At 37.9% G+C, this 72,089-nt stretch overlaps 3 protein-coding genes across 3 annotated transcripts; all 3 read left to right on the forward strand.

The window, feature by feature from the left end:
• Nucleotides 1-10,794: 10,794 nt before the first annotated feature.
• Nucleotides 10,795-14,680, forward strand: LOC113355705. Its single transcript, XM_026598630.1, has 10 exons — nt 10,795-10,970; nt 11,510-11,635; nt 11,777-11,864; nt 11,953-12,038; nt 12,118-12,324; nt 12,539-12,720; nt 13,524-13,682; nt 13,815-13,895; nt 13,982-14,036; nt 14,272-14,680. The coding sequence occupies exons 1-10, from the start codon at nt 10,860-10,862 to the stop codon at nt 14,476-14,478; spliced, it is 1,302 nt and encodes a 433-aa protein (XP_026454415.1). The 5' UTR covers nt 10,795-10,859; the 3' UTR covers nt 14,479-14,680.
• Nucleotides 14,681-20,188: 5,508 nt separating this feature from the next.
• On the forward strand, nt 20,189-21,945 carry LOC113355706 (protein kinase PINOID 2-like). Its single transcript, XM_026598631.1, has 2 exons — nt 20,189-20,848; nt 20,938-21,945. The coding sequence occupies exons 1-2, from the start codon at nt 20,277-20,279 to the stop codon at nt 21,863-21,865; spliced, it is 1,500 nt and encodes a 499-aa protein (XP_026454416.1). The 5' UTR covers nt 20,189-20,276; the 3' UTR covers nt 21,866-21,945.
• A 15,875-nt stretch (nt 21,946-37,820) lies between these two features.
• Nucleotides 37,821-38,910, forward strand: LOC113361081 (early nodulin-93-like). Its single transcript, XM_026604450.1, has 3 exons — nt 37,821-38,150; nt 38,374-38,449; nt 38,561-38,910. Exons 1-3 carry the CDS (start codon nt 37,998-38,000, stop codon nt 38,653-38,655), a joined length of 324 nt encoding a protein of 107 aa, XP_026460235.1. The 5' UTR covers nt 37,821-37,997; the 3' UTR covers nt 38,656-38,910.
• The last annotated feature ends 33,179 nt before the right edge of the window (nt 38,911-72,089 follow it).

Raw genomic sequence — 72,089 nt, forward strand, 5'->3', positions numbered from 1 at the left:
TGTTTATATGGCTAACTTCGGTTAACTATTGTTGAGCCAACAAAGGTGCACATGATTAGGTACAGTTACTCATATCTAAATGAAGTCACTTTCATTTATGTGTAACAAGCTAAGTTCGATCTAACGGTTGAACGATATTAGCTTGAGTCTAATCAGGTTTTCATCTAACGGTGAATATTGAATGCTTTGTTACCAAGGTAACATTGATTGCAAAACCTGATTTGAAGAATATATAAGGGAGAACTCTAGCAACTGGGAAACCTAATCCCCACACCTCCAGTGTGATACTAGTTGCTACTAGAATTGACTCTCCTTTAACCTTAGGTTTTTCCAAAACACTGTAGTTAACGACTTGAAGACTTCATTGGGATTGTGAAGCCAAACCCAACTATTTTCTTTGTAGTTGAATGTTCTGATCTTGCCGTTTTCTATCGTGATTGAGTACTATCTTCTCTAAGATTTGCTCGTGATTTAATCTCCAATAGGCAAGATAAAAAGTAGTCACAAACATCTTCGTCTCATCGTTTGTGATTCCACAATATCTTGTTTCGCTACCATACGATTAAGATTATTGTGAGGTGATTGATATTTCTAGGCTGTTCTTCGGGAATATAAGTCTGGTATATCAATTGGTTCATGTTCACCTTGATTTATCAAAATACTGAACAAAACTCATAGGTTTATCTGTGGGAGAAAGATTTATCTATTCAATAGACTTTTCTATATGAGACAGATTGGTTTATCAAGTATTCGACTTTGGGTCGTAGCAACTCTTAGTTGTGGGTGAGATCAGCTAAGGGAATCCATTGCGCAGAATCCGGCATGGTTCTAGAGGCGTAAGGAATGTGACTGTACCTTGATCAATTTGAGATTGGTTAGGGATCAACTACATTCCAGTCCGAAGTTAACTTGGAGTAGGCTAGTGTCTTTAGCGGCTTAATACCATATGGTGTTCAAATCTGGACTAGGTCCCTGGGTTTTTCTGCATTTGCGGTTTCCTCGTTAACAAAATTTCTGGCATCTGTGTTATTCCTTTTCCACATTAAATTTTCTATATAACTGAAATATCACAGGTTGTACGTAAGTTCAATCAATTGTGAATCCAACCTTTGGTTTTTGATTAAATTGATTGAAACTTGGATATTGGTTTTTGATACCGTCCAAGTTATTTTTTATATTCAATAGGGCTCGCAAATTCCTATTTTTTTGATTGTATATTGAGTTGAGAAATAGAGATATAACTCTTTGATATACTTTTCTTAAGATTGAGTCTGACTGTCTAGTTGATTCTCTTGAAAGTATATTGGAGTTAGTCCATACAGATTGCTAAGCGAAATATTGGGTGTGGTTGTTAGACCCCCGCTTTTTCAATTTATATCAGAGTAGGTAAACACGTTTAAGACCTCATAAGTTTGTGTTTGCAGCGATCTGACTATGGATGATAATTTCTCAGATAATGCATCACCAGCTCAGAAACTTTGTTATTTGGTCCAAAGCCTTGTGTCTCCTGAAACTATGTATAACTGGAAATCACGCCTAGATGAACCGTTGGATGATCTTTCAAATGAAAATGATTCAGATGATGAAGAAGATGTTAATGAGGAAGTCTCCCTATACATCAAGCTTTTTGACCATCTCATAAAAAAAAAAAACTCAACATCTTGTTTGCCTGAGTTTCTGGCTCCTCTCTGTCAAGAAAACAACAAGATGAGAAAACTATTTAAGGGTTATGATTGTGGGTATATTATTCTTCAGTCACTTCTTAAAGATCATGACGAAGATGTGCGTTCTAAGAATTTGGAATGTGAAAATCTTCGTAGAAATCTCTACATGTTGAAAGAAGAACTTGCTAAATCTGAAGCTAAGTTTGTCTCTCAACAAAGTTGTTTTAACGATAGAGAAAGTTTGCTGCTCTTGATAAAATCAAGATGTTGGAAGATGACTTGAAAAAGTTCAATACTAGTTCAAGCAAATTAACCACTATGCTAGGAGCAAGTAAAAATAATCGTGATACACGAGGATTGGGATATAAGGGAATAGATGCTCCAAGTACTAGCAAAGAGGTAAAATTTGTTAAGGCTGGTGATTCTTCTCAACAAAAGGTTTCCACTGATGGCAAAAGTGAATTTCCTTCACCGGTAGTTAAGGCTCAAAAGAGCAAAGTATATCAACCTCCAAAAACAACACACATGAATCCGGGTAAGAACGTTCCTTATATTTGTCATTATTGCGGAAACAATGGTCACCTGGAAAGGAGATGTCATTTTCGTATAAGGAATGAGAAACTTCATGATGTTCTTGTTTGGGCATCACAACAAGTTGTGAAACCAAGATCTTATGTTAAGGTTAATCCTCTTAACATTACAGATTGTAACTATCCAACCTATAGGCAAAGGAATCAGTGTTGTGATAAACCTAGATTTGCCTATAAACGTCATAGAAATCCTTTTCACAATCGTAATGTTTATCAAAAGGATAACTTCGTAAAGACGAAGACAAGATCCGATGCTCCCAATTGGATAAAGACTAACTTGCAAAAGAATAGTCAGTCCAATTCTTTTTCGGAAAATTCTAGAAGAGAGTAATGGGAAGAAGGTTCCGGATGTTCCTAAATACACTCAGAAGTGGATACCAAAGAAAGTCAATATTGCTTTGAGTGTGGAAAGGAATGATCTCCCAGAAAATTCCATGACTATGGAGAAGGCAGTATCCATGATGTTGGAACTTAAAGAGTTCTTTGGAAAAATGGATGTGAAAGGTTCTAAAAGCAATCTCTTTCATGACAATCCAAAAGTGAAACGGAATAAGCCAAAAACTATAGATGGTGAAAAATCCGTAGTTGCGGAAAAGTCTCTTTCAGTCACTTGTGGTGAGCAAGACCTTGTTCACCTCAACACAACTTGATTGTGTTGTAACTGCATCCTCACCAAGGAATGCCATGTTATGTATACGGTGAGGGAAGCACGAGAATTTGGGAACACAGATTATGTTTTGTAAGGCTATAAAATTCGATTGGATTCCTCTAAAAAGGTATGTCTATAAACTTGAGCAAGATTTATGTTTTTATTATTTTCTTGGAGTACTTATAATGATCCATGTACCTTGATTATCATTCATTTCTACCTAACTTGATCTGTCTTTAAGGTTCTTAAATGTTTAGGTTTGAAAATATTAGTTCGGGATGTTTGGACTTTATGGTACACATATCAGGTATGCATACCATCATTTAAAATCAAAATCTAGGGATTTTAGTACGAAAACCCGTTTGCATACTGCTCCAGTTCACGAAATTTCATTTGCAAACCGGTATTCATACTGGCCTGTAGAAGTCGATATTCGGTAAACTTGTTTTGGACGTAACTTCTTCGCCCGAACTCGGAATGACCTCATTATTTTTGCATTATCTTCCTCTTTGAATTCTATTTAAAAATGGAGATGGGAATTTTTGAATTTGGATGAGTTAAGATTGTTTTTTGTCCCGTCTCTTTTTTTTGAGTGTTTTGCTTCGTTTCGTCGCACTTGTTCCACTTCTCTTGGACTTGGGAGCTTGGATTCTTGGATTAATACTCTTCTAATCTCATTTATAGATTTTACAAGAATTTTGTTGGTGAATCACAAAGAAGGAAGTTCAAGAATGGGCATTAGTACGCATTGCTATGGAATTCTTGAATGTTCACAATCATCCTATGTGAACTATGGTGTATGGTCGTTAACGACTTTGTATGTTCTTCTTTGTTAAGAAAATGTTTTTATACGCCTTTAGTAGTTATTCTTGGTATAAGTCCGTGCGAAAAAGTTTGATTTTACCCTCTAAGAATAATTCTTTTTGTATGTGCATTACGAGTTTGTCTTAATGTCTAGGAAACTTCTTATGAGAATTTATTCTTGTGTTTTAAGAACGATAACTAGGATTTGGAATACAATTATTGTGTGTACACATAGATATTTCCAACGATTTTCATCTTGCAATGTTTTTAGATTTATTTATTAAAATTCTAAAGTTTATTTGGAAGATGTTTTTGCAGTATTAATCTTTATGGTTTTAATATATTGCAACTTTTTATGGGATATGTGTGTTTGCGTCCGTGAACTATGATTGTCCCATATATGTCAAAAGTTTATGAATATTTATGAAGATAGGATGAACTATTGATTGCAAATATTAAGTCTATTATATGTATTTATGCCTATGTTGATGAAAAATAGAATGAATCTTTGATTATTCCGCAGTATTGGTCTTTCCCTGATCCACTACTATGTGAAAGTACTGTGTGGCTCCATAAATTCTCTTATGTAAATTAATCATGGTTTCATAACTATGATTAAATTAATCATGGTTTCTCTTGTGGTTAATTGAATTGAGTATTTTGGATACAAATTCATGTTTCATGTGATTTGTTAATATCTAAAGAAATCCTTCTTTTCTTGTGAAAGTAAGGTCGATCTTGTTGTTCTTTCAGGAATGATATTTTATGGGGGAGATTAATTTCCAAATCTTTATGGGGAGTGCGGCTGTGGAATATTGTAGGAGTTTTCTTGTATCTTTATAAACTCCTTGATGAATACACTAGTTTCGACTATATGAAATCATCGAAACAAAGTTGATATGTTATCTTTTAGTCATGAAATATCTCTATGAGAATTTCATTATGATCCCACTAGTTTTCGTACCTTTGCCAATTTATATTGACAAAAAGGGGGAGAATTAATGTGTAGTTTACACTACAAATACATATGGTTTACGGATCATTATGTAAGGGTGAGTGGTTTTCATGTGAGATGAAGTATCAACTAAGGGGGAGTGATACATATCACTATAGTATTGTTGTCAAAGTTGTGATACAATTGGACTTTGATGTTGTGTAATAATACCATGACATTGTTTAACAATGATTGAGAGCTACTGTTTTCTCATTGTTATAGTTACGGATCTTCAAAAACTATGATGCTGAGTTGAACACATTCATAATCACTAGAGTACTTGGAAGTGACGAATATTTCGAGTAATATTGAAGAACCAAGGAAATCAAGCATTTGGATTGAGAGCTACAAAGTTTATTTATTTTTTATTCCATATGTATTGATAGTTTTGTCACTAAAATTGAGAAAGGGGGAGATTGTTAGAGCACTGCTCGGTAAAACTCGCAAGCATTGCTATCTAAAGCTTGTTTTAAAGTTTAGCTTCCAAAACTATAAGTCTTGATTTCTATTCTACTTATAGCTAAGTCTCGGATTATGATAGAAAGTGTAGCTGAGCACTAGACTTCACGACGTTCATCGATTGAAGACGAAGAACTACTGAGGGGAGCTTGTGGAACTTCATCAACAAAAGGTATGTGGATATTTGAACTAATCTATCACTCAAAAGTCTATATACTCTATCTCCTATTTGAGACAAAAGTCGTATAGCTATATAGACTTCAATTATACACATTTGATATTTCGAGCTGAGTTAAACCCGCTTACATATTTCTCGAAATATGTGTTGGTAAGCTTTCTCTTTAACCAAGTTCATCTTATATTCTTGACGAAAGTCAAAAGATGATCATGTGAAAATCATATGGTAACATCTTACATGATTTGTGTGAGACAGTCATTTGATGTAGACTCGGAATGTTTCGTATTGACCATTCGATCACTTGAAAATTGCTTTGAAGCTAATAGTTTGTGTGAGACAGCTATTGTCGTCTTCTAAGAATGTTTCAATGATTGAAATGGAAGATTAGAACACTAAACCATATTTAGATTTAAGCACAGTATGGGTACTTTCATATGTGTTGATCCAAGACAGGAATGCAGTTTGCATAACCGTATGCGTAATGGCGAGGTCAGGTAAAGTTCGGGAGCTAGAGTATGCGTACCTGTACTTGTACGGGCGAAGTTAGTTGAAGTCAGGGTACTATAGTATGCGTACCTGTACGTGTACTGGATTTAACTGAAGTTCGGAAGTGTAAGACAGTATGCGTACCTGTTTGCATACTGGCGAACACAGTCCAAGTCCGGCTACTTAGGTATGCGTACCCGTTTGCATACTTGAGTGGGTTATGTTCTAAAATCGGTTTGTTCATGAACTAATACATTTATATATTAAGGAATGCAATCTTTTGCAAACCGTGGTTATAATGTTCATGAATTGTTTCGAGTGAATCAAAATCAATTTTGCTTCAATTGTGTCTTGTATACTTCTATGAGAATATAAACAATTGAACAAGGTTAGAACTAGTTTCATTTGAGTCATTTGAACTAGTTATGGTTAAGATGAATAAGGTTGATATAAAAGTGTTCATATGGATAACTTTGGTTAACTACTGTTTAGCCAACAAAGGTGCACATGCTTATGTACGGTTACTCATATCTAAATGAAGTCACTTTTCATTTGGGTGTAACAAGCTAAGTTCGATCTAACGGTTGAAAGATATTAGATTGAGTCTAATAAGGTTTTCATCTAAAGGTGAATATTGAATGCTTTGTTGCCAAGGTAACATTGATTGCAAACCCTGATTTGAAGACTATATAAGGGAGAACTCTAGCAACTGGGAAACCTAATCCCCATGCCTCCAGTGTGATAGTAGTTGCGACTAGAGTCGATTCTACTTTAACATTAGGTTTTTCCAAAACCCTGTAGGTTAACGACTTGAAGACTTCATTGGGATTATAAATCCAGACCCAACTATTTTCTCCGTAGTTGCGTGTTCTGATCTTGCTGTTTCCAATCATGATTGAGTACTATCTTCTATAAGATTTTCTCGAGATTTAATCTCCGATAGGCAAGATAAAAAGTAGTCACAAACATCTTCGTCTCATCATTTGTGATTCCACAATATCTTATTTCGATACCATACGATTAAGATTATCGTGAGATGATTGATATTTCTAGGCTGTTATTCGGGAATATAAGTCTTGTATATCAATTGGTTGCTGTTCACCTTGATTTATCAAAAGACGGAGCAAAACTCATAGGTATATCTGTGGGAGACATATTTATCTATACAATAGACTTTTCTGTGTGAGATAGGGTAGTTTATCAAGTCTTCGACTTTGGGTAGTAGCAACTCGTAGTTGTGGGTGATATCCAGCTAAGGGAATCAAGTGCGCAGAATCTGGCGTGGTTCTAGAGTCGTAAGGAACGCGACTGTACCTTGATCAGTGTGAGATTGGTTAGGGCTCAACTACATTCCAGTCCGAAATTAACTTGGAGTGGGCTAGTGTATGTAGCGGCTTAATACATTGTGGTTTTCCAATCTGGACTAGGTCCCAGGGTTTTTCTGCATTTGCGGTTTCCTCGTTAACAAAATTTCTGGTGTCTATGTTATTTCTTTTCCGTATTTTATTTTCTATATAATTGAAATATCACAGGTTGTGCATAAGTTCAATCAATTGTGAATCCAACCTTCGGTTTTTGATTAAATTGATTGACACTTGGATATTGGTTTTTGATACCGTCCAAGTTATTTCTTATATTCAATCGGGCTCCCGAATTCCTATTTGTTTGATTGTAGATTGAATTGAGAAATAGAGATATAACTCTTTGATATACTTTTCTTAAGATTGAGTCTGACTGTCTAGTTGATTCTCTTGAAAGTATATTGGAGTTAGTCTATACAGATTTCTAGTGAAATATTGGGTGTGGTTGTTAGACTCCCGCTTTTTCACGATGGTATAAATGTAAAAGAGGTTGCTTATGGTGCAGCGGGATAATAACCTTCATTCTGGTTCCATACGGGGAATGATGCAGAAAAATGTCTAGGATCTGGTTGAAATACTTGAGGTTGGGAAACATGTACAGTTTGTAGTTCATTTTCTGGCACTGTGTATTTCCCACATTCTTGTGCCATGATGAATTGCTCATACAAATACTGCTAGAATTTTCACAACCATTGGGATTTAACTACATCCAAACATGGTATCGGTCTTCCATTTCTTAACCTCCTGCAAGTGCAAAGCCGCGATTTGTGACTTATACAATACAAAATTGTTAAGATCTGTCTTCAATTGATCTTCATTGGCGTCCACATTGTAATAAGGATGGGTGCGTTCCAGAGCTGTTGAAACTATTTAGATCGCCGTTGGCTGGCCTTGCGAAGTTATACTTGGCAACTACCAATGTATTTTAGGCATATTCGATGAAAATGATGAAGAACTTCTATTTGTAGAGTAAGTCATAAAGCATGGTTCTTCTGAAGGCGATTGGCTAGAAATGATTAACTTATCACGACCTATACGATTTAATCCCGGAAAATCAAACCCCCAAATGTGCATGTTGAGAACACTAATTGTCGGCTTCACAATTCACTAGTACCATATGATATACTGTGTTTCAAATAATATTTATTTGAACGTTTAATTCAAACCTCTCCCATGGCGTCTTTCGCAACCTATTAAAATCTGATGCATACACTTGCATTTGTTTTTGGGGGTTAATTGCCCTGCAAAAGTACTCCGTAACCGGGAAAGTAGTCTTTCTCCCAAATACCTAACAATTTTGTTCATTTTTGGGTGGAAAAGACAACTCTTCATAGTGAATAATCAAGAATAGCTTGTACATCAGGATCTCCGAACTTAGTAAAACTGTAGTAAGGATTAACAACGATATTTTGTATGCGCCGTATCATTTGTTGACATCTTTGAACAAAAACGGAAAGCATTTCATCGTCACTAGTGTCCTTATATCAGTTATTCTTGTAGTACATGTCCATTATTGGAATTCTAGGATTTCTTCTTCAAGAACTGGTTTACTAACATGGAAGTAGGTACACCGCTAATACTGGTAAAATAAATAAATCATAATTTAGTATTTTAACCATGTTTTTTTTTCTTCAAAAAATTACTCAACTTAAAAAGCAGAATTTAGATATTTACCTCTATGATATCTTAGAAACCAGTGAAGTTGGTCACACCGATGGATGCTGCATCGAAGTCGTGATACATTTCTGCTAAAATTGCAGACCCTCAATCATGATTTGGTGCACTTTGAAGATTTTGTGACCCTTCAAGCCGACTGACGTGAGAAACACTAGTTGAGTTAGGAAAGAACGTTTGACATAATAACCATACCAGAAACACTTCCAAGTTTATTATATTCAGCTTCATTAGTTGAGTCCGTCTTGGATAGTAGGAAAGCCTTTTACACTGAACAATTCATTCCATCTCATTTCAACTCTTTATGATCTTCTCGTACATTTGATGCCAAAAACAATGGAAGCCCGTCCTTTCAACTCTGTGATTTAGCATCCCTTCGTTTTGGTTATGTGTTACAGGGACTCCCACGCCACTTGGTATTCCACAAATGATATAAAAATCAAGGAGCGTAATTCCTATATATAACAATAATGATATCATCTAATTAATTTTTTTGGTTTAATGAACTATTGTCAATAAAAAATAATTAATTTGAGCTGAATAAACTCACCGATTTCGAAGTCCATGAAATGGAACGTGTGCGTTGTCGACCACCACCTTTCTATTAATATTTTAACAATAACGTTGTTGTGCTTTTTGTGATTTACATAATAAAATCGATACTAGGGATAAACTCTTTCTTGGACTGGAGGGGATAGAGCTAGATAAGCAGGAATTCAATCTTTGTATCCTCCTTCATTCAGTAATATGCAGACCGATCTTGATACCCTGACACATGACCTGGAATTAAGTCTTGACCAACAACAATATTCAGCGAAGCAAACTCAACATCAAGATTTTGAGTATAATTTATAGCAGGCACTGGGACGTTCATCTTTTTGATTTCTTTTCCCCCTCATAGTGTTTATGATAGCCTTCATTTTGCTCCTTAATTTATACTAAGAATTCTAAATAACAAATTATAAGATTTGTATAGAAAAATTAAGAAGAAAAGAGTGGAGTAATATCAGTGAAAATGGTTGTAAATAGGGGTATTTATTGTGTCTAGGAGTTGTAGACGTTGAGAATAGAGCCGTAACCCATTGGCGATTCTTATCCAACCCCCCGCGATTGACCATCCAACACCCATGGCTTGGTGTCTGACGCTAGCGAGTCTTCTCATATCACCAGCAGCCCAATCCACAACACTTGCGTTAATCCATCCGCGAGCTTCTTCTTCTACCGTCCAACAACTTTTCCTATGGAATCCACCTTTACCTATCCACCTGGCTGACCTAAAAACTGAAAGAGACGATCCCCGTAGAAATTGCCCTTTCCCTTAGATGTTGGACAGAAGAAAAAAAGTGAGCGAACAATTTTAGGCGACGAGTAGGCGCCCAAAATCCTACACAAACCTGATAATTTTCATTAATTGTGTGTTTGGATGCACATTCAGAAGTTAGTCAAAAAAAGAAGAAGTCAGTTTGAATATAAAATTTTAAAACGATTTCTAGAAGCAAAAAAGTTAAGCGCGTTTGGATACCAGAAGCAGAAATTCTTCACAAAAAGTTGACTTTTTGCTTCCAGAAGTTATTTTGAAATTGTGTACCCAAATTATTTTTGGCTTTTATTTTTGTTTTCAGAAGTCAAAAAACAACTTCTGGATATGTATCCAAACAACACTTTTTCCGAAATAAAATAGTTTTACTCATGACTTGTGATTTTCGTATTCAAACACACATTTCTGAATCAAAATAGTTTTACCCGTGATTTGTGCTTCTCGTATCCAAACGTGCAATAATCTAACGTTGGTGGCATCTTATCGTAGTACTAAGAAGAAAAAGGTCTAAGATCCAGCGGTCCAGATAAATTTCATAATTTAACATCGGTAACAACGTATCATAGTACTAAGAAGAAAAAGGTCTAAGATCCAGCGGACCAACGCCAAACCTTTCTTCCTTTTTCTGGCAGAGACAGAGAAGAAGAAGAAGAAGAAGAAGAAGAAGAAGAAGAAGAAGAAAATGGCATTAACAGGTGTGAAGATGTGCGAGGATGTATGGTTAACATGTCTAACTCATGCATTGTCTACAGAAACAGAAGAGATCATGGGTCTTCTTCTTGGAGATATTCATGTAAGTATGAAAAAAAAAATCAATTTCCCATTCTTCCTTTTCATCCAAAAGTTTCAGATTCTATTAGTAGTAGTGCTGTGAAATTTCAGAAATGGGTTTTGATTATTATATTGGGCATGTGAGGAGCTTAATTGAATCAAAGTTTGGATTTTTAATTTAGGGAAGATGGGTTATTCTTGTTCAGCTAGGTTATATTCTAGAGGGTAGTGTTGAAGCTCAAATCGGGGTTCTTATTATAGGGATTTTTCTTATAATTGCATTGAGAGTGTATTATGCCACATGCAGTTCTGTAATAGGTAGGTGGTACTTGAAGGAATCCTGGAACTGAATCAGTGAGTAAGTTCATGGGTAGATTCTAGTGTAGCTTGGTTATAGTGTAATGTAGGACAGCCATTAGAAATTGGGTCTGAATTTAATAGAAACGCACTCGTTTATTTGTGAAGTGGGATCATATTTTACTTAATCTAGTGTTTCAGTGAGTGGGTTTAAATTGCATTTCTGGAATTCTTATTCTGTATTTGTTTGATCATCCTCTTCAGTACTCAAAGAATGGGAGTGCCACTGCATTGATTTGGGGAGCAGCCCCCCAGACAAGGTCTGATCGTCGCAAGGATCGAGTGGAGACAAATCCGGAGCAGTTGGCAGCAGCATCAGCTCAAGCTGAAATATCCTTTGGTGCATCATATTCTATAGCTATTATTAATTGACTTGAAAAGGGTTGAAAATTCTTTTTTCAGTTCTTTGTTGATTTGGAAACCTAAAATGTGTAAGGGGGTCTTTGGATGTTGAACTTAATTATACAGTACAGAATGACATTGACGACCGGAAGGACTACAAGAGTAATTGGTTGGTACCATTCTCACCCGCATATCACAGTTCTACCATCTCATGTTGGTAAGTCATAAGTACTGATTGCGACTACTCGAGTGCTAGTTAATATTTTGTTGAATCCTTGTTTTATTTTTGAAATTTCTACCTGCAGATGTTCGAACGCAGGGTATGTATCAAATGCTAGATACTGGGTTCATTGGACTGATTTTCTCTTGTTTCAATGAGGATGCACAAAAGGTATCAATCAAAATATAACACTTTGTTGTTATGCTTATTACAACGCGGTCATAACTTTTCAACGTTTTGGGGCTATCAGACTGGAAGAATCCAGGTTATCGCGTTCCAATCTTTAGATGGGAAGCAGAAATATATGGCAGCACCAGTTTCTGTAGTCCCTGTCAATAGCACTCCAGTAATAGAAGTTGAATCATCTTTGAGTACTTCAGAAAATGTGTTACCAAGATCTGCCTCTGGAAGGCCAGAAATATCTGAGCGCGACACAGCAAGTTCAGGAACAACTAAGGTATTATTTTTTGACGTACAACAGTTTTTTTTTTTTTGCGAGTATGAACAGTTTCCCATGGTATTCCTGTAATTCTGCATTGGAAGGCGTTACTCGTCTGGTTAGCTTTATAACCAGGACTAATGTTTAGGAGCTGATGTTATTTACTTTCATCTTAGACCTGTTCCAATCACCCGTTCAGCCTTCACATAGAGTAAATGTTTTCACTGGTTAGGCTTCGGGTAAAGCTTCAAACTTGGAGGGATTTTTCGCTCATGCGGATCATCCAGGAAGAAATAAAATGGGAGGAGGAAGCCATCAGATGGACGAATTACAAGATGCCATCGTTGATTTAGATCCTATGGATATTAATGAAAGTATGCAAGAGGCACTGCACCGTTCAACTATGGAATTGAGGTATATGGAATTATGCACATCATCATGTATTCACAATTCAATGTTGGCTACCTCTTGTTTAACCTTGCTTCCTTGGTTTGTAGTTGAATAAAATCCATAACTACAGTTATGGCTATGCCTGATAATCTTTTTAGTTCAGATGTAGCTCCTTGTGGTGTATGTGCTATTAACTCACCCACACACGGTGTTGCGCTATCTAATCTAGAAATAGGCTCTTTAGGGGGTGGCTTGTTCTTTGCTGAATGGATACATAACGGAATTGTTGCCCCATGTTCTTACATCTGGAATTCTGAACCAAAATAAATAAATAAATAATTAAAAAAACAAGAATAAAGGAAAGGAAACACTCCCTCAGTCTGCAACAAGCAATAAATGTTTACTTTGTTGTTATGGTTGAAAACTTGAAATGTCTGTGTACTCCCAAAATGCTTGTATTGTTCTTTTTCGTCCCATCGGTATTGGAAATCATACACTCAATTCTGGTTAGCGCAGATTAGCTTTATGGAAGTAGTTGTACTTCTTCTCATTTTTGTGTTGTAACACTTGATATTGATCTGTTTCATGGATTTGGTGGCTGCTTTAAATCTGGTTGCATCTGTCTTCCACTCTCCTTGCAGTTTATTACAAAGTATAAGTTCCTAGCAAAATCTGGCTATTTTATTAATCACCACTGCAAGTCTCCTCTGCCTAAAAGTTTCGAGCCAATAGATTAATTTCTCTGAAAAGCAGATTCTTTTGTTGGCGCTTCTCTTTTTATCTCCCAACTTTTAAAATTGTTTTTAATGTGGTGAACTGGTTTACAGTGGCGCAGAGTATGTTAGGAAGGAGGTTCCTCTATTAGTTCTACCCACATCAGCATTGTTAAAGCTCGAATCACCCTTGACATCATTTACTGACTTGCAACGCGTACTATATGAAGAAGAGAAAGCAGCATATAAGCAAGCCGTTTTACAGAATATGCAGTAAACAAATTTAACTTTACATACTTCTGTTTTTGGTATTTCACATTTATATAATAAAGGAGGATGGTTACACCTAGTTCTCGATATTATACTTCATTGTTTTAGTTACTTCTTTGGTTTCGCTTCTTGTAGGGACGGGAAAGTACACCCACTTGCGTTCATCCATCATACCTCAACATATCAAACCTCCATGTGCAAGTTGATGGAATATTGGTTAGAACTAAACGAGCACTTTCACAAATCTCTTATGTAGTTGATAAGTGTTAACAGTTATTCTTTCTCTCCTTCTGGTTTCACAGTTTAAGCCCTTCGATAAGTGCACTTCAGGACCGTTTACGAGAAAATGAGATTCGGGTACTGAACTTTGTCCTTTCTTTTACAGCTTATTGGAATTCCATTTTTCCTAGGGATCCCACTCCCAGTAACCATAGGCTGAAATTGCAATTTAAATATGAGAAATATATGTCAGTGGGCAGATAAATTATACTACATTGATGTTTCCTTTTCGGCCTGGATCCTACATACTGCTGTGCCCTTGTCTCTTTTGATTTTTTCATAGACATGACCACCTTTCATTTTTGGAAAACAGTTGAAGATGCTAACAGAGGAAGCCAAGGCCTTGGAGATTGAATCTACCAGAGGCAGTGATTCAAGTATGATGAGTTCTCCACGTGGTTCTCCTAGCCATGGTCTCCGAGGCAATGCAGCTGTGGGGCAGAGAGACTTATATCCTCCAGTAGAGTCAGTTGGTGTTAGAAGTCCTTCTGGTATTGGTAGCCGGAGCAGAAGATCTTAATTGTATAGCTTCATCGCTGCATCCTGCATCACTCTCTGTGTAAGTACCGTAGTTGCCAGTCATTATAAGCCTCATTTCCTCTTTTTTTTGTCTTTGGTTGTATTTTGCAGATGCTTCCAAAACTGTATGACTACAATGACCACTGTAAATTATGTGAAAATTACTTATTGCCTTATTGAAGTAGAATTTATCTTGAGAACTACTGTTGATCTTGCTAATCACTGGGTTTGTGAAAACCTCTGAGAAATTTTGAAGTTCGTCTTAGTTGATTGAGTAGTATATTTTTAAATTAAGGAGCAACCATAGATAATCGATCCTTAGTTGATACTGAGCAAAGGAAAGACAGAATAGTAGATCTTTTGGAGTGACCAACATGAATAAGCTTCAGTTTTAGGTGCATCCTTTTTATGATTAATTTGCAAGGCAAGGTGAAAAATAAGAAGAAAAGAAGTTTTATAGAAAACCTATAAAGAACAATCCTAGAGTACATTTCAAAGAAAAATGTCACAAACATTTTATAGAGATAGATATTTTTATGCAATGGAAAAGGAAACATAAAAAAGTTAATTGCTGAATGTTATAACCTAAAAGAATATGCTGCGCGTTTGTTCATTCTTTTGTAACTATCATTGGTAGTATCATAGGGAAGTTAAGCTTTGTTTGGTAAAAAAAAAGCAGGATAACAACCCTCAGAGTCATGTCCAGTTCCCTTATATGCTAGGTTATATCTTTTATGTAACTGTGAGGGTCATTCATGGTAATATCAGTTGCTTACGCGCCAATTAGTGCTCGAAATTAGTTTACGCGCAATTAAACTTCAGCTAGTCAGCTAGATTTAGCTGTGTGATGTGCAAAGGTTTCTTCTCTTTATATTGGGTGGAATCAATTTTGTAAGCCATTTTTTCTATATGCTTCACTTCTAAACATGATACTTATGTGTATAACTGTTTTTGCCGCTCCAGAGATTTAAAGGGCAGGTTCTAGTATCATAGGGAAGTTGATCTTTGTTTGGTAAAAAGAGAGCAGGATAACAACCCTCAGAGTCATGTCCAGTTCCCTTATATGCTAGGTTATATCTTGTATGTAACTGTTAGGGTCATTCATGATGATTTCAGTTGGTTACACGCCAACTAGTGCTCAAAATTAGTTCACACGTGATTATACTTAAGCTAGTCAGCTAGATTTAGCTGTGTGATTTGCAAAAGTTTCTTCTCTTTATATTGTGTGGAATCAATTTTGTAAGCCATCTTTTCTATATGCTTCACTTCTAAACCTGATACTTATGTGTATAACTGTTTTTGCCGCTCTAGAGATTTAAGGGGCAGGTTCTAGATTTGCGGTGTATTCTCTATTTGCAAATAGATATTAATTTCTATACTGATATGACTTAGATAGTAATATGGTTCAGTCTACCAAGCAGGTGTCACATTGTTTGGCATAGTAGTTGAGCACCCAAAAGCTAGTTAATTTGCACCCGCAGATCTGCGTTATATTCATCTGAAGAACAACTTCACATTAGAAACTCAGTCATAGAAAAAATAATAATACTGTTCACTACCAGGGGATTTGTGGTCTTAACTCTCTAACCTGTCGTATCCTACTATGGACACATACTAATCATCTAAAAAACAGCAGGGTCCACTTCAGCTGGGAATATAGCGAGAACAAAGTTAGTTCTAGTTGGCATCTCATACAGACAACAAATCTCATTTGTTAGTAATATCATCACTAGGTTTCCAATAATTTGCCTCATGCTATGTTCAGGTTCAATTGGGTCCCCATGTTACCACTAGATATGTTCTCGTAGTTTAAAGGATACTGAACTGTATGCACCAAATTGAAGCTTGCAGGTATGATTGGAGCAGAATACACACTTTGAACTTCCAGGTACTATATGGTTCGGGTCTGTCTACTAGTTACTTCTGGTTATGTTTTGGACATGGCTAAGAAATAATGCACCTAGTTTTGTTGGATTGCTTTAAGCTAAAGACCATAGGATTGGAGGAAACAAATTAAAGATATTTCCTATCAATATTTAGTCAACTAAACACTGTCCATCTTTGATTACATTAGACAACATCTTTCAGTCACTTCTTAATGTCCTTAACCTATGAGACAACTCTTAACCTGAGCTAGAACGGAAGTAGACCCCAAATGCATATGAAGAGCATCTTTCTACATTACTAATTTTACATGATTGAAAATAGCAAAGCTTACCTAGACGACAAACTGTATTAGCCTTTCTTGTTGAAATGAAGAAACCCTATACTTCACTTGACCTTATCTCTGTTTAATACATGTGTTTTTTTCACTATTGATAATATGCATTCATTAATGAAGAATCGGCCAGTTACTTTTACGTCATAGTAAATGCACTTTAGCATATTGAACTCAGTAAAATGTAGTTAAGTATCCTTACATCTCATGAATATTATTAGAGGTTTCATTGTTCTTTGGTTCCTTTGTTGCCTTTGTAGAACCATTATATTCCTATCTAATTTTCTTATTATGTTATTTCTTTCCCTCTCATGTGGTTTTCACGTTTATCTTCTCCCACAACCAAACTCTGTTTTTCTTTTCATGCTCCCCCAACAACAACACCAGACACAAGATCACAGCCCATTAGGAATTAAAATAATTTGAAAAATATGTAAGTTTTACCAATAACAGAATATAAATGCTGTGGGTCCATCTCTTTAGAAGTGCCCATATTTATGTGCCTCAATACTCCCCGTACACTGAACAGGAATACTGAAATCCAGTAACTTGATTAATGCTGTTGATAAAACTCCTATTAAATTGGTGACCAAGTTCATGGTTTTCATATTGCATTCGTTTCAAGTACACCATTCTTAAGTGTTTTTGTTGTGGGGGGTGTCAGTTTGGCCATCTTTTGTCTGCTTTATAATTGAAGCCGTGTAAGTAGCAGTCTGGGATATGATTTTAGAGTTCAACTTTAGTCGAATAAGATCTTATCCTTGTTATCTTTTTTTTTTTTTTTAGATTCCTTGTTATTCCATTACTGCTTTCTTTTGTTTATACTGCAGCATATCACTCAAGGGATTAATTAGCATTCTTTTACCAACATTTTCTGGTGCTGTAAGTCCGCTAGTGTAGAAAATACAATGCATTCAAAAACCACAAACATGATCACAGTTAGGCACTCTACGGATACTACTGACATTTGTGACATTGCTGAAAAGTCTGACAAAAATTGGTGGATAGGCAGTTCAGGGATTTAAGAAAGCTAGAAAGAATGCATATGAAACCCGTGAACATGATCAATACTAGGCATTCTAAGAGTACTACTGAATTTTGTGATGTAGCATATGTCATGGAATCAAGAAAGGCATTGATAAAGATTTCACTGATTTTCCTGTTTTTACAGTTTACAACCACTGTAAAAAATGAGAGGAAAAACTGCAAAACCGTATGAAAAAGTTACGAAATTTGGATTGGACTACTGGTGAGTATACACTTTCATCTTTCATGAAAGGAGAAGATATCTGACAGTAAAATGGGTCTATGGATAATTGGGATATGCATTAATGGAGTAGGAAGTATCTCTGAGCAAAGAGTAATGGGATATTGGGTTTTCCAAAATATTTGTTTTTCTCTGCAAAAAAACACTGCAATTTTTTGCTGGGTTCTGGTTCCTGAAATTGCAACCAAAAGGGAGAAGTATAAAGGATCTGGCAGGCAAAAGTTAAGAAAAGCATAAAGAAGGAAAGTCCATATATAAATAATATCAATGGATGTGTTTCTTCTCTGTCTGAATAATCCAAATGTTCTTGGTGGAAGTGGGAATGGATTCTGTATGATCTTTTGCCCACTTCCAATTCTCCCATACTTTCTGTTCTTCTATATCTACATGAGTATAAAGATATATGTTACAGTTTTCCTTGTCCGGGGAAGCCAGTGCAAACTTTGAACCGTGCTCTATGTTAAAGTCTGCACCTGCGTTGCTGGATGCAGTGTGCTTTTAAGTGGCCATGATCTCCACAGTGCTCGGTATGTACGGATGATGTGATCGGTCAATCGTTAAATTTTTGATGGGGTCCCTTAGTTTGATTTGGTGTATCTCTAGAGAATCGGTGTCTGAGACTCTGTAGGGGAGTCCATACCATCTAAACTTTCAAAGTTCGGAAATTGAATGTTAACTGTTAAGTGAAGGTCTTAAGGCTTCTGCATGACACCATTAGAGATGCTCTGAGTAGATTATGGATTTTCAAATACGCAGGCGATAAAGATGGCTAGATGGTCCCGTGTCCACTTTAAAGGCGGTCAAGATTCGCATACGCCTCGTTAACGTGAAAATGATCGAGCCGTGAGAACGAACCTACGGGGCTATGGCCTTGGTTGTCTGGATATTGCAAGCTTTTCCTAATTACTACTTTGAAATCTTCGTTTTTTTATGATATAAATACTTAAAAAGTCGGACCCAAATACAGGTTGGTAACTGCAAAGATTTTGGTCCCATTCCTATGGGGATATGTTCACATGAAAAATAAGTATGTCATAATAGAACAAGTATAAATGGAAGTGGTTCAATCTTTTGAATGATGATTTGCCATGGTGGTGGTGGTGGTGGAGGAAAAATTTAATTGAGTCACGGATCTCCTACTGCAATCTTGATAACTGCATTTCTATTTCTTTCATACTGTATTTTTCCTTTTGAATTGCTTCTGTCTTTGCCCCATATTCTTGTTCTAGAATATGATTCTTAGTGAAGAAAATACTAACATATAATTTAGGAACTAACCTATTGACTCGATCATCTAGAAGTGCACCTCTTTGGACCTATATTGTTGTTTTTAATATATTCTTAGGACTAAAATTCTAAGACAATAAAAAGTTGAATTTTCAGTGAGTTTTTAGCTGTTTTGGATCATTTCACATATGGTAATGAAGCTTAACCACAAGTGCTAGATGCTCAAATTGACATAACTTTGCAAAAGATTACAAGCGGTCCATTAGCAACTTAGTAGGACACAAAATCACTCACCTCCGAACTTATTTTGATAAAAGCAGTGGCAGAACTAGGTATAGGTAAGTGTTTCACATGTTTATTTCTGCATAGTTTACTTTCAAGCCGCATGTATCACTATATTATAGTGGTAAAGTCAGTGAGCCAGTGATTTGAGTTCGAAACTCGCCGACATCAAATTCATTATCGATAAAACAAAAAAATAATAATTTTTTTTGTCCAAATCTTATCTAATTTGCTCTCTACTTGGATAAGACCGTGAGATCTCATTTCCCCTCCTACCTTAATGCATGGCTGGCGCTTTCGCTGCTATAGAGGTACCAAATTCTACGGTTTAGTGCACCAGTGATGGTGGGATTGTTTTTGCTTTGTATAAATTTGATAATCCCATTGAATTTGGTACCTGCAGCAGTGATGCACTTGATTAAAGAATACTTGGAGATTTTAAATACCAAGAAGGTACTACTGTACCATCATTAAGTTTGACTGAAAAGAAACTCTCAAGGGGCATTTTAGTCACCCTGAAAACCTAAAATTCCTTAAAGCAATATCTCAATACACATTGGGCCCCCACTAACATTCTCTTTAAAGATCATCATGGGCACTTCATTTAATTAATTTAATGGTTTTCTTGATTAATCTTATTTTAGTTTATCTCTTAATTAATTAATTTTATGACTCATTATTTCCACCACTCACTCTCTCTGTATAAACTCTCATCTACACTATCTATACACACACATATTTCACATTTAAGCCTTAGAGAAACCAAGAACACAAAAAAGAAAAACCAACGCATGTTTTCACAGCCATGGCAATCAAACACAAAGATGAATCAGACCATGAAACTAGTAGCTGCTCATCAATCACGGTACCGGAATCAGGTCACAGCTGGATAGGTAGTAACATGAGTTTCGGCAGCCGGAGTTCCGTTTCAGTATCTTCTACTTCATTTGGTGACTACAACAACATACACAAACCACATAAAGCAAATCAAGTTGCTTGGGAAGCTATGAAGAAACTAAGAGGATTACAACAAAATGGTCAGCTTGGTTTAGATCATTTTCGACTTGTTCGTCGTGTAGGTAGTGGTGATATCGGTAATGTTTATGTTTGTCAGCTTCGGAATAACCCGGCGGCGGACTGTTTATATGCCATGAAAGTTGTTGATAAAGAAGCTTTAGCTTTTAGAAATAAGTTGCAAAGAGCTGAAATGGAGAAGGAGATTTTATGTATGCTTGATCATCCTTTTCTTCCGACCCTTTATGCAAACTTTGAGGTTTCTCATTATTCTTGTCTAGTTATGGAGTTCTGTCCCGGTGGTGACTTGCATTCCGTTCGACAACGCCAACCTGGGAAACGTTTCAGTGTTGCATCTGCCAAGTAAGTTCATCAAACTATAGTTCATTCGTTCTACGATACATAGCTTCATCTTTTTCGTAATTAATGTGTGTTTATGGATATTATTACAGGTTTTACGCAGCGGAGACACTTCTAGCACTAGAGTATCTGCACATGATGGGAATCGTTTACCGTGATCTTAAGCCAGAGAATGTTTTAGTACGAGATGAAGGTCATATAATGCTATCAGATTTCGATCTTTCATTAAAATGTGAAGTCGTTCCAAAACTCGTACAATCATCAAAACCAAGCGTTGAAGCGATTGCAAATTGCGTAACTACATGTGGTAGCACTCCCATGCAGCCTGTCCTGTCTTGTTTCTCAGCTTCTTCTAACAAGAAAAAAGTAGCAACCACAAACGATGATAAAGAAGATAATGAAGATGATAATGGTAACACTGGTGATGATCAGGCATGTGGGAATGGAGAGTTCGATAAAGAATTTGTAGCCGAACCGATAAACGCAAGATCGAAATCATTCGTGGGAACACACGAGTACTTAGCTCCAGAGGTGATATCAGGATTAGGACATGGAAGTGCAGTAGACTGGTGGACGTTTGGAGTGTTTCTATATGAAATGTTATATGGTAAAACGCCATTTAAAGGTGAAACTAATGAGAAGACATTAGTTAACATACTTAAAAAACCATTAACATTTCCAGGGATAAATGTTAGTAGTAGTAGAGATTTAGAAGAGATGATTAAAGTTCAAGATTTGATTAGTAAGTTATTAGTGAAAAATCCGAAGAAAAGGATTGGGAGTTTAAAAGGGGCACTGGAGATTAAAAGACATGAGTTTTTTAAAGGTGTGAATTGGGCTTTGATTAGGTCAGTTAAGCCACCTGAAGTTCCTAGAGATCAACAAAAGATCAAGATGGCGATGATGAATAAGAAGAAGATTATTACTACTGCTACTTCATTGCCAAAGAAGTTGAGTAAGAAAGAAAGGGAAGATACTTATCAAATTCCTAATCATCAACAACATTTTGATTATTTTTAGTTGAAGTGTAATTATAGAAGATAATTAATGATTTCTTGTATTTTTTTAGAGTTTAATATATGACTAATTATTAGAGTTCATTTTAGTGTTTATTACTAATTAGAATTCTTTTAATCACTCGATTATATTTAGATGCTGATAACTCCAAACTCACGTCGCTGGTATCATCATTAGACTTTACCATTATTTAGATGTTGATAATTCCGAACTCAGATCGTTAGTATCGTTATTAGACTTTACCATTGTGCTACAAGTATCTTTTTTCTTAATTGATTAAAATTAATTTCAGTGATTAATGAGAGTGATAATAACTTGATGCCATTAGTCACCTTCCATGGCTTACCACTGGTAGTCTGTTCAGGGTTCCAAACTCAATGGTGGCAACTAAACACGAGAGTTATGCTTGTCGCAAGATTTAACCCAATACCTTACGGCAAGAGCTGACGACAGCCATGCACCACTTGTATCCGCGTTCCCAAAAACATTCACTTCTCTTTCAAGAGGATCCGCTACATGTTAAGCCCTGGTAAAGTTCTCTAATTCAATAATAATGACTCATGAGAAAAACATATACCCTAATTTGTACCATTCGATGATGCATTTGGTTCTTTGTTATTTGTTTCGGGCATCTTTAAATATATTCTTGTTCAAGAGGTGGGTCTAAACGAGAAAACAAAGGTAGAGACAAGGTTTGTATGTTTTGTCACTGTCCAAGTCTTATTAGAAAGGAGGTACACAGTTGTGTTAAGACTCGTCTGACTCAGTGTCTTCTGTCTACCATAATATACCCAAGTAGGCTCAGCTTCTTTTAAGTAGGTCATATGCACTTTACACTAGGCCGTAAACGAATGTACACTGTTGGAAACAGTCCAATAATCGTCTGGATTCATATATCTCTCGAAATTACAAGTCTCATGTAACTCTAATAATCGTCTGGATTCATATATCTCTCGAAATTACAAGTCTCATGTTACTCTAATCATGTAAGCCGGTTTTTTTGTGGACGGTGAGTTCTACATGAAAACAAATATATCTGCTACGAAGTGATTATTTCAGGAGAGTTTGATTTGGGTCCCGGTAATTGTTTTTGTTTATTACTATGTATAGTCAGAGATCATGCATTTACATTTAAGTCGGGCAGTTTGAGTCAGATGGAGGTGCTAGATCACTTGGAATGCACTTGTGCATTCAAGTTGCCTCTTTGCAGAGACTCCATTAACTCCTGTTGTATGCATCATCATCTGTTATCCGCTTTGTGTTTGTTGAGCTAGGCAGACACTCGTCATATTCTGCAGCTCTTAAGAGCGTCTTATTTTACTGCGTGCACATGCATTACTTTTTTTTTTTCTTTCTTTTTAATAAATATGTAAGCCTGCAATACTCAAAAGTGTATACATTGTAAAAGAATAAAAAGAGAGATTTTTTGAGAAATACAAAAAGATATATCTCATGATGACAATAAATGGTTCAACATTATGTATAAAAAGAAAGAAAAATAGATTTCAGTATCTTTTCTTTTGTGAAGATCATGATCCTTAGCAATATTTTTTTTTCTCTGATGAAGCCATAATTGTTTTGAAATATTTTTTTCAATTGGGATTTCATGTGATGACAATAATGGCTTCTACTCAATGATGATATTTAATAATTAAAAAAAATATATAATAATATATGTCTTTTTTCTTTTCAGATTTTTGGTCCTTAATACTTATTTCATCTGGTATCATCTCAATTCCTATTCATTTCTTTTACCAAGGATAAGATTATAGCTTCTTTTTTTTTTCTGTTTTATTTTCCATTTTAACATGGAAATACTACATATTGAAAAATAAAAGTTTTTAATGTTCGGTAGAAAACGATTTTGCTACTTGACCAGCTACATGACAGCTGACTAACAACTGATTTGATATGGCAACCAACGTGGAGGAGAGAGGTGATTCCCTCTTTCAACCACGTCATCATCGCTTCACTTAACCAATCCAAGTACTTTGCGATTTGTTTCCTTAACCTCTTTTTCTACATCAGAGAAATGCTGAACTACACCATTAATGACTTCGATTGAATAACTCTACATCACCACTATCTTATGTTTAACCAGTACTCTTTGATTACCAGGGTTGGAAAAATCCCTATTCATGACTTGTCGAGGGTATCATTCTTGTTAAAATTGAAAAGGGGAAACCAAGCATTTTTCATGAACAAACACAATTTTAAATCTAAAGTAATGTCCATTGAACAAATAGAAACTCAATCAGTTTAATTATTTTAAAACCTTAAGTAATCATTAAACATTTTAAAGTTAACATATTCCAATCAGAATGTATAGCTTGCACCAAAGTACCATTCATCCGGATTTAATTTCTTTTTGAGGTTCTTCATGATTTTTTTGTCAATTAGTTTCCTTGAACCTAGAGAAGAAGAAAGCCTTAACAAATCAAAGAAATTTTTGCTCGACATAGAGAAACAATATAGGGTTCTGAGAACCACCGTTCATGCGAAGAAGAAAGCTACGAGAAAATCTTTCATTGTTTTATTTTCGATGACGTGGTTTAACCTCTCCCCTCCAGATTGGCAGCCGTCTCATATTAGCTGTCAATCAGCTGTTATTTAGCCGGTTAAGTAGCAAAATCGGGTAGAAAACTGTGTATTAATTTTAAATTTACAAAGTTTGTTAAATTGGGAAGTTAATAACTGTGCTATTTTTAGAATCACATTTTAGCTTAGCTAATCCGAGTTTAAATTTTTCAGACGATGTAGGGTATAGTTCAACTCGCAATAGTCGCATAATAAAAATAGTACATATATTATAATGACAACATCTTTATAGTTTATATATATGCCATAATTTAAGAAATCGAAATGATAATTTTTTGAATTCTTTTAAGCACATAACGATTATTTGTAAAAGATTATAATTATTTTTTCCAACATAGTATCGATTATAAACTATAAATTACCCTAAAATCCAACTTTCAGACTCAACAATCAGACTATCTGCCGTAAGGTTTTCAAAATTTCTCTTAGTAGAGTAAGTTGTTTATTTATGCATTCTTTTGTCGAAAAAATAATACATTTTTTTCTTATCATGCATCCAAAAGATAATTTCATTTAAGATCCAGATAAACGGTCTCTATCATTAGATCCACCATCTATTTACCTAAAGACATAGTAATATATAATAAAGTGGGTTTCATTTTGCACCTAAATCAGGTAATACGTAACAGTGTTGCTGATAAGTTAGCATAAAAATAAAAATAACTGCTCAACAAGCTTGACCAATTGAAAGAGGGTTATACTGAAGTAAAAGGTAGGAAAATCTCCAAGTGCAAGGTGAATACCCGAAAAGGAACTCTTTCATGGTTTATAATGTTTCACTTCAGAAAGTAGGTTTCTCCTCAACAAAACTGAAGAGAATTCTCCAAGGACATAAAAAAGCAAGTTGATGCTAATTATAGTCTGAGTCCCTCTTCCATGATCGGTAAAAGTCCTGTTACCAAGAAATTGGAATCTGAGACTGGCAATAGGATTGCAACAAATATTTTGGAAGACAGATTTATACTTGATGGCTATCCAGATGATTCTGAAGCTGAGTTTGAGAGGGAAAATAGCCTTTTGCTTTGCCTCGACATCTATATCCCAATATAATTTTAACCTTTTTAAGGCATAAGAAAATAACTTGCTCAACACTTCTTACTTTCATTGCTTTAAATCTGATTGTAGACAGTCAAATCCAACAACAATTCACTTAGGACATTCATTGAAAAATGCAATTGCTCTTACTTTTGTAAATTTCCATAAGATAACTTATTGCTTTTGTAACTCAAATAAATTTAAACTTTGTTCCAATGAATATAGTCAATTTCAACAGAGACGGTCGATTTAGGTCCATAATTGAGAGGAGTTTTTTAATCTTGGCGAGACGAGATTTGACAGAGGAAGTATTTGAGGCAGCCGAGATTCCACCGAAATCTTAGCGAGACAAACTTAATATGCAAAAATTTAGTAATAAAATCAAATCCAACCCTAAAAATTTGATTTTCTTTAATTTTTTTATTATTGTTACTTTATATTTAGACATGCTTAATATATGCGTAAAATATGTAAATGCTTAATATATATTGTGGGTATAAATTTGAAAATAAAAATTCCGAAATCTTGCTGAATAATTGGGTCCAAGATTCACCATATTGGTTCCGCCTGGTGTAAACCTTCATCCAACAAATTCCAGACAAAAAACAAACGGAAAATTAAAAATCCAGACAAAAAATAAAAGGAAAATTAGAAATTAATGCCAAAAGAACTAATTAAGTCACATTTTCAAAAGCGATTTTCTTTTATTTAATTTTTATGGTCAACCCAAGAAAGCAAGGGTGATATAGTCATTGTGAGAAAAGATTTTCTGTAGTAATGGGCCTTGAAGCTTTTTACACAGAAATCGTCAGCTCCTTTCAGAAGGCACGCGCGAAGTTCCTTTTCTTTACCTCTTCCCCACTCATCATCTACTGCTACATATGAAAGTCACTGACATCTTTTTTTCTTAATTCCATTACTTTTCATTTTTTTCATTTATCGCCAAACTTAGTTAATTAATTAGTATAAACATTACTTAAGCTCAAACTTCCAAGTTTCCTAGCCACATTTCTTTGCTGTTTTGCAGCTACTGGAATCTTGACGCAGCAAATTTGAGATTGTATTGGCAGATGGCCGCATAAGGGCAAGTCGGTATGGAGTAGGTAGAAATCCATTAGATGGTTTTTGTGCGCTTAGTGAAAGAATTAACACCTGTTAAACACACACGTATGCTGGGTCGCTCTTTAATCTGTTTTTTCATGTCCAACTGTTTCCGCTCTACCATTGCAGTTGTCCATAAATATGATAGGCCAGATTAAAAAAGTGATAGTAACTCGTTTCTAAAAATAATAATACCATTTTCCAAAATTATTACTTTTTACAACAGTGTTTTCAGAGTTGATGGGAGTTCGAAGAGGCAACATTCTTGTAAAACCCGGTGGAAAGATCCCAATAAACAATGTGACAACAATATCACAGGAGATGATTTGTTTTAGGACTGTTTCTGCCCTAATATGCTTAACTGCAAAAACTTTTTTTTTCCAATATTGGAAATCCAGAATCAATGGTGCTGAAAAGACACTGGTGTTCGAATATGACCAAATTATGCTCTAAGTTAAGGATTTTGCAATCCCACCGGCTTAATATAAAGCTATTTTTAGCTCCGGAATATATAAATCATCTCAAATGTTTCACGTGCCCTTTGTGAGGTAATACGTTGCCTAACTCGTTCAATGCACCTTTGCGGTCCCATCAGGCTAAGGTGAGTTGCATAAGTTTATCAACTTTTCCAATCCAAACCGATCAAGCTACATATATGATGCCGACCAATGACTAAGCTATTTTCAATCATAAAAGACTTTTTCTTTTTGGTGCGAACGCTTTACAAATTAACAAGTTTTTTCTTTAGTCCAACTCTGTCTTGCTTAGATAGTAGAGACCAGTGGCCCAGTGGGCATACCAGAGTACTTTTCTTATTGTAGAATTCAGTGTTGGTTAGAATTTCAGTATTTTGTAGGGGAATATGGACGATAACATTCCTTTGTGGGATTAGAGAAGTTAATTTTTAATTCATTTTTTAAATCTAACCCCACCCAGATGAAATTCTGGCTCCGTCACTGACTGATATTCTACAAAGGGTTCGTAAGGATAGCAAACCATTTCCAAAGGAAGTATATATGTCCTAGTGTAGTCTATGTGCAAAGGAAAAGTATAAGAAATAGCTTGTTAGGCAACAATGGCATTCAAAGTTTTCTCCTCCTACTCTCTCCCTAACTAATTCTACCAAACTTAATCAAATTCTCCATCTTTTTTCAAAAGTACAAAGTGTTTTTTCTGCAAAGTTAAAATCATCAAGTTTATTAGGTGCGTATTATCCATTGTATTAGATTTCGGTTAGGCACTTTTAGGTAATTATGTTTTGCTCAGATGCTTCCTTTCTTCTTTTTATTGCAATGGGATTCATAATTCATTTCAAAAATATCAAATAATTAGTAAATTTTTATAAAAGTTACTTAAGTGTATATGATGATTCAAAATTACTCCAAAACTTTGATTACTTTTCCTTTTGACTAATAAAGATTCATATAGGGATTGTTGGTTGGATGGATACACGATTTATTATGGGGAATACCAGTCCTACTAAGTGCTGATACCATTTTATCGATCCAGCGGTCAGGATCGGTGGGATCTTTTTATCCTATATAAAACGGTAACAACACTTGGTAGAACTGATATCTCCTTTTATAAATCATGTGATGGATAGGTTGGTTTAAGAGCTCCGACTACTCTCGTATTAGAGAACAGTAATGGGCCTCATAATTTAAATAATAGGTAGACTGATTGATGCTACTTAAATGAATGGTTCAAAATCCATAATTATTCTAAAACAGTAAAAACTTAAACTCTTATCGTTTGAATGAATAAGCACTTGAGTTAAATTGTTGGTCTTACTAGTTATTATTATTCTATCTGGATTTTGGAAGGAACTATGATTTTAGGCATACCAAAATTTTTCAAGGCATACAAAATAGTTTTTTCATCCTAGGTGACCTTATAAGGGGTATTTATTGGGTAGTTCAATTACCTATATACACTTGAACCTAAAATCAAAAAATAAACTATCCTAAACATCTCTTCTTCTTCCTCCAGAAAAACCACCTTCCTTATCTCCCAGAATATTTTTTGTCATCACTGTAATTAATTATCGATTCGTGAAAATTCAATCATCGGTTAAATTGAACTATATAATGGCGTACAAAGAAAAAAGCAAACATCAGGTGTTCTAAATCCTCTTCCAATCCATGAATTAAATAAGAAGAACCAATTGAAGATGAAGGTGTAAAAACTATAATTGAACCGAAAATTCAACCATTTGAAGCTCCAAATACTGAAATGAGGATAAGAAGATATTCCCTACAAACCCAATCTTTTATTTGTTGTTTTTCATGGATTGAATGGGTTAAATTGCTAAAAACTTAGGGTTTTTGACGGTTACAGTAGCGGGTTCGGCTGATAATTGAGTTGAGTTTTGAGCCGAATTGTACTTGAAAATTCACCCTGAAAGTGTCTATGAACAGTTCGGCTAAACCATAAATGTCAATTTTTAGCCGAACCCCAAAATGTGTATTGAATACGTCCCAGAACAGTGTCAGGTTCGGCTAATACCTTGCAAACCTTCCCGGTCGAATTTGAGAAGTGAAATTTACCCCAGGTGGTTGTCAGGTTCGGCTGACTCGATTAGATCACTTTCAAGCCGAACCTCACTCTGTAAACACTTCCGAAAATATTGATTTGCAGTCTCTAGGTTCGGCTAGCTCGTGTTGTTGAGTTATCAGCCTAACCTTCTCTTTGCACACTCAAGTTTTTCGATCTTGTTTTGGCCATAACTTTTTCGTCCGATGTCGGAATGACCTCATTCTTTTTGCGTTGTGTTTGTATTTTCATTATCTTGAAGTTGAAGATAAGATCTAATTGATTTTAATGATCTTAATATGGACCTTGGTATTCTCCATCATTAGACTTCACTTTCTTAACACTTTTAGTAATTTCTACCTTTTTTGTTTGGTTCATCCTATGAAAAGGCTGCACAATAGAAAACATATGTAATAAAAAGCCTAGAACAACCCCTAAATGTGTATGAACTTAAGTGTTTCATGGAAAATTAGTATCATGTTTGGCTGATGTGATTTTTTGAATATGAGCCGAACTTGGAAAAATATATAGTTCGGCTGATACGACATTTAGAGTGAGAACCGAACCTAACTCTCAGGAATAAGTTCGGCATGTTATTAGACTTTAATATAAGTCGAACTAGGATCTTGCAAATAGGTTGGAAGTTGGAAAATGAAGGTTCGGCGTATGACGTTAACAAATTTATCTAGCCGAAATGTTCATCAATTTAGTGGGTTCGGCTTATATTTTTAAGCCGAACATAGTCCTGGTTCGCCGAACCATGATGAAAAATAATTTTTTTTGATGATTTCAAGCTACAAAAGTGAGATTAAACATAAAATAGAAGTGTACATGTGTGTTAGAAGCATTGGGTTCCTCATCTATGTATTCATCATCTGGATTTGACTCATAAAAATCATCATCTTGAGTTTGAGTTTGTGTAAAATCATTCTCATAATCTAAGAAATCAGACATTTCTAGATCATTGTTGTAGTTTATATGTATTTCCTAGGTTTTTTAGATGAAGAATGACCCTCCTCATCCTCCATTGAATCAAGAAGAAAATTTTTCTCACTTTCTCCTTCTCTTTCTCTCCTTCTCAATAAAAACTTTGATTTTTTCCCCAAATTTTTTCATCTAAACAAACCTTTATAATTCTGAAAATTATCTTAATCACTAAACAAAAGTTTTAATCACTAATCCGGATTACTAACACTAATATGTAAAGGGTAGATTTGCCATAAAAAAATTGGTTAAGGGGATTTCTGATTTTGTTATTTCACATCCTTTTTTTATCTTTATTCAGTATGCCTAATAAGATTTCAGTATGCCCAAAATCATACTTCTTTGGAATAAAGAAAGCTAACACATTTTTGCGTTGCTTAATGTGCCTAATGCGCCCTAACGTGAATCTCATGGGTCCAAATCTCATTTCCAAGACCGACATGACTAATGGGATAAACTATAATAGCCCATTTATATCTTAACTGACCAACCATGTAGTTCCCCACTTCCCCAACTTCATGCTCGAAAATCTTGCAGAAAAACTGAAATCGCGGTTTTCACCCGCAACCGTCCGTAAAATTACGGGTGAAAACCAATTCGCAAGAGTTTATGGATCGGACACGGTTGAGTTTTCAAATCCGCAAGGTTTAGTGGTTTGGTTGCGGTTGGACTTTGAAATCCGCGGATTCACTCGCACCCGCAAAAATTGAGTTTTAGATTTTAGATTAGATTAGATATCTCTAACTTAATTTACTGGGAATAATAGGTTCGTCCTCTTCAGAGAACATTTCAAGATCTGCATAATCTTCTTGAAGAAACTGAAGGTTTTGAAGCTTCTCGATACTTTCATGTGATCCACTCCGTGCGTTGTGAGAACTACTGGAAAAAGAAGTTGTGCCCTCCTCTTGATACTGAATATAAACACAAAACAAGGTAGCAGTTAATTATCTACCAAAGTGGTCTAATGTGGACAAGAATCCTGCTAAAGCACTAATCCAGGAAATTTATCCTGTTGTTTGCCAATTCATAGAGGAAATTAAATTCGTTTTCAAAAACAAAGGGCTACATCAAATGATTAAAGATCACTACACTTATCAGGTGCAGTGTTAATTAAGATTACTACCTAGTAAGTATATATTATACTCATAATGTGTGCAACAAAACTTTGGCATTTGCTTCATTGTTATTAATTTGTTATCATGGGAGTGAGACAATGAGTTAACATAAATAGAGAGATCAATTACCCATACGAAGAGATTTTCACAGATAGGCAGATTTTTTTTTTCTTAAAAAAAAATTCTAAGTCCGCGGTTAATCCACATCCGGTCCACATCACCCGCTAATCCTTGGATGTCAAATCCGCGGGTGATTGAACCGATTACGTTTCAATTTTCCAAATCCGCAATTTTAATGGTTTGGTTGCGGGTGACCCCTAATCCACAACCGTCCGTCCGTTACACACCCTTTCCATGACGGCTGATGAGGATATGAAAGTGATAAGCAGGGGATTCAGTTAACAAACAAAGATTTTTTTTGCTAACCGACGGATACGCCCGGCTTGTGCAGCATACGAGATAGCTTAACTTAGAGGAGGTTACTATATTATCTTAAAGAGTCTTATTTTGTATATCTTTTGTTGATAGCAAGATCTATGGATACCAAATCCACTGACAAACTAAGTGAAGGAGTATTTTTATGACCGTGGCAGAGCTACTTTACACACTTAGCAGTTGATGTTCAGCCGTTTGAAAAAATTAGGACCATGAACAGTAACAACTCTAGTATTTTTTTTTTATTTTCATTTTTGGGCATTAAGAAAAGGATTCATTGAAAAATTGGGGAGTATAAAAGGATTATACCAATCAAAAGGGAAGAAAAGAGAAGAAGAAAAAAGTCTGAGCAAAGAAAGAAAACTTGAAACAAAAATATGAACGGGTCCGCGTTAAAAGAGTTTTAAATATATTAAAAAATTGAAAGTATGATGATCAGCCGCTCAAGCAATTTGTTTCTTCTAAACAACTGATCTTGAGCCTCTTAGTCTCCACTTTCACTCAATGGATGAGTTTTGGTGAAAGAGGACAGTTCTCATCCCATAATATCACATAATTCGATCATTTTCGGTCAAACTTTCTTCGATTTGAATGGGAGTTCTCGTCCCATAGCCCTTGCTCTAAAGAGCGTTCATGTGACATATTAATTCCACAATTTGATTTAAGTTATTGAATGAAAGAAAAAGAAAAAAAACTTTGTAGGAAGGCATGGAAGTGGAAATGAAGTTTTCGAAAGGTTTTATAGAAATGTTTCATTTCTTAATTTCTTACAGAGATGCAATTGATTAATCAATTGTATTGGTTACAAATAAACAAAAAACACAAATGATATATATTACGGAAATAACAGACACAACCGACATAACCAATATGTGACTAACATAATTGACCAATAAAGTAATGTCACGGTAAGTTATTGATGACTGCCATGATGCTCGTTTCTCAACTACACTTTTATCCTAATCGAGGACTAAACTAACTGTAGACTAAAAATCAAGATATAGTTTTGACAACTAAATTTGACGACAAGCTTGATATAACAACACTTGTGAGTTCGACTGAGCAATGCACTAACAGGACCCAAAAAAATATACTGTATCACCAGGGCTACGCCTTGTATCTGGTTCACCAGCCCAATCAATATTTGTAAACCCATGAACTTCAAGCATACCCTTGCTGAACAAGATGTCATAGTCATATATGTTTTTAGGCCTTGTCCAAGTCAAGTACTGAAGACCACTAACTAAGGATCTGAATGTAGTTGGAATCTGATAGAAGTTCACTATCATTAGCACTCATCTTGCAGCTAACATGCACTAGAGAAGTACAATCGTTAGCACCAGACATGTTAGTTTTTTCCAAAAGGTCCGGAGTATATTTTGTTTGTGAAAGAAATAAGCCATTCGCATTCCTTTTAACTTCAAGTCCCAAGAATTAATGTAGAGCACCTAAATATTTCAAAGGAAAATGAGTACCAAACTGAAAAATAAGGTCATTGTAGTAAGATCCGTTGTTTCCCGTGATACGTATGTCATCAATATACACTAGGATACTGATAATCTTACTGCCAAATTTTTGAACAAATAAGAAAGTATCAGCTGTAGAAGTCTGAAAATCATACGAGAAGAATATTTGCTAATTTCTCATACCATGCTCTAGGTGCATGTTTCAGGTCATAGAGGGACTTGTTTAATTTACACACATAATCAGGATGTTCTGCATCCACAAACTCAAGACCAGATTGAATGCGATAAGTTCTGTCTTCATCAACTAGGTGTGTATGCTTGGACCCAACAACTCCACTATACTCAGGAGTATGATGACAAGATACTTCATAAATAACACCATTATTAGATAAAAAAGAAGCTAATTCATTATTCAGAAATTCTTCTCCTTCACCGGTTCTAATAACATCAATTTTGTATTGCAAAAGATTCTTAATTTGAGTCTTGCATTTGAAAAATATTTTCTTGAAATCATACTTTTCATACAATGCGAATATCCAACAGTATTTTGTAAACTCATCAATAACATTGACATAATACCTAAATCCATAATTAGGTGGAACTGGACTAGGTTCCCATAAATCCAAGTGAAGTAACTTAGAGAAATTGCAGTCATGAGTTTCCAAAATGCCATTCTAAGCCATATCTGGCTTCTTTTTTTTGACAATTTCATTTCAGGCGTAGTGTTTTAGAGGTTTCTAAACTCAAACGCGGTTTAAACTTGCGTCTTATTCATCCGTCTATGGCTTACGCGCAGCTACTACTCGCGTCTGTTTACATGCAAGTTTTCTTATTCTCTTTTCTTTTCCTTTACAAACATAACTCTCTATCTCAACTGTGGTTTAAAGACTGAAAATTTCTCCATGATTTTTCCTCACAATCTCTCAAAAACAATTTCAAAATTGTTAAATGCATGATTTGGGGTATCCGATTGATTTGTTTCCAATTCATTGGATTTTATCTAGGGAATAAAAACGGGGGTTTTCATATTATGATGAACATTTTTGTTGCATGTATGTATTTTTTTTATTGAAGTGATTATCAATAGCATCTCTAATTTTGTTTTAAAACCAATAACTCAATGAAACTGATTAAACCTAGGGAATGTTTATATATTTTTTTCAATATGCAAATTAGTGTGGTTATAGTGATTTATGAAAATCAGTTGAGGATGAATTTGGAAATTTGTTCATTATAGTTTGCTTTATCTTTTTTTTTTTTTTGGTGATTTTCTTTGATTCAGGTACTAATATATAGAGTGCTGAAGAGGTGGTCGTGAAGCTAGTATATAATTACCTTTTTTCAGTTCTTATGAATAAATTTGTTCAAATTGTGAGTATGCTGATTGAAGTTATTTGAATCCACATCTTCAAACCTGAAGAATATGAAATAGTCCTTTGTATGTTTGTTTTGTTTATGGATAATATGTCCAAAATAATGGAGTTTATATTTGATGTGTTTTATTCGGAACTTGTTCATGGTATCCTACCATCCTTGAGCACTATGTAGAAAACTTGTGCAATAAGCACGTTTGAAGAAACATATTTTTAAAGAACGTCTGAAGCAAACGTAAGTAAAAGCAACGTCCCGTTTTAGACGCAATGAATAAAACCATTTCTCTAGACGCTCTCATAACCACGTCTCAACCAGACGCATTCTATTACTCCATCCCCTTATGAGACGTAATTGACAAGAGCGTCCAGATTCCCACGCACTTTATAATGTCGTTCAGACGCGAACATAGTTATTAAACACCTGTGGCCATATTTGAGAATTGCCAAATTCAATCGCCATATTTGGCAATGCAATTTGGAAATTTGAAAGTTTGATGACTTTGCCTCCCCTGACCATGCTTGGTATTTCTGTCAAATATGTCTTACAGCAACAACACTACGGTTGCTCTTAAGAGGCTTATTCCTAAGATATGAAGATATACACAAAAGAAGTTTAAGACTTCTTCCAAGTTGGAAAGCATGACAAAACAAAGGTATTTTCATTACATCAGATAACTTTAGTTGCTGACACAAATGTTGCAAAGTCATGTAAGATGAATGAGCCAAACTTTTGTGTCATACATCTACAAAAACAACTTGAAATGCAACATCAGCTGAAAATGATTTATTTGTGGAAGTAGGTGTTGTTGTGGTAGAGGTGTAACTTTATTTTTTGACTGTTGATGAAGAAAATGCATGGAATAAAGTCCATTACAGTAAGATCCTTTCAAAGTTACTCTCCCAGGTGAGAGATCCTTGACACAAAAGCCAAAATAGTCAAATGTAATTAAACAAATATTGTCTCTAGTAAATCTATAAACAGATGGCAGATTGCCGGATGCTTGTAGAACTAGCATGATATTAACAAATCAAAAGAAGAATTAGGTATGGATTTAACTGAAGAACCAACTCTAGTTATTTGCATGCATATCTCCATCATTAGGAGTTTGGACAGCCTCAGAACCATCATAAGTAGTGGCAAATTGAAGTTCAGATTCATCAAAAGTGATTTAGTTGTTTTCACTTGTATCTGCATACCAAGGATTTTAGCAAATCTCATTTCCAAGAGCAACAAGACTAATATGCTAAACTTTGATATCGCGTTGACATCTTAAGTGAGCAATGTAGTTCTCCACTTCCCTAATTTTATGCTCGAAAATCTTGGATCTTCCATTAAAGATGATGAGGATATGAAGGTGATAAGTAAGGAATTGAGTTAATGAACAAAGATTTCTTGTTAACTAACATATACCCCGAGCTTCTTCTATATTTTGCAAGATATCTTAACTTAGAGGAGGTTACCATAATATAATCACCGGGGGGGATTTCGAACAAAGAAAGAAAACTAAGGCAAAAAACCTGAATGGGCAAGTACTAAAAGAGTTTTAAATATATTAAGAAACTGAAAATTTTCTTGAGAGGCAGATGATCAGCCGCTCAAGCAATTCTTTTTCTCCAGACGGCTGATCTACATCCCAGTCTCCACTTCCACTCACATATAGATGATCTTAGGTGTAAGTGAACCAGTTCTCATCCCATAATCACATCTAATTGGATCATTTTCGGTCAAAATATTTTGATTTGAATGAAAGTTCTTGTCTGATGCCCTCGCTCAAAAGAGTGTTCATGTGACATATTAATTCCATTATTTGATTTAAGTTGAGTAATTATTGAATAAAAATGACATATTAATTTAGTTATTTGATTTTCATTAAGAAATTATCGAATGAAACAAAATGAAAAAATCTTTGTAGGTAGGCATGAAAGTACAAATGAAGTTACCGAAAGGTTCAGTTGTCCCTTCTCCATTGGTATTTTAATTTGAATGCATTATAGCTACTCCAATCAGTCAAATCTTTTGTAAATCAGAAATCAGTTGTATAACACTGCACTCTTGTTATACTTTCTACAACTACTAATCTTTTAATAAAATTTTAACCTTTTTCTATAAAAAAATAAGAGACCAAAACATAGCAGGCGTGCTGACAGATTGAGACCAGTCTTAATTACATTTTTTTTTTGTTAAAGGAATTACTTAACTGAAGATGTCCTGATTCTGATCTCAAAAACCCTCCATCTTCTTCGGATTAGTAGTTACTCACCATTCATCCGAAATGGGTGTTAAAGTCTATGGACACAAATAATTTGTTCTGATACCATGTTAAAGTCTGCGGACATCCAACAACTCAAGTGACAAAGAATAGAAAGACCCTAATGACTATAAACCGCATGTTAGATCACCCAGATAATATGGGACTAATAGTCTCGACAATGGGAGATTCAGATTTCAGACCATTGGCAAACCAAAAAACAATGACAACTCCTAATGATAACATCGTATGGATAGATGAACCGTGCTATAGATCCATTGAACCTCACGTGTTAACATTCATTATACACTAGTATCTAGCTAATTAAGTACAAAATTATAGATCTCAATCACTAATGACTAAATCATAAACTAATACACGTACAACAAATACACTAAACTATTTCCAAATCCTAATTTCAAGGACCATATTTTATACGCTAATACTCTTGATTATCCATAATAGTAGTACTTGTTAATTACTTAAGCTTAAAATGTACATTTGAAACTTCAAAAATAGTACATCCTAAACCATTGGCTATACTCAAAACCCCTAGTGTTGGAGAAATCCATTGAACTCTGTGTACTCTGCCTATGCATGGACGCACTGATCTGACGCTCTCCCATGTTACATCTCTGTTTCGTACAGGTTATTATAGAATCTCAGCCTTTGGGTTGAATCCAATGTGTCATCATCAAGTGGGCTCTAATAGTGGTGGATAACTTGAAGATTTCGAAAAGGTGATGATTCTTACCTGATCTAGGTACCCACGGTTTATGTTATCAGGTTGTTTGATAGATAGGTACACTTGATAATCGCTGTCCTCCTCATTTCATGTTGCCGTTCACTAATGAGAGAAGCTAAAGTTGTCTTACCAAAAATACCCTTGAGCAAATAGATTCAGTTAAAGAAAAGTGAAGCAACTTTTGTAGAGTGGTTTGTTTTCAAAACCAGGGGCATTATGGGAACAGTAAGAATAGAATCAACCGACTATAACAGTAATCAAATTTATAAAAACAACCTGCTCTGTCTGTCTGATATTTAGAATTCCTTTGGCTGTTAGAAACCATCAAACTCTTTTGTACATTTCCCACCCACCACCACCATCACAAAACTAATATAAATAACCTATTCTCAGCTTCATACTTCATCAAAATACATTTTCTTCAATCTGCTAATAGAACTCAACTCACTTTCTCCCACTCTCTCTCGAATCAGATCATTTACATTTTCTTATCTTTGCAAAAATGGAGAAAAACATTGCACAATCACCACTTGAGATCAATGGGTTGGCTTCATTTGAAAACAGACTTGCCATGGCTAAGCAGTGTTCCCAACAGGGTGTCATTGCTGGTGCTAAAGCTGCTGTTGTTGCTGGTATTGCTTCTGCCATTCCCACCGTAAGTATCCATATCATCTCCAAACTAACTTTCTCTTCATTATCCACATACATACTGATAGAATGCACATATTTGATCTCCATTTTGGATGCTCTTGCAAATGCATTTTACCATACCTGACATTTGTAAGTGCCAAGCTTCGTCATAGCAATTGCAGAACAAATGTAGTTACACCCAGTTTCAATGCAGATTTCATAACATTTGTTTTTTGTTGTTCATATAGATTGCTAGTGTGAGGATGTTGCCATGGGCAAGAGCTAACCTCAATCCAACTGCTCAAGCTCTCATCATCTCTACTGGTTAGTATTACGTTTTATTTTTAATCTCAATTTAATTACTATTAACTGGATAATCTAGATATCAATGTATTTCATACCAAATAATGATTTGTATGCTTATTCTTTGTGCAGCTGCCGGAGCTGCTTACTTCATTGTAGCGGACAAGACTGTTTTAGCAGCCGCCCGCAAAAACTCAATCAATTACAGCAGTGAACAATCTAACTGATTCATGATTCTGATGCCTGTATGATTATTGGCTTATAATGATGATTGTAATGCAATGATGATGACGACGAAGAATTTAGAGGGATCTTTATAAGTTCCCCTAGTCGAATCAATGGGTTCTTAGGATTTTATTTAAGTAGTAACTCCTTTTGTTTGTTTTTATGTACTAAGGCACCTTAGCCACGAGATGAATGTACTATAAATAAACAAAATGTTGAAGTTTTCGACTTATCAAATGAAAACCATGAAAGATACAGGGAACTTCTTCACACCTTCTGCAAATCAAAACACTACCTGCCTGAAACCTGGGATGGGCTTGAGAAGGTTGAAGGTTATAAGCAGGGTTGTTGGGCTGGTTTTCGCCTCATCCCCATCCAATCCAGTTTATTACCGGTTCAATTTTGACATCCATATCCAATCCAACATTTAACAGATTTATATCCAATGGACAGACGATTGGATATGGATATTTCAATGGATTTGTTTTAGTTAAAATTTATGATGAAGAAATAAAATCAACGTAAACGACTTCTTATCAAACCTACAGATTCGGTGTATAGAGAGGACACTTGTATGTAAGTGTCATGGACGACACCCCAAACAAACACCCAATCCTAAACTATCCACATATTTTGGTCTGGATATCCAACGGCCTTTTAAGGTCGCATCAGAGCCCAATTCGCTGGATTTCAAAAATTCCATCAGCATCCAACCTATTAGCGAATAGTACAGGCTTCCACCCACTAAAATAGTAGACTAACAAATAGTAGGTTCATGTTTGAATCCCCTCAACCCTATTTTGAAAGGAGTATGTCAAGGAGACACAAGATCAATTAAAAAGAATGAAGACTCTAAAGAAGAAAACTACATGAGGTGGAAACACTTAATCTCATTTTCTGAGAGGATTGTTTGCCGGATACTATTGGCGCTATAGGAAGCAAAGAAAAATTAGGCGTTTAGTCTTCTTTTTTTCTTTTCTTCTGTTTATTTTTATTCAGTTATGATTTTTTGGCTTTCAGAGTAGTTATATATTTTACCTCCTCGGTTTATGAGGGTAGGGTGGCCTTGTACCTCCTGCTTGTGATTTTTGTAATTACGTTTTTTGCTTAATAAACTATTAGACTTAGCAAAAAAAAAGTTTCTATGTACAAAGGCACCTTAACCACGAGATGAATGCCCTATAAAATAAATAAAAAAATAAATAAAATGTTTGAAGTTTTCGACTTATCAAATGAAAACCATGAAAGATACACGAGGGAACTTCTTCACTACCTTCTTGATACTAATTTGTTTAGATATTAATTTGCTATTATAAAAAAGATTTACACACTTATCGTTAAAAATAAGTATATAGGACCTTAACTTAAATAATATTTCTTGATAGTAATTTGTTTAGATTAATTTGCTATTATAAAAAAATTTGCACAATTATCTTTAAAAATAAGTATATCGGACCTTAACTTAAATAATATTGTACTTTATTTTCGAAAATAAATTTTAAAATGGTCCAATTTATAAATATTAAAGTTACCAGTTATGTATATTAATCATTATACAAAGCTTTTGGTTGGTAACCTAGCAACAAGCTGGGCTCCAACACCTTTTTGTATAGCAACGCCTAATCTATGAAAAATAAAGCTACCAAAACCACTACTAGCGTCGTTACTAACTAAACAATTCTTCAGGCGCTTGAAAAAACACAAAGTATCCTCACCCAACTCTCCTAGAGTAGAGAAAGCCAAAACACTCAATCCATGGCCATGTGAAATACACTTGTCCAAGTATTTAGAGTGTTTACGTGAAACCGCATTAGATATAGCTTTCCCTGGGACGAAAGAGCGAATTCCATCACCTGCGAAGGGCGAAACACCAGTAACATCCATACAAATATCCTTTCCGTCTTCCCAGTTAAGCACAAGAATATCAGCAGGTTTCAGCTCTTTGTCATCATTCGTCAGAAATCCCAATGAAACTTCCTTACGAGCAGGAACACTAGCTTTGAAGCAAATGTCGACGACTACATCACGAACAATATCATGTCGAAACTTGGGGCCTATATCCTTAGCACAATGAAGTGCATGATCACCAAAGATGTCCATGGTTTTATTACAACTTGGGCACAAGCCATTCTCAAGAAACAATGGGATACCAAGACGATAGCAAAGTATAACTCTAAAATGTCTAGGTCCAAGGCACTGATTAAGCCCAATGATGGGTACAACCATTAAATAATCTTGTGCATGCTTCATGCGGTTGCACTGCCACAGCATGGAATCTCTTGCGGACATAGAAAATTGGTCTGGGATTTGCTTCTTAACTGTATCAAAATAAGTGACTGCCAGGGAGTGCATGGATGGGGGGGGGGGGGGGCAGTATCATCGACACAGTATGTAGAAGGCAAGCCACATACCTGAGCAAAATTCTGTAGTGCAAACTGATAAGCAGAGCCTTTTTCAGTTGAGAATGAATTACCAAGGATCACCTTTTGTACCGAAGTCGTCTGACACTGAGAAGCAAGGTAACAATAGGCGCTAGTGTCAGCCATGGTGTAAATGCCAAGTCCACCATCTTTGATGGGCAAGGTAGATAGTCGCTGCTGTAGAGGACCAAACCCCGCACCATCACCAGTGATGAGAAGTCTCAAGTACTTAAGTAAGTGATCATCAAAAAGGGCAGTGGCAGATTGTAAGGCTGCAGGATTGGTAGTACGCATTGCAAAATACAATCTAGAAACTCTAGTGCAATTGCGAAGTAATAGCATCTCACTTTGAGGGTCTTTGAGTTTCTTGATAACAAACATCAATTGAACAGTCTTATTCACCCTGCTCAACATCATATCACTGATAAAGTTCAAATCCAGACTCACTGGTCCACCCAATAGTTTAACACCATTAGAAGGTCTACCAATATCAGCGGGGAAAAATCCGTCAGCTGTGCTTCTGGGGTCAGTAGAAGGCCAAAAGACTTCGGTTTTCTTTACATTAAGATGCAAACCCCTGCGTGGTCCCTCAGTTTCTATTATGCTCAGAGCCTTAGCTACCTCTAATGTATCACCAATAATTGTACCATCATCCAAGTACCAAGCGTGCAAGTCAAGTTTGCATTGAGAAGCAATAGTCTTCACTAGGGGGTGAAGTGTCAATGCAAAGAGCAGAGGACCAAGGGGGTCACCTTGCTGAACTCCAAGTGCAGATGACAAAATATAATGGTCATAGTAGAGTTTGGCAGGCCTCGAGTAACAAAATTCTACCCAACGAGAAATACCTGGACAATGAAGGCGAACCTCTTTGATGAGCTGCGATCTGCTCACCATGTTGAAGGCATTGGAAAAGTCAATGAGCATCATTGACATTTCCTCTGAGTGACCATTCATCTCTAGTAGGCGATTTACAGCATGTAAAATACTTTCCCCACCAGCAGGAATACCAACCCCGAATTGGTAATCGACCAAATAAGTAGACATATCCTTACCAACCGAGACAACAGCTACTTTCGAGACCAATCTGCGCCAAACTGTACCAACTACAATGGGCCTAATACCACCTCCAGGTTTAAGTAAAGGGGTTAAAGGTGCACTAGCAATAAATTCTCCCAAAACCGCAGGACACCTACCAGCCAACCAAAGATTGACAACCCCAGTAATCGAAACAAGTAAATCATCTGCAATAGCAGCTTCCGCCCCACTGATTGCGTCGACCAGATGCTGAGCACGCAAACCATCACGACCGCATGAAGTTCCTTTGGGGAAGCTCCTGATAGCCCGTAAAACAACCCGAGAATCTACTATAATTGGGTCAACCATGGCCTCATCACAGGAAACAGTGGGCATAGGCGCAGGTGGATGCTTGTCTAGCAGTTCCAAGTACGTGTACTCGTTACGAGGAGCTAAACCAGACGAAGAGAGCACTCGAATGGCTGCTGCGAAATGGCCACAACTTATCTTCTTTTGACAAGCTAACAAGGTAGCTGCGTCTTGTCTCTTCTCATCTGCCTCTTTAGACCCAAAACGTAAAGGCTGCTGTAGAAGTTTCTTTAACAAAATAGAACAGCCGTTAGGCTCTTTCCAAACAGCAAGAGCCCGATTAATTGCTGCAACCTGTAAACATTTTCTGTTGCCGGATTTCTTCTCGGTGGAGCTTCTTGGCTTGAACAAGGTTAGCATGCAGATTGGGAGAAAGATAAGATGTAACCAAGCTGATAAGCTACCAGGATTTACAATAATCCTGTCAAGACATACCTTTAGTGTTCTCGCAAAAGCAAGCCTGCATTTATGCGGAATGCTAGAGACTGTCGTGAACTGCCTTTGAAGCACTGCGTTTAGTAAGTCTGTAGAAAGGGAGGGTCCTGGAGTAGACACTTCTACAGCGTCACCATCACCAATACAGTCTACAGCATCACTGGTTGTATTACAGGAAGGAACTAAGCAGGCTACAGGTCCACAGGTTGTATTGCAGGTAGAAACTAAGCAGGCATCAGCACCACCTGGCAAAAGCTCACCTGGTTTGTCCAAACCGTGAAAGAAGAAACTCAACCTCTGCACCATTGAGAGGCCCGGCTATGACATCTCCATGCACAGCTCCACTTCTCCATCTCCCCTTGCAAGCTTTCTTCCAACCGTGGAAATGCATACATCTGCAACATAACCACATATGCAAGCGACGTAGAACATTCTCCCAAGCAGAGTAAATGTGCAAGTTAGAAGCAATCAAATCCCTGCATATGATCTTGTCATCTTCAGAGGAGAGATGCCTGTCATAAACATGTTTCAGGAAAGAAACCTTTACATAACCCCTGCCATTAATTCCATCATGGCAGCCATGAACTTGCTTGAAGGGGCAATGACAAAGGCTGTCGTCTAGCACAGCTTCATATTTAGAAGTATGCATCTAATTTGAAGACGTATTGTCACTCTGAAATGCTCGAACCACTTGAATTAAAACCTTGAAGTCAAATACTACAACACGATTCCAACAGATGCAGCAAAGTAAACAACCATACATGACTAGTGATTCAGAATCTTCATATAGTTTCCCAAGGTGTAACCTCCTCCGCAGTCTAAAAACTTGCTTGAGGCTAGTTATACTTCACCCATAACACTGCTCTAATCAAATCAAACTGCCTCACTCTCGTGCAGTTACTGAGCAAACAATGTAATCAAGCCTGATTCGCTGAAGCTTTTCCTCGAACAGAATACGTGCAATTCAGACTAAAACTAATCCCACTCCACCAATAATTCCACAATTTAATTATTTAAGAATTAACTGCATCATTATACGTAAACATCCAAAAATATGACTAGGAAGAATTAACAAACAAGTGCTCCAACAGGGGGAATCAAACGACGTCACCCATATTATTTATAAAAAGTTTTATTTATTAAAACTATTAATAAACAAAATGGTCAATTATTTAATAATTTATTGATATTATTATTTTGTTAAATTGCTAAATTTAGCGGTCATAGGCTCATTAATTTATCTAACATTTTCTGTAAATGTTTTGTACCATAAAACTCTAGTCACACGTAGGTATTACTTGTTTTAAACCCATAAAAAAATGATAATTGAATATTTGTCTCTATTTTTATGGGCCTTCATAAATGTCCTTGCAAAATAATAATTATGTCACTCACCTTCCCGAAAGAGATCCCACTAATCATTAATTCTGAGTTTACCCTCCCTCCCTATATGTGAATGAAGTTCTCCTTTCATTAGATCTTAACGCTCGGTCTGTCTTCTCTCTCTATTCCTCTTTCAGCTATCACTATCACCACCACCACCACAGCGACCAGCTCTGCCACTACAACCTCCGCGCGCCGTCAATAGATAGAATCATTATTATTCGTTTATTATTACCTTTGAAATATGAAGATCTAAAAATGATAACAAAAATCATTTTGGTTTGGTTGGAGTTCATCGATAAATCGAGAGATTTTTATTTAGGTTTCGATTTCTGGTAACTCCAGTGAGAAGATTTCGAAATTTAGTATAATTGAAGCTTAATAACTGATCTATTAGATGCGAATTCATGTTTTAGGTATTGATTGTTTCCCAATTTCTCGAATCTTGGCTAATTTTGTGATTTTTAGATGTGACAGGAATTCGAGGCATATGTTTTTGCGTGAATGCTACTGAGATTGTGTGTGCTAATTTGTTATTTACAAGGTACTAATCACGGTGAGATGGAGGGAAATGAAGAAAGTACTGAAAAAATGAAGGTGAGTTTGATTCTTTTCCATGTATGGATAAGTATGTGGTTATGACATTCGTATTTTTGTGATTTTGGAAATTTTTGTTTTATGAGTGTGGTAGTGATGTGGTGTTAGAATCGGTGGTTGGATGATTGTGTCATGACTTCTCGGCAGCAGAGAAAGTAGGATTATAGGAAATATATGTAGCGACTGTCTTGTGAATAATAGACTCTTCCTTGGGGCATTACTTCACATAAAAACCCAATTTCAGACCTTGTCCACTAGTTGTGTATACGTCAAGAAAAACAAGCATTAATACAGACAAATATTTTAGAGTACTAGCCATGACTGTTTGATGCTTAAGGAGTTAACTAAAAAAATTGTAGTAGAGCAATGAAATGAATTGAAATGATAATAGTGGTGGTGATGAAGTTGATGACTATTCGTCATTTATATATAGTACTTCCACGAGGTTTGAAACTTTAGTAAATTCTTTGAATGTGTTTTAATGGAAGTGCTGTCATGATGTTGATTGAGTATAATTATCCTAATAGGATTTTATAGATGCTTGGATTATGCTTGTAATTTAAATGCTTGGATTTTATAGATGTAAATTCTTCAAATATTGAATTTGTGGTGCAATGGTAGCATGACTGACTCCGTGTCAGATGATGCGTGTTCGAATCACGCCAAGTTCACTCCATTTACATGGATCAACTTCCATTGTTGATCCAATTTAGGGGATCAACTACTGTTGTTGAACCCCTAAATTTGATAAACTTCTACTGTTGATCCTTTTTTTTTTGGATCAACTACTGTTGTTGATCCCCTAAATGGATCAACTTCTACTGTTGATCCTTTTTTTTGGACCAACTATTGTTGTTGATCCCTTAAATGGATCAACTTCTACTGTTGATCCTTTTTTTTTTTTTCTGGATCAACTACTGTTGTTGATCCCCTAAATGGATCAACTTCTACTGTTGATTCTATTTTTATCTGGATCAACTACTATTGTTGACACAAAAATATCTGAACCAATGGTGGCGGCGGTGGTGGCGGACTACTGTTGTTGATCCCCTAAATGGATCAACTTCTACTGTTGATCCTTTTTTTTCCGGATCAACTACTGTTGTTGATCCCCTAAATGGATAAACTTCTACTGTTTATCCTTTTTTTATTTGTATCAACTACTGTTGTCGATACAAAAATATCCGAACCACTAGTGGCAGCGACGGCGGTGGTGGCGATGGTGGTGGCGGCAGCGGTGGCAGTGGACTAGTGGTGGTGGCAACGACAGACTAGTGGTGGTGGAATATTAGTGGTGGTGACGGTTGGTAGGTGGTGGTCGTTCAACGGTGGTGGTGGAATGGTAGTTGAATGTTGGTTGGTGGTGGTGGTGCTAGTAGCAGAGGAAGAAATTTGTTTCATTTTGAAATAAAGAAAAATTTTATAAGGGTGAGGGTATTACGGTAATCTAACTTTAAATGGATAAGGTTATTGAAAAGTAGGGATATATTTATTGTTGTATAAGGATATATTTGTAGGGTGTTAAAACTAGGGACATATAATTAATATACCCAAAAAAGATTGAGATAAAGAAAAGTACATCGACTGGGATTCTGGAAAACCATTTACGTATTATTGTCTTGTTGATTCTGAAGAAGATCTAAATGATGATGAACGATGCTATAAACTTGTATGTGTGAATTCTCTAATTAGGCGTGATTTGTCAACAGATCGGGTTAGAACTCTTGTAACTTTCTTGTAATCATAGAGTTACTTTTATCCGCGGGCATGATGTTTTGCTTCTGTATCCTTGAGTATGAAATGTATATGGTATTTGCATATACTAAGTTTACTACGAATGTATTGTGTGTGATATGATTTGTGAGAATTCTGATAGACATATTTGTGTCTGACTTGTCTCAATTTTATATATTTTTAGTGCTCATTTTGTACTTATTATGGTTTTTTATATATGCATATAAACGTTTTTGGAAAAATAAACTTTTGCAGAAAAAATGGCTCGGAAAGTAATAAAGGCTCCCCCTCCCCAAATTACTGAAGGTACCTGCAATTGCTAAAGTAACCCCTAAATCGGATTAAGAGCACTCCACCTTGTTCTCGTTAGCGACTGAATATTGGCGGCAAATTCTTGTTGGAAAAAATTTGGTTGCCACTGAACTTTCTGAATTGAATTTATTTTCTGCACAAGATTGAATAATGGCACTCCACAAGATTCTTTAGCTGTCCACAATTTGGGATAAATAAAAACTAACAAAAATTGTAAATTACACAACAGGCAAGCAAGCAACAAGCTGCGCCGAAACCCCTTTTTGAATTGCAAAACCTATCCTTTTAAAAACAAACACTCTCGAACCGGAGGCCATGACATTATTGTACACGAATTTCTGGACTCTTTTGAGAAGTCCAACCGCCTATGGACTCAAGAAACCGAAAGTATCAAAAACATAGGGGATAAAAGCATGTCCATTCTCGATACATGTTTTCTCATGCTTTGCTATCTTACATGAGGCAACCCTCAGTGCTTCTTGGACAACTATAAAAATTCCATGTCCAATGCCTACTAACGGAGAAACCCCATTGAGGTCCATGCATGCGTGTTTGCCATTAGCCTACCCAAAAAATAAGAATATCTGCTGGCTTGAGTGTTATTCTCCCATCAAGTGGGTCTGCCATAAAGTTGACAGTCGCTTCTTTCTTTGCTGAAATACCAGCTCTCCATAATACATCATATAAAGTATCTCTCACATGATCATGTATATATTTAAACCCGTGATCTACCTTACAATGGACTACATGTTCCCCATACGTGTCTAAGCATCCTGTGATACAAACAGAACAGCGTGAATCCGAAGGGTATAGAGGAATCATTAACCTGTATTAAGGATGGGTCGGTACTCAACGGGTGACATCTTATGCCCAAGGGCCCTCAACCAGAATGGCGAGAAGAAAGTCCAAGGCATGTGCTGCTTGCAGGAAACCAAAGACCACTTTCTGTCTGTCCGATAACTCGTAAACTCTATCCATGTCTTTAACCACTTTACCAAAAAGAGCACTCTCCAAGTTACTTTGTATTTTAAGGAGGGCGGTGTCCTTACGGGTGAAGCTGTTAAAGCCATAATTAGGAAGAGTTGCTTGTAATGTCTTCAAAGCCCTATGAAAATTGTCATCCATGCCTTCTACTCCACTACCCCTTAATATGTGATCTTGTAACCCCCAGGATTGCACACGTGATGCTAGAAAGGCATATTGTGATGCATCCTTAGAAGTATATAAACCAATGCCTTCATATCTAATAGGTAGGGTGGATAACCTCCACTGTAACTCCCCAAAGAACAGACCCCCACAAACCACAATTCCCTATACCACCTCTCTCAAGCCTCTATCAAAAATATCTATTGCCTTCGTAGTGTATTCCGGACAGAAATTACGAATACCAAAAAGCAACTTGGAGATGCCCATACATGCACGTAGGAGTAACAATTCACTCTGAGGATCGCGGAGCTTGGATAAAACCCGTATCAAATCTGTTTCCTTCTCTGTTCTATTAATGGCAATTCCCTTCACAAATCCATCATCAAGGCTAACCGCACCACCCAATAGTTTGACTCCATTATCTGGCCTTGAGATTCCCCGCAAGAAACGTCCCATCCCTTATCTTTCGTCCATCACAAGAGAGCCAAATTTTTTTTCTGTTTTCTTAATATTCAATATAAAGCCCAGCTCGGGACCTTCCGTATGGACAACAGTGAGTGCCTTTGACACTTCTGCGTTGTCACCAATAACAATACCTTTATCAAGATACCAATCCTGTAATGATAATCTGCACTGTCCATTTATCTTTTCTATAAGCTGATGAAGAACCAAAGCAAACAACAATGGCCCTAAAGGGTCACCTTGTTGCACCCCTGTAGACGAATAACTATGATAGTCTTCTACATACAATCTTGCAAGTTTTCCATACAACTATTCAGCCCATGGCAATATATATGGACATAGATTACGTACCTCAAGAATCATGGTTGTTCGGTTAACTAGTTTAAAAGCATTGGTGAAGTTTACAGTTAACATAGGATTGCCTGGTAGCATCTGTATGGTGTTTACTGACAACCTGTTCACAGCATGTAGGATTGCCTCAGTACCTCCTGAAACACCCAACCCAAAATGAAAGTCATGTAAGTAAGATGCCATATCTTTTCCGACCCCCTTCATTACTACTTTGGACACAAGACGATGGCAAATCGTCCCAACAACAATAGGACGGATGCTTTTGTCCGGTTTTAGGGGAGGTGTTAACGGTGCTGATTCAATAAACTCTGCAAGGTTAAGTAGGAATCTGCCACTCATCCATAAATTGAAAATCATTGTTATTTCCGAGACTAAGTCAGCAACAACCCTTTTTTTGAATTGATTTAGAATGGACTTGTTGAGGCAAACCAGGGGCGGTAACGTGTTTGGTTTTGTTAAACATGGATGATTACGTGGATTTGATACTCAACAAGGAAACACATATTCTTGGGATTTTTGGTTTAATTTTGGAAGATTGGCGTGTGTTTTTAAAAAGTTTAACTCAATCTAAAGCAAGTTTCCAGTGTGTGCAAGTTGCAGTTAAACGTGTGAAAGAGAAGAAAAATGGAATAATTCCCGTAATTTGGAAATAATATATTTTCTTAACAGTGAGAGATTTGGAGTGATTACTGTTAGAGCATAGCTCGGTTGAACCCACCAAGCGTTGGTATGTCAAGTTTGGTTGTCATTTTTTAGAGAACCAAAAACTCATTTAAAGAGTCGCTTGATTATATGCTAGAGTCAACTTCGTATAGGTTAGATTGAAAGTATTAGGATATGATACATTACAAGTATTGCGTGAAGACTTGAAGAATGCGAAGAAGTAAGGAGCTACAACGACGACATCATCCTTCCTCTTGAGGTTAGTAATATTTGACTTGAACTGTTTCTTTCCCTAACGTATCTTTCAAGTCGTGCATATTGAAAACATAACTGCGAAGCTATGAATGATGATACTCTAGTTAGACATAGTATTAAGGAATACAATACGAAGTATAATGCTTATCTTTTGAACTTCGTATATAAGACATCGACATAATCGTATGAATGCTATTGTGATTATGTGTATGGGTATGAGTGAAGATTTCGTCCTAAGAAACAATGTTTTACATTCGTTTAAAGGAAGTAAGTTCATAAACTTGGTTTGTGAATCGAAAGGGAAATCTCTAGGCTTATTGGTATTTGTTATTCATTGCAAATCTTTGGATTACCAATATGTGTGATTAGTATAACTGCTCATGACTTGTTTATGTTCTTGGTAAAACTATTCACAAGGCCTGACTTTTGTATTGGTATGACTTTTGTTAGTGAAACCAATCTTAAGTAATCACCTGAGATGGTATGATCGAGTTGTTTTAATTGGTATGACCAACTATAAACATTGGGGAACCGATCCTAAGAAGAGGTGAAACCGATCACAAAATGAGAATCGATCCTTGTAAGAGGTGCAACAAGTTTTTAGTCATTGGGAAACTGATCCTATGGACATGTGCACCAAATACAAGTTAGATACCATATATATGTGGGAACCGATCCTAGTACCTAGTCAAACGAATTTTTGGAAATTTAGCGTGACTATTTCTAGTACCCACATGGAGGTAGCACCGAAACTTGTTTTGGTAGAACCGTGAAACCCATGCTTGGTGATTAAGTGTTCTTGATCAATCACATAGTTCTTGGAAGTCAGATGAACCAATTCTAAACTTGTTTAGAAGTGTGTCAAATCGGTTCCAAGATTGTAAATATGAAAAAGGATTTACAAAGTAAAGATGTCAACATACTTTGAACATGTGCAGTAACACTTATCTTTTATTGTTCAAAGATATTCCTTAACAGCTAAAGGAGAATCCTGGATCGAAATAAATTGAGAATCTTTTAATTAAGGTTTTTAGTTGCATATCTGTAGAAAGTTAAAATTGGTAATGTGCATTTACTAATTGAATATTTTCTACTGAGATTTCGGTCATTATTTGGACAACGCATTTCCAGGAATTATGGAAACCGAATTTGGAAATATATTGCATATCTTGAGAATATTTTCGGTTTTGGAAATTCCTTGGTGTCCAAACTTCCTTGGTCTATAAATATCTAAGTTTTCATTTCAAGCGAGCTAATCCTCAGAGCCAGCAAAACTACCTAGTTGTGTTGTTACTGGTGGAGCCGCCTATTCGTAGAGGAAGGTAACCTAATTAGGCGAAATCTCTTACGACCGCTCGGTTTAAAGACTTCTTTGGGATTGGGAAGCTCTATTAGTACTGTTGGTGGGAAAATAGATAATTGAAGTTTATTATTAGTTTTCGATTGATTTGATTGATTAACGGTTGCTGAACTTTGATTGCACCTAGTTTGTTTATGCTTGAGGATCTTCTCTTCTAATATAAGATTCACTCAAACTAGATCGAAGTTTCGACGGGGATCTTTAAACTGTTTGTAGTTCTAAAGACGTCTTGTGATAATCCAACGTTAACAGATTCTGTTCTGTGTGTGATTGATCACAAGAGATTCAAGTTGATTGTGTGCAGGTGTTTATTGAAGATCTAAGAAGATTTTAAGACAAAAAAGACGTTGAAGATATCTTATTTGAGTTCATAATATTTGGTGTGCACAAAACTTGTATCGGCTTGGGATCCAAATATAATCGGTTTATCTTTGTGATAGATTTGATTGATTAGTTGTGTAGATCGGCATTAATACGTTTCTTTGTGATTTAAAGTATTGAATGCAAAATCTCTAAACAACTACTTTGGTAGTTGTTAGAAAGATAGATCTTGAAACCCGACAAAGGAGTTTATTTGGATAAACGGAAGAGCCTTTTGTAAAACTCATATCACGTTGATTGAAAAGAGTTGTTACCGAAAAGATTTGTTGTTCCTTTACTGTTTAGAATACGAACCAAAGAAATTGTTCCAAGTGCGTGACTTATTGCAAGTTGGAGGCACATGGATACAGACGGAACTAAGTGAACTATATGTTTAGTTGCTTGGTCTCAACTATACGAAGTTGGTTTAGATTTCGTATAGTGGCTTAATCCTGAGAGTATTCAATTCTGGACAAGGTCCCGGGGTTTTTCTGCATTTGCGGTTTCCTCGTTAACAAAATCTTGTTGTGTTTTTTACTTTTCTATTTTCGCACTTATAATTGTTTTATTATAATTAGAAGTAAAATACACATACATTAATTTCTATTTACTTGATAGTAATCCTATTGTGTTTGGTTAAGTCTGAACCTATTATCAAGTAAACTTACTTCGTTGTTGTATTGTCTCGATCTTGAATCCATAGTCAATCACACAAGTTATCTTGTTGTCGTATTGTCTCGATCTCGTATCCATAGACGATCACACGAAGTGTGAACCGATTATTTTTATTGTCTCGACTCAGTCTATAGACAATCACTTTAGGAGAAAGGAATCATAGGTGGAATTTTTTTAGATTGAGGTATATTTGGGTACCCTCGTCTTTTCAATTGGTAACAGAGCAGGCAAACATGAAAAGATCTAACAATCTGTGTTTGGTGCGATCCAACCTATAAGAATTGAATCTATAATGGATTCAGTTAACGCAAAACCAAGATTTGATGACTCAAAATTGTTTGAAGAAATGTCAAACAATAAAATTATTGAGTCTCCGCGCTCCAAAGAAATTTGGTTTGTAGAAGAATGTCAATTGTATATCAGACTCACTGAAGATCCCAAAGACAAAGTGAGTTAAAAACTCATTGAGCTTGCTGGAATAGAAAAACAAATCACTGATCTGTCCCTAGAACTCGAACTTTACGAGTTAAAGGAAGACGAGTCTTTCAAAAATACCTCTAAAATTCTCAGTGATAGTCAACAATTACAAGATGAAGTGGAAATTTTTTTCTTAGAACTTGAGTTTATGAAACATGCTTCTAAGGAACTAATGTCTGAAAGAAGACAACATCTACATGACTATTGCATGAATTTTTCGCTTGAAATGGCCAGCCTGGATTCATGTCCATATACTGTTGATATCAACTATAAAATCCGTATAAATAATGCACTTTATACAGATACAGTGTCTAGCGAAAAATACTTGAGTAACAATGATAACCTATCCGAAAGCCTCAGTTGTAACACAACCTCCTTCAAGCCCATGAGTTTTGTATATGGGCCAAATAACCCATTTGAAAAATGGGTTTTGGATTCATGGTCTAACCCTAGAACCGAATCCAGTGAAATCGAATCGGAACCGTCACGATGTTTGGTGATAATAACGAAAAGAGAAATGAACTCTTTTATAATCTATTCTTCGAACAGTCCGACAGAAAGAGAGAGAGTTGGATCGAAATCAAAAATCAAGAATTCTGATTCTTTCTTGTTCTCGAAACAAAAGTTTGATTCAATCCAACTTATTCTTAAATGTGTAATTACGGTTTTCATCAAATCCATGTCCAAAGGTGTAGTTTGAACATCAACAGACATTATCGATTGTAAGTGTTTTCTTCTCTATTTTGAATTCGTGTATTCTAGAAACATGCACAATAGGGATTTTACAAGAGGAGAAGGTTCTAATCAAACCCATAGGAGAGTCTCACCGAACTTGAACTTTATTTATGAAACTATCGATTCTCTTGCATATATTTACTTTGATGTTAGTACTGGAATTTATTTTGTTGATCGAAAGTGCTTCAAGAAGTATAGTTCAATGCATGATAAACAAATCATTTGTGAAAATAAATATGTGTATGTTGATATGAAGTATTACAATGAGTAAATTCGTGACCGTAATAACTGGGAAGATATTCATTCTGGTAGCTATTCTGGTTCTCCAGAGTTAACTAGGGAGTTCTATGGTAATATACACCTTGTGGATGAAAAAGAATATAAGTTCTTCACTATGGTTAGGAGGCGTAGGTTTGAAGTAAATAAAAGTCTTGTTGCATATCTTCTTGGATGCCAGTTAGAAAATGTTTCTCTTCCCAGGAGCAGAGATTTCAACAAACATCATATTGCTGAAATTCTTGGTGGTAGTAGTTGGAATGGTAACAGTCTATGTATTGATGATGTTCCAGAACATCTCTAGTTTTTTTGGTAAACTTGTTGTACCCAATCTTTCACCTATCAATATTCACAAGGTAATGTGGAGTTCTGAAGTGACTGAGTTAATTTATCACATGGTGATTGGAACTTCAAACTTTGATTTTTGTGGGTTCATTACCAAACAAATGATTAGAATCTGGAAGAATGGAAAAAGCATGGGATTTCCATGCCTTATTACTAGAATCTGCAGTTCTTATGAAATTGCTGCAAATGATTATCAACGACTTGTTCTAAAGGCTCGCAATCACTCTATCATCAACAGGATGAGAGGAAAAGTCATACCAAGACTAATACAAGTGTTGTACCAGCACTTCTATGCAAGATGTTGATCTTGAGACCTACTATCGAAGGCTCAGTAGGAAGAATGATTGTATAGAGCACCAAGTCAACTTTGCATCTCTCAAGAACCCAGAACTTGCTTCAGACCTCTCTTTGATTGCTGAAGATTATAAGGATACATAATTTGAAGAAGATTTCGGCTTGAGTGACACCATTTCAAGTTCTTAGACTTTCGTCTAAATCTGTTTGGTTCTTCTTATAACCATATGACTATGTTATCTTTTGAACATTTTGTTTTCAGCATTGTAAAACCTTAAAATTATGTTCTGAATTTATGTGTAATAGTATGATGTTTTTAGTATTTTAACTTTAATACTATAAAAAATTGTTACTGTTATATGTTGATGGGATGTTTTATTTTGGTTTTCTAACCTTGATATTCGATCTCATATGATGGTGTGAACCCTTATGGTTTGGGTGACTTTTTGGTTTAGTGGGATTAAGTTCTAGCCCATGTTGGTAGGCTTTATCAAAGGATCATAAGGGGTTCCAATTGAAACTCATGTGTGAAAAAGTCACAATATGTTGAATCGTCTCGGTTAAGCATAAAAGCATATGTATTTCGAGGTTTTCACCTTTTGCTTTGCACTAGTTAAAAACCGGTTTTCAACCTTTCTCTGGTAAAGGTTGGTTGTTGTTGTTCTTTTGTTCTTGCGAGAGGATGACAACATGATGATATTCTCCTCTGAAAGATATGAAGAAAAGGAGAAGAAGATACGGAATTTGAGGTAACGACTTTGTTAGTTAATCGTTTTCATGTTTAAGAAAAGCCTATTTTTATTGCATATATCTATTTGTTGATGGTGGTTTTTAGCTTAGGGTTAAAACTGTAAAACCTTGCATCTGATGTGACGTCACTCTGTAAGGAAACGGAGCCATGAGTGTCAACCTCTCCATTGGCATACTTATTAAGGCGTTCAATATACTTACATGAAATTTATCCGGACTGGCGCATGTAGCAACCATCCCATATGTTCTGTAAATTTTGGCGCCTTGCCTATATTCACTGAATATAAGTTTCTTTGAATACTTTCTATGCTATGTTCCTCGGCTGAACCCTTAATGTTGATATGGCATGACAATTTGTGTTCACTCGCAGCAGAGTAGCACGAATTTCCAAATATCAAGGATAAGGTCTTTGCATAAAGTATTCAATCAGAAAACATGCTGCTCTCTAGCAATGAACTTAAAGAACTCTGTGTCAACACATAGAATTCAATCAATTTCTTTTGCGCCTTGCGCAGTATACCAGACCTTGCTTGTCGAAAGTAATCCAAGGAAAACTAGGTAATTAATCCTCCATGGATTAGTAGGTGCAAAATCTTGCCAAGATTCAGAAAACAGGGAGCCGCAGCAGCAAAGGGAGACGTGGCCATGCCATAGGCTAAATGGCGCCACTTTCCGTTGGCCACTCCCCATCCTAAACCGACCCTATTTCCCTTGACCAATCAGGTCGCCTCAAACTAGCCATGCACACATAAGTTGTGGTTGGTACCTTACTTGCCGGCCCCACTTCCCATCGACCAATCAGGTTGCTCTAAATCCGCCACACTCACACCAGAAGTATGGTCACGCCCATGCTTGGCAGGCCCTCTCCTTCCTACCGACCAATCAGGTCACTTTAAAATGCGCCAGGAGCACTAGAGGTGTAGTCGCGCCTTATGTTTGGACGGCCCCTTTTATTGACCAATCAAGTCGCTCTAAACTCACCACTATACATTAAAGTCCAAACACACCCTACCTTGTCACCATACTAACTGGCAACCCAAACGCGCTCTGCCACAACAACATTGGCATGCCAACATGCCACCCTACCGCAGTAACATGACAACCTGCCACTCTGCCGTAATAACATGCCAATGTGCCACAAATGACGCCACTACGTGCTAATCCACTTTCTGTTCGTGGCCAATGCTATAACGGCATCCAATTAGGATTTCATGATCAAAACAAGACTTTTGCTCCAATAGCATTATCCGAAACCATAATTTTAGTCATAGTCCACAACATGCCACGAGCCAATTTAGCCTTGGCCACGCCGCCAAGCCCTAACTTTGTCTACGGAGCCAAATCATAGCCTTGGCCACGCCGCCAAGCCTAACTTTGGCCACGCCGCCAAATCCTAGCCTTGGCCACGCCGCCAATCCCTAACTTTGGCCACGACGCCAAATCCTAGCCTTGGCCACGCCGTCATGCCCTAACTTTGTCCACGACGCCAAATCCTAGCCTTGACCACGCCTCCAAGCCCTAACTTTGGCCACGACGCCAAATCCTAGCCTTGGCCACGCCGCCAAGCCCTAACTTTCCACAACGCCAAATCCTAGTGGCCGTCAAGCCCTAAATTTGGCCACGACACCAAATCCTAGCCTTGGCCACGCTGTCAAGCCCTAAATTTGGCCACGACGTCAAATCCTGGCCTTGGCCACGCCGCCAAGCCCTAACTTTGGCCACGACGCCAAATCCTAGCCTTGGCCATGCTGCCAAGACCTAACTTTGGCCACGACGCTATGCCGCAGTCATGTCGCACGTGCTAAATAGAGTTGCGATGCGCCAAACCCTAATTTAGCTAAAAGTTGCCATGCCAAATGAGTCCAGTGACTCTCCTAAGGCCTCAATATTAACTTAGAAACATGGCCAATGTTGTCGGAGCCATATTCAGGTCTAACACCAATATGCCAAAACAACTGCCACGGCTACGCCACTGGCATGCCGCTATACCATGGATCCTCCAGGCACCAATTCGCTATGAAAACAAGATGCGACCATAATCAGTGGCCATCCTTCCTCATGAGATGCAATCTTGGTCATCCAAGTTCGCCGCCGAACTGACAGACTTGTGGCTAGTTTCAGGCGACCAGCTGCCTAAATTTAGTGCCATGGCTACGCCAGGTGCCACTTGCACCACCGTTCCACTGGCATGCACGAGCCATGCCAGCCATGCCACATTGCCACTGGCGTATTCCAAAACTCCACTACGCCATTATCAGGTGCCAACACAAGGTTGCCATAATCAACAACTACCCTCCTTCATGAGATGCGATCTCAGCCATCAAAATTCTCCATCGAACTGACAAACCTGTGGCAAGTTTTAAGCGACCATCCAAAACGAGCCTAATAGCATTACATTCTATTTTCCTGCGGTAAGTCCCTTGACTTTGACTTTCCACACGTAGCAAGGTGCTACATGTTTTCCACGAAAATACTCGAGACATCAAACATGTCAGAAACTGGGGGATGCTCATCAGGGTATTGTCTTGGCGGTTTACAGCGTGCGGCGTGCAATCCACCTGTTACAAGAAAGTGTCATGAAGCGGGACAATTAGTGGCGGTGAAAAGTAACGGTGTAAACGAATTCACTTCCTTCATCATGGAAGCATAATGTCTGACGGTTACACGTTACTCTGTTTTTCCACCACTCAATCGTTTCCACTTCCTACGAGACCAGGGTACGTTTCAATATGACTTGTATAAATAGGCTTCACCTATTTCCACCAAAGAACAAGTTTTGGTCGGAGAACAACAAAGTATCCAGAAATCACCTGGTAGCTTTCCATTTTGCGAGCCAGTTCTACTTTCTAATATAAATCATAAACAACCACCACCTTCAGAATCAACTATTCTGGTCTCAACACTCTCTTCGCTTCCCACCCTAAAACCAACCCTTCTCCTTCACTTTGTGACCGAAGCAAGCATGGAACAACCATTTCTTGGTTAAGGCCAGGATTGTACAGATTGATCTCTCGAATCAAAAGTACTCCCGTGCAGTGCATTTTTTAGGGTTTAGACTCGTTTCTCATCCACACACACAAAATTACCAAAACCGGCAGAAGCAGTTTTCACCCACAAACAATTGGCGACCACAGGAGATTAATCTCTCGGTTGCAATATCAATTTACAATTTCATTTTCAATCCCGATCTCAAGATGGTAAAAATCAGGTTCGGATCAGCAACAAACCCTGAAAATACTAGCGCTGAAATCATACTCGGTATTAACGTTCCTTCCAGTGGCATTAATACGCCACCTGACAACACCAGCGACGCGGAAAATATCCCTTCAGGCGTTATACCTCCGATCACCAGAGCCGCTGCCGCCACCCTCAACGTTTCTTCAAAGTGTGACAGCTCCAACCGCCACCCGAGCCGCTGCTACTCCATCATCAGGATGAGAGACTGGAGGACCCAGAAGAAGCCGACCTCCTCTTACCACTTTTGATTTGATGGAAAGACACTGTTGATTTGATGGAAAGATAAAAGGTTCTCGTAAAGCTCATACAGACATGACTATAACTTAGAAAGAGATACCTATTTTACTTAAGACACTAACAGAGCGGCCACCACAAGAGTCACGTCAACCCCATATGGAGCAGACAAGGAATACATTTAACAACCGGCCCATGCACTTCAGCAGGACGCGCGTTTATAGTTGAAGAGGCTCGCGTTGCTCTTGAATGCCTAGTATAAGGGATTCATCAAACCAATATCATCACACGTGAAGATCAAGAACGACTTCTCAAAACCGAGGAAAAGTATCAACAACCCTCCTGAGTTCACAGAGACCCTCTTCCCGTCAGGAGCTGCATGATTTCTGGGGACTTCGCCCACAAAATCGTGCATTCTATGATGAAACATTTATGTGAAATTCCATATTTCTCTAAGGCGCAGCGTCAAGACATATTTGCAGTCCTCAACCGCACAACATCAGGAAGCAGCTTTTTCCAGCCAGGGGAGCCGTTCCAAACCCCAACCTCTCCTGGGAATCATGATTGATAGATGGAATTGGGTACTCCTAACCACTGTTCACTTGAAGGATGTCGAGTTTGACAACACACTGATTGACGCGACCTCCGACTTCAACATTGTAACCGTCGAGGCTCTGAGAGTTGCAATGAAAATCAAACAGAAGAAACGTATTCTTTCCCATGAGAGAAAAACACGAATTGCCGACCAGCACTATTTGTGCCATCTTACCATATACCATATCGTATCAAGTCGTTTTTCGAAGTCAAGGGTTAATAGCGCCCTCATTGGAGTTTTATCCAGGAGCCTCTTCAACGTTCTTCTCCAGGAGCCGCTTCAACGTTCTCTCCAGAAGTCGCTCCACTTCAACGTTCGCTCCAGCAGCCGCTCCGTTTCAACGTCCTCTCCAAGAACCAAAGCTACTTCAACACCTCCTTCCTGCCAAGTTTCGTGCCCGTAGCCGCCGCTCCTTTCTTCCAAGGATCGTGTCGTAGTCTCCATGAATTCTTTCCAAGGATCGTTCCGTAGCCGCCACTACTTCCTGCCAAGGTTCGTGCCCGTAGCCGACGCTCTTTCCTTCCAAGGATCGTGTCGTAGCCGCCACTCCTTCCTGCCAAGGGTCGTGCCGCCACACTCCCCATGTCAAGGATCTGATCACAGCCAACCAATTTTGGTGGTTGTGGCCACCTTTTGATCCATCCCGCCGAAGCTCGTGGTCGTGGACAATTTACTCGCTTACGCATCCAGACAATCCCTTTGCTTCCATGGACGCCCATACAATTCCAGCCAACCTACTTTGTTCCCACAACAATGTAGTCTCTTATGATCACATCTGCTGCCAAGAACTGTTGCCGCTCGTTTGTTGATACCAGCCAGAGCTTCACCATAGAAACAATCACTACAAAGATAGAAACATGTAAACCACACTTGGGGACTGAGGCTTTACACGGAATTCCTTCACTGTCAAAGATCAGAAGACAAGGTCAACCAAAAGGTTATAGACACTACAAGGTCATCTACTCTTCAAGGGTGTACCATAAGGATATCATCACCTCTCTGTCTAGAAAGCGCCTGCAACACTTTACAAGGCCGTGGTGGATCCCAAGCCTGCTCAGAGAAAACAACTTCATAAACTAAAGATAAGTGCGACTGGGGACAGTCCATCCCGACAACCATCAAAGATTCATGAGATACCTCCAGAGACGCGGCTAAAAAAATTTCTTGAAGAAACAGAGGAAGCCACGATTAACAACATAATACTCTCACTTGTACCTCTTCGTCGTACAGAATATTTCGTCCATGCGACACAATTAAAGTAGGCTACACATGGGGACTACCAGCATGAGATGCTTTCAGACCCCTCAACCAGGTTAAAGACGTACGCGTGCATCAAAGACTCCAAAAGCACGCCACAGAGACACATTCACGTATCCGGCCACGCCATCGGACCTAACACAAGTGTAACTAGGGACTGCTTACCGCATACCATTCCATACAATAGTCCAAGATTCAGAAGATGGTTCAAAGGATGTCGCTTGGAACGAAGTCCTTGAAGACTTGATAGAAGCACATCGGTAGCGGAATGTCTCTCAACTCGTCTACTTCACTCAATGAAGATTTCGACCATACAAGCATCCACGTCATATCATCATCGCGATCATAAAGTCCAGACACCAAATAACCTAAAGTCAAAGATGCACCAACAACGCAACCACGATCTCCAAGATTATCCCTGACATTATTTTATCCATCCATCCCAAGAGTATAATGGAGTTTGGTAAATTTTGAAATTCACTTGAGAGGTTATATACTCATTCTTCTGGAGTCAGAACCTTATTACACATTCTAGAGAAGATCGACGCTACTGTTGGGTGGCTACATGCGAGAGCACCTACCTTGAGTTCTCCTGGCACGCCTTGCTGCTGATTATAACTATTGGAGATTGCTTTGTTGCTGTTAATACTCACTCTACCGCCGCTAAAAAATGATAAAGAGGAGCCAGACACCACAGACAAAAAGCACGAATCCAGACGAGCAACAAAAAACAGAAGAGGGTCGATACCTCTTTTCATGCGGACGGAGTTTCTAGAGTTTGAAAAGAATAAGGATTTCTTCTTTCTCCATGAACGGGAATAGATGATTTGGCGCACCACACTCATGCTCTATGACCGAATCAGTAGCGCGCCAGCACGAGGAACACCAGCCGCTCAATCTTCAACACTCCTTGGTCAATCCAGCGTCAACGCTCCGAGCGCCAAACATCAACAGTTCGTGGCCGAAGTTGCAGCACCATCATCAGCGCTCTATGGCCAAAGTTACAGCGCCAACATCGTTAGTCCATGACCAAAGTTGCAGCGTCATCTCCACTTTTCCACAGAACTGAAGCCAGTCGTAATTCCTCCAGGGAACTGAAGCCAGTCGTAATACCTCCAGGGAACTGAAGCCAATCGTCATCCCTCCACGGAACTGAAGCCAATCTTCATCCCTCCATGGAACTGAAGCCAGTTTCCACCATTCCGCGGTCTGAAGCCAGTCGTCATCCCTCCACGGAACTGAAGCCAGTTTCCACCATTCCGTGGACTGAAGCCAGTCTTCATCCTTCCACAGAACTGAAGCAAGTTTCCATTCTTACACGGAACTGAAGCCAGTGTCGTCATTCCACGGAACTGAAGCCAGTTTCCACCATTCCGCAGAACTGAAGCCAGTTTCCACCATTCCGCGGACTGAAGCCAGTTTCCACCATTCCGCTGACTGAAGAGAGTTTCCACCATTCCATTGTCTGAAGACAGTTTCCACAATTCCAAGGACTGAAGCCAAAGCAGCACCATCTTTCCGCTCCACGTCCAAGCCGACACTAACAGCTCCACGTCCAAGCCGACACCAACGAATCCACGTCCGAGCCGACGCCAATGGCTCCACGTCCAAGCCAGCAATGCCATGGCTAAGCCAAGCCAAGCTAGCAGTGTCACGACCAAGCCAAGCCAAGACAGCTGCACCACAGCCAAGCCAGCACCAACAGCTTACATCCTTCTCAGCGCCAACTTTTCCGCTCCTGACAAGTGCCATCCGCATCCCAAGCCAACTCCAACCGCGTCCTAACCAATGCCCTAGCCAGCAGTGCCATGAACCATTCCTTGACCAGTAGCCAAAGACGTCGCACTGGTGCCAACACCCCACGGCTAAGAAGAATTTATGCAAAAGCTTCCAAAACAAGGATCACAGATTCCTCATGACTTCCACCAAAGGTTAGTTGAATTTCCTAGGAAATATCTTCACGTATTGCTCTTTCGATTTTACTCATGTCTGTCACCATCTCATGCTTACCCCGCAACAATGCCACTATTACGTGCTAAGCAGGGGACTTAATGTTGATGGTGGTTTTTAACTTAGGGTTAAAATCGTAAAACCTTGCATCTGACGTCACTCTGCAAGAAAACATTGTCGTGAGTGCTAAACTCTCCACCAGCATATTTATTGAGCCATTCAATATATTTACATGAAATTTATCCAGACTGGCGAATGTAGTAACCATCCCAAACACTCTGTAAATTTCGGCACCTTGCCAATACAAGACTCACTGAGTACTTTCATGTGCTATGTTCCCCGGCAGAACCCTTAATATCGGTATGGCATGACAGATTTTTGTTCACTCGCAGCGGAGTAGCATGAACCTCCAAGTACCAAAGTTAAGGCTATCGCATGAAATGCTCAGACGGAAAGCACACTACATTCTGTAGATAAGGATTTTTTTGGAAGCATACAAAATCCACCCAATTATTGTGATAACTCACAAAAAACTCATAAACCCGACTAATTTGCAAAATTAGGGTTTCACACCCCGCGCAGTACACTAGACCCCGTTGGTCTAAAAACTATGCTTAACCAAACTAGGCGATTAAATCCGCCACAACACACTGGAAGTGTGGCCACGCCCTAGCTTGCCGACCCCACTTTCCATCGACCAATCAGGTCACTTTAAATCCTCCACACTCACACAGAATTGTAGCCATTCCCATGATTGGCCCGCCCTCTTACATTAACTAATCAGGTTGCTTCAAACTCGCCACAGTGTTGAAAAGAAGGAAACCGCGCCATATGGCCGCAAAGCCAATTGGCTTCCCAAAAACCGCGCTAAACGCACATGCCAGTCGCACATGCCAATCAGCATGCCAAACTCTCCAAACGCGCATGCCAAGCGCACATGCCAATCAGCATGCCAAACACGCCAAGCAGCATGCCAAACTCGCCAAACGCGCATGCCAGGAGCACATGCAAATCGGCATTCCTAACTTTCCAAACGCGCATGCTAGGATCACATGCCAATCGGCATGCCAAACATGCTAAGAAGCATGCCAAACTCGCCAAACGTGCATGCTAGGCGCATATGCTAATCGGCATGCCTAACTTGCCAAACGCGCATGCCAGGCGCACATGCCAGACGACATGCCAGACGACATGCTAAACTTGCCGAAACGCGCATGTCATGCGCACATGCCAAACGACATGCCATATATGCCAATTAGGGTTTTGGCATGCTAAACCCTAATTTAGACAAAGTTGCCAGGTGCCGACAGAAGGTAGCTATAATCAACGACTATCCTTCCTCATGAGATGCAATCTCAGCCATCCAAATTCGCCACCGAGCTAACAAACTTGTGGAAACTTTCAAGCGATCAGCCGCCCAAAACTAATTGCCATGGCTACGCCAGGCGCCACTTGCACCATCGTGCCACTGGCATGCACGAGCCATGCCGCATTGCCACTGGCGTGCACCAAAAACGCCACTGTGCCATATTCATGCGCCAACATAAGGTAGCCATAATCAACGGCTACCCTTTCTCCTGAGATGCAATCTCAGCCATCCAAATTCGCCATCGAGTTGGCGGGCTCGTGGAAAGTTTCAGGAGACTATCCAAGACAAGCCTAATAGCATCACATGCTATTTTCCTACGACATGCCTCTCAACTTTAACTTGCCACACGTAGCAAAGTGCTACATGTTTTCCCCGAAAACACTCGAGACATCAAAACATGTCACAAACTGGAGGATCCTCATAGGGTATTGGTCTGACGGTTTATAGCGTGCGGCGTGCAATATGCCCGCTACAAGAAAGTGTCATAAAGCGAGGCGGTTAGTAATCGCAAGAAGTAATGGTGAACCGTATCCTTCATTATAGAAACATCAATTACAGGCGTTACCCGTTACTCTTTTCTTCCACCACTCAACCGTTTCCACTTCCTACGAGACTAGGGTACATTTTATTGTGACTTGTATAAATAGGTCTCACCTATTTCCACCAGACAACGAGTTTTGGTCAGAAGAACAATACAACATTCAGAAATCACCTGATATCCTTTTCATTCAGCTAGGCAGTCCAATTTTCTGATACAAGTCACAAAACACCCACATTTCCAGAACGACGATTCTGGACTCAACACTTTCTTCGCTTCCCTCCCTAAAACCAACCCTTCTCCTTCACTTTGTGACCGAAGCAAGTCTGGAACGGCCATTTCTTGGTTTAGGCCAGATTTGTACAGATTTATCTCTCGAATCAAAAGTACTCCCGTGCAGTACATTGTTTAGGGTTTAGACTCGTTTCTCATTCACACACACGAATTTACCAAAATTAGAAAAAATCGTTTTCACCCACAAACACCAGGTATGGACTCTAGTATGATAGAGTGTCGGCCCGTGAGTACGAAAAGACGAAGCACTGCTGATTTGGATGATCAGACGTCCAGTTTTAGGAACAGACGTTCGTTTGTTAGGTTAAGAAACAAACAATAATCCCTAGCATAAGAGAGATTTTTTTTTAAAATTTGTTAGATTTCACAAAATGGAATAAACTCTCGTTTCAAAGGTGGATGCTCGTAGGAGAGAAAAAAGTTTTTTTTTTAATACACGTGCGTCTGTTAGTAATGAAAATTTTGTCTATGAGCTTTCATGAAAAAAATTTATTTTCGATATGTGGGCTTTCATAAATTTTTTGAAAATATACTCATTTCAAAGGAGGATGCTCGCGCGAGCAAAATATATATATATTTCAAACTTACGTGAGTTTCACGCTAATTTTTTTTTTTTTGTAAAATTAATGTTTTGATTTTGAACAGCTGTTGAAAGTAGACAATTATACATGGTGAGATAATGTTTGTATGTGAGTTTTCACAATTGTAGAATGGATGTCTGTCCAATTTTTGAAAAACCAGTGAATGTTCACACAGTGAAAATTTATGTGAAGTCAAATTTTGATTTTCAGCAATTGCTAGAAGTAAACAATTTTTGATAAAATATTGTTTGTATGCATTTTGTGTCTGATAGTGTATGCACAAAAACCAATGAGTGTTCATTCGGTGGGAGTCGCTCACACGTTGAAAATTTTGTGGATTTATCACATGAAATCAAGTTATGATTTTGAATAATGAGATTTTTTGTTCGTCTTTGCAGGTTTAAAGAAGCGAACAAACTCTCGAAATTTTCGTGTTATAGTCACCACAACTAGTGAAACTATAAACATGTAAGAGTTGGATTGTTACCATTTTTGTTGCGTGTTTGTTATTGGTATATCCTTGACTTCATGTATTTCGCCTCAAATAATGGTGACTTCCAGCTACAACCACCCTTATGGATCTTCCGGGGAACGCTCCATAAATATCAAGTCAAAGATGAAAACTTCTGCAGATGTTCATGCCGAGGTGAATTAACCTTTCAGAGATGTTGGAAAGCTGATACATGGTATATCTCTCGATCATATGGGAGTCGTCCGTGGTGGAATCAACACTTTTCTATCCATAGTGGATGCAGATGAGAAGCAGAGACGAGATGAGTTATTACAGAAGAAAATAGCTGAAGATGAAAAGCTCATATCTCATCAGCAGAAGCACAGCCGACTTGCAAGTGAGACTATCGGCTGAAGATGAAGTACGGCTTTGCGTTCATGGTGTATTTCCTGACGTGGATGAATGAAGAATTTCGTCATAATTCGTCATCAGAAAATTCAGAAGTTAGGTCCTCATTGAAAATGCTGTAGAATCTTCGTCCGATGTCGGATTTTCGTGATCTACCCATGTTTCTTCATACTCAGAAAATTTCCAAGCTTTAGCGAAGAATCTAATCGGATTTTGAGTACGTTTAAGGGCCGAAATTTACGAAACAGTAAACTTCCATGAGGTTTTCTGAAAATATTCAGCTATCATATAGTCCAAAGTTTTGTCCACATCTTTTTGCTCGTTTATCCAATTTCTGTGAATTTTGGTTATGTTGTAGAGGGAATCCATACGAAGAGAATGACATATGACTCATCCTTAGATTCCTTATCAATTTCTCCCATATCGTCGCTTTATACAGGGAAGTGTAAAATCACTTCAGACAGGCTTGCTGTAAAACGTCTCTTTTGTGTCTTTAGATAATTTTCTTGTGTCTTGAACGCTTGATGAAGGATTTCAATGCCATTGATTAATTTGAAACCTGAACCCCTTGGTTGATACATGAGCCTGGTGCTTACAATATCATTTTTTTTTTCTGACAGTCGTAGAAACATCACTTCTGAAACCCTGGTCACGAGACCATAACTGAGAAGAGGGTATGATTTAATGACCATAGTTGTGTGCCTCGGCTGTAGCATTCGTTTTATGATGAATGATTAGCATGGAAGAACTTGATGCCAAATGAGTCTTGGACTGTGAAACTGATCGTCATGACCATTGGATCGTCAGTCCCAAGTATTTTGTTAAATTTCCTTTTCATTTTTCCTTCTTCTGGCAAGACCTAGATAAAGGACCCAGGTGGAAAAGGAATGGTGTAAAGACCTAGGTGGTCAAAGTTGGAGGTACCTTGATGAAGGACTTGACGGAAAGACATGGTGGACATCGATCGACTGTGGAGGTAATGAATCCCGTCTAAGAATTGGTGCTTGTATGTTGTATGCTCTGGAAGCTGTATGAACCTCATACGACGTCGGAATTTGGTGCTTAACCCCAACTTTTGTATCTAAGAGACTGAGTCATCTTACGATAAAAGAATAACTCAATTTGGAGATGCATAGATCAGCCAACGAAGCGTGCACATTTGAAATTTGTAATTTGTAATCCCGTACAAAACTTTCAGATTTCGTAGACCTGCCGGTAAAGGCCATATCTTTCAGCTCGTATGTCCGATTGATGCGCCCTTTTGGTATGTTATATCAGAGAAATAGACGAACCTATTTTGTCAAGGAAGCATTGTCCCATTCCTCGCCCATTGGTACGTATCTGTAAACCCATGGCCTGAAGTATGTTGTATCCCAGTTGTAGAGATGATGAGAGCATCTTGTAGAAGAATTTTACTTGTGTCCGCCCGTGGTGCAAGCTTTTGGAAGACTTTCATGTGAACATCGTTTCATGTCTATACATATTGATATGAATCATTAGTGCTTGGAGAAGTCTGCTTCATCGAGTAACACTTCAGAGAATGGTTGATGAATCCCTGTCATGAGGATGTTGCTCCTGAGACCGTTGTTGATGTTGAGATCACGGTTAAATTTTCTCCATACATTCTTGTTGATGCCGATACTATGGACAGAGTTCCTCCAGATATTCTTGTTGATGCCGATATTATGGTCGGAGTTGCTCCGGAGACCGAAAAGGCTAGAACCATGATTATCGACATAGTCTTTGCTCCTCCATCCAGTGAGCCTTTACATTCACGAACTAGTTGGTAGGATGAGCATCCGTAAGATGAAGGCATACTAGAAGTTCAACCCGAATTCTCCTGAATAGAATGACTTTACTATGAACTGGCTTCGTCAATAAATCGACGTTATTGTGGCAGATATCAGTAGTGGTATTCATTCTGGATGTGATTGGTGAAGATAGGAAATTCCTGAGTCGTGTAGGGGATTGTGATGTAGAGAGGTTCCATTGATGACTTTTCATGGAATCACATCAGGTTGCAATGACTTTTTATGTCTTAAATAAGATCAAGTCCCTAGTGCATGTTGAAGGAGTTCGTTCCATCGATGGATGAATGATGTTGCATCTTCTCCAGAAGTCTTATCATGGGATAGTGAAAACTTGTCGATTGATCGTGTTGGTGTTGAATCAGCGTGTCACCGTCAAAATATTTGTGTTGAATCTAGATGAGGCATTATCGAAGGTGTACTCTTTGATTGGGAGTACAATCTAAAGGCTTCTGAAGAATTTAGCACTCAGAGATGAGAGGTTTTTGAATTTCGTTGGCCTTGGAGAAGTGGGTGATTGACGGTTGTGGGGATTTTCTTTTGGTTTGATAGATTCAATTACTTAATGCAAGTATTGCATATATTTTTGGGGAATTGAAAATAACAGATATGTTAAGAAAATCCTAAATGCTTCGAACCTTGGATGTCTTAGGCTTGATCCACGAACGTTGAAGCGTCACATCCCTTAAGCGTAGAATGTCTTAGGCTTGATCATCTCGGCCCCGAATATCTTTTGTTGATTCTACATTTCTTTCGTTGTGGTGGTGGTATTCAACACTTGTGCAGACATCAGAACTTTCTGATTTTGTGGTGCTCATGGACACTCCTGCAAGGCTATGGAGAAACGCCCACAATGTTCTTTGCCATGATTGAACATCATCTCAGTAATGAATGTCTCAGTGAGATGGTCGATTCGGAGAGGTATCAGATTCAACCACTTGGTAAAATGTTAATATGGTGAAGGTACCCATTCATAACGTCTTCCAATAGCAAAATTGCTAGCAGAATTGAGTTCCCATGCTAGGATAGCATGTGAGGAAATAAATGATATAGACATGGGAGGAATGAGACTTTCCTGAGTGTGGAACCTCTTGATGAATGTCTATGCATCTTTTGCAGGTTATTTTTTCAACTTCGTCGAAGTTTGAAATTCCTTCAAATGCTCTGATAATGGAACGTCCGCCAAATCTTATGGGTCAGAATTTTCTTCGTTTGAGAGATGTGCAACCAAAGACGCTTTGTCAGTGGGCATATTTTCAGCATGAATTCACGCTCGTCCGAGGATTGTGTCATATCTTGGATCTTTCCTGATTGTGTGAAACTTGGTGTCTGTTCAGGTTGAACCTATTTTCACCTTGAGAGTGATGTAGCCATAAGTGTCTCTGAGAGTTTCCTTTATATTCTCTGATGGGGGCATGAGTGTATTCTTGTCGAGTGATGCATGCCGCTCTGAGGGTTTTCAGGGAAAAATGTTGATAAAGGTGTCATCATCGATCAACGTTCTTCCAAATTCGTTTCTTTGGAGATTGACTGTGGTAAGCAATCCCCAGTCGTACATCTCTTTATCTGTGGATGGAGGCTCAGGAAGTATTTCTGGAATGGACTTGCTGACACGATGTGATTCAGTGTTGTGAACATGTCTCTCATTTGTGCTTTCGACAGATAAAGCAACTCGCATATATGTTCGACCAAGGATTGAACTGCTTTATCTAAAGGTTGCTCGGAGAGATTGATTAACTGATTGGGAGAGGGTCCCCGTTCATTCCTTAAGTCCCCAGTTGAAGCTATTGTGGCTTAACCTTCTCTTTGAAGATGTGCTTCAAAATATTACAGTCACTTTGTTGAATGATTGATGAACCTATTAAGGTGACAGTTCCTGAGATTCTCCATTTCTTCTTCAGTTGGTTAATTCCCGATGAACGACAATGTGATTGCACCATCTTGAACCCATACTTCCAGTAACTCGATCACTTCTTCAATAGGAAGAGTGAAGTTTGAGTATGTCTGATCATTTCTCGTTTTTTAATGCTGGGTTGAGGTTTGTGCATTTCAGGAGTGGTTATCCTTTCTTTGCACCTTCGGATGAGCCTTGGATGTCGCATGTTTGAGCAGAGGTGGATTTCCTTTTACTTCCTTGAGCAACAACGTTCATGGAAGGTTGGAGGTTGTATTGATTGTTAATCAGGCACCTGGCACTTCCTCGAGTGTCTCGCGACTCCTTGAATTTTGTAGATTTTGTTCTTTCCAGTAAGGCCGGAGCAGTGGTTGCTGACCGTTTGGCTACTTTATGAAGCTCTGAGAAAGTCTAGAATCGCAGATTCTCCAGTAAGGCTCTGTTGACAGGGATCATTCCATTGATACATAAGTCCACCAGTTGTTGTTCAGTGACATTAAGGTCATGACAATCCAAAGCTTGGACACTGAACCTCTTCACATAGTCATTAGGATGCTCGTTGTTCTTCTGAGACATTCTTCCTTAGTCAGAAAGAGTAATCTGCTCTAAGACGAAAAAGTACTTCCGGTAAAAAGCATTAAACATTTCTCCCCAACTTTTGATGCTCCCTGGTGCGATATTGTTGTACCATGTGTATGCTCGACCAGTCAGAGATTTTGAGAACTCCTTCAAACGAACGACATGGTTGTGTTCATGTCCTCCTAATGCTTCCAGGAAACGAGAGACATGTTCTCGGGCATTCCATGTTCCATTGTGTTTGAGGGTGAAAACGGTTTCTGCTGATTTTGGTAATTTCGTGTATGGGTGAGAAACGAGTCTAATCTCTAAACAATATACTGCACGGGAGTACTTTATATTCGAGAGATCAATCTGTACAAATACGGACAAAAAAAATAAATGGCCTTTCCAGACTTGCTTCGGTCACAAAGTGAAGGAGAAGGGTTGGTCTTGGGGAGGGAAGCGAAGAGAGTGTTGAGACCAGAATAGTTGATTCTGGAAGAGTGGTTGTTTTACGACTTGTATCAGAAAGTGAAACGCTAGCAATGTTGAAAGCTAACAGGCGATTTCTGAGTGTTGTATTCTCCTGACCAAAACTTGTTCTTTGGTGAAAATAGGTGAGACCTATTTATACAAGTCGCAACAAAACGTACCCTGGCCTCGTAAGAAGTGGAAACAGTTGAGTAATTGAAGAGAATGGTAACGGGTAACACCTGGAATTGATGTTTCCATAATGAAGGATATGTTTCACCATTATTTCCTGTCATTACTAACCACCTTACTCTTATGACACTTTCTTGTAACGGGCGTATTGCACGCCGCATGCTGTAAAACTTCAGACCAATACCCTGATGAGCATCCCCTAGTTTGTGACATGTTTTGACGTCTCGAGTGTTTTCTTGGAAAACGTGTAGCATATTGCTATTGCTTGGAAAGTTAAAATTGAGAGGCTTGCTGGTTCGGTGGCGACCTTCGACGGTCGAGATTTTGCATCTTAAGAGGAAGGGTGGCCGTTGATTATGGCTACCTTCCGTTGGTATCCAGTGGCGCGGCCACAGTGCTGGCATGGATTGCGCATGCTCTTGGCGTGTCCAACTAGGGTGCCGTGACCAAAGAATTGGCATAGATAAGTGTGTGTCGTGGCCAAAGAGTTGGCAGTGTAGCCAAAAGGTTGCCACAAGTCATGTGGTTTGGTGGCAAGCTTGTACGGCTGAGATTTGCATCTCAGAAGGAAGGATAGCCGTTGATTGTTGCTACCTTCCGTTTGGCAGCCAGTAGCATGGCGATATGGCCGTCTCGTGCATGCCTTTGGCACGACCTTTAGTGACGTAACCAAAGAGTTGGCAGCGTAGCCAAAGTTTTCCACAAATTGTTTGGTTTGGTGACAAGCTTGTATGGCTGAGATTTGCATCTCAGAAGGAAGGGTATCCGTCGATTGTTGCAACCTTTCGTTTAGCATCCAGCGGTATGGAGGCATGGCCGGCGTGGCTTTGGCATGTTTTAGGCGCGTACAAATTAAGGTTTGGCATAAACCGTGGAATTTGGCATTGGGCCAGAAGTTTCCACGCGTTTGGTGGCGAACTTGTAGGGCTAAGATCTGTATCTCAGAAGGAGGGGTAGTCGTTGATTGTTGCAACCCTCCGTTTGGCAACCAGCGGCATGGAGGCATGGCCGGTGTGGCTTTGGCATGTATTAGGCGCGACCAAATTAGGGTTTGGCATAAACCGTGGAATTTGGCATTGGGCCAGAAGTTGCCACACGTTTGGTGGCGAACTTGTACGGCTGATATTTGCATCTCAGAAGGAGGGGTAGCCGTTGATTGTTGCAACCATCCGTTTGGCATCCAGCG

Source organism: Papaver somniferum, chromosome 3 (genome assembly GCF_003573695.1).
Source record: "Papaver somniferum cultivar HN1 chromosome 3, ASM357369v1, whole genome shotgun sequence".
In the NCBI taxonomy this organism is placed as follows: Eukaryota; Viridiplantae; Streptophyta; class Magnoliopsida; order Ranunculales; family Papaveraceae; genus Papaver; species Papaver somniferum.

Excerpts from the sequence above, each read along its gene's own strand:
- LOC113355705 (XM_026598630.1), top strand. The coding sequence starts at position 10,860 with ATGGCATTAACAGGTGTGAAGATGTGCGAGGATGTATGGTTAACATGT. Across the intron at positions 10,971-11,509 it reads TTCTTCTTGGAGATATTCAT|TACTCAAAGAATGGGAGTGC; the intron begins GTAAGTATGAAA and ends CATCCTCTTCAG. Across the intron at positions 13,683-13,814 it reads GCCGTTTTACAGAATATGCA|GGACGGGAAAGTACACCCAC; the intron begins GTAAACAAATTT and ends CGCTTCTTGTAG.
- LOC113355706 (XM_026598631.1), top strand. The coding sequence starts at position 20,277 with ATGGCAATCAAACACAAAGATGAATCAGACCATGAAACTAGTAGCTGC. Across the intron at positions 20,849-20,937 it reads TTCAGTGTTGCATCTGCCAA|GTTTTACGCAGCGGAGACAC; the intron begins GTAAGTTCATCA and ends ATATTATTACAG.
- LOC113361081 (XM_026604450.1), top strand. The coding sequence starts at position 37,998 with ATGGAGAAAAACATTGCACAATCACCACTTGAGATCAATGGGTTGGCT. Across the intron at positions 38,151-38,373 it reads TTGCTTCTGCCATTCCCACC|ATTGCTAGTGTGAGGATGTT; the intron begins GTAAGTATCCAT and ends TTGTTCATATAG. Across the intron at positions 38,450-38,560 it reads AGCTCTCATCATCTCTACTG|CTGCCGGAGCTGCTTACTTC; the intron begins GTTAGTATTACG and ends TTCTTTGTGCAG.